The following is a 72,089-nucleotide window of genomic DNA, read 5'->3' as shown; positions in this document are numbered from 1 at the left end:
AGGACATTCCTGAGGCCAGTTATGGTTACAAATGCAAACAAACTCTCCCCCAAATGTTAGACAAATGATCACCTTTCTGACCTCTGTCAGATTGCCAGGTCTTTCTGACAGATTTCAGTGAGAATAACAGAAAGACAAGGAGTGCAGGACCAGAGGCTTCTGCTGCCTCATTTTTTTCTTACACCTTGTGCATAATCTTAGGCAAGACACCTTTTTGTTACAAAATCACTTTCAGATAAATAGCTATGGGAAAGTCTATTCTCTCTTTGTGTTCCATCCATGACCAAATCAAAATCACATATGTTTATGATTTAAATATATTGCATGCATTGGTTACAAACAGAAGACTAGGACTTGTCCTGTTAGCTGCTAATATTAGGCATTATTTAATAATTTTCTAATTAACTGCTGTGTTATGTAGCAATGTTGTGGTATCTTATTAGAATATGACAACATAGTTTATCTGGTGGCTACTTAAGCTGGAAAACAGTGGCTGAACAATTTCCATGTAGGGATTACTGGATTCCTCTTATTGGTCCTTTGTAGAAAACGGAATCAGGGAAAAGCGAGATGTCACACAAACTGCCAAAATAATGCCTTGGCAGTGCTGGAAGCTGTTGTCCAAGCTGCCCAGCACACATCTTGCTGACACTTAGATTCATTTTTTTTTTTTTTTTATGTAAATGCAGTGAAACTCTTTTTCTGGAAAGAAAGTAAGTGCTTTCACTGTACAGTTCAGAGCTGTGTTAACTTTTCTTTTCCTGCTAGAAATGGAAATACCTGGCTTGTGTTTAGAACTTGGGCCCAATGTTCTAAACAGTTCTAGTAAATAGGACCTATCAGAGACTCACTGAGCTAAAAGCCACTGGATTTAAAAGGCAATTAAAATAATTCAAGCATTTTCTCTCATTCTGATGATTAGGCATGAATTTCAGTACCAAGTTTGCAGAATAGTTCATTAGTGCCTGGTAACGTTAATAGACATGATGATTCCATCCCTGTCTTTTCATACTAGCAAGGTCACACACAGTGGAAAAATTTGCCTTTGAAACCTTACTTAGACTTCTGTCTCCCTCTCCTTTTTGTTACTATCTTCTTTGCTCTTTCCCACTGTGGTGGAGTTTTAAATATTTACTGTGGTTGGATAACCAACCAGTTTCTTAATGTGGAAATACTCTTTTTAGTTGCAAATGCTCCTTTTATCATGCACAACATTCTTGTCTTTTTTATTGTTACAGAGTCATTGCAATTAAAGAAGCAAAAGGCTTCTGAGGTCATCTAGGCATATTCATGCCAGTGCAGGATTGTTCTCTGCAGAATGCTTGATCGCTATCTGGTTGTGAAAGGTTCATGTGATGGAGTGTCTTTGGGTGGTTTTTCCTCCCAAATTCTTCCCAATTATATATCTAGATTCTTAGAAAATTCTTTCCGACTGCATCTGGCTTTAAAAGCCCTTTTCTGCTTTTTCTTTCCTCTTATCACTTCCTTTGTCATGGCCATACCTTCCTTGTAGCAGCTAAAAACTCTGCCTCCTGAAATAAACTCATCTGGGCCCACAGAAGGTCTTTGCTGAAATCAGCTGAGTCTGGAAGGGTCATACTCAGAATATGGAGCCCTTCCTGCAAAAGACAGAGCTCACACCTCCTGAAGTCCTTCAGGAGCAGCCTGGTCCTGGCCATACAGACTTCTGCTGGGCACCTCAAGGTCAGTCCAGGTCCCCTCTCTACAGCTGAGCTTTATATTTAATCTTAATAGAGGGGAAAGTGGTGATCATAAGGATCCCAGGTTAACCCTTATTAACCTCAAAAGTGCTTATATTCTAGAGACACTGTGTCTAGAGACACAGTTTTTATTTAAAAACCACCACTGATCTAAAATCCTGCTCCTGCACAGTGCAACTCCATCACTCCTGACAATCCTGAGCAGCCCATGGCCTTTTTCAAGCTCAGGTGTTACAAAAACTCGGAAAAGAGTTCACTCACCTTTGCTCTCTAACAGCAGTGATCTCACATGCATTATAACACCATCAAAGTCCCTAAAGAAGGAGTGGTGGCCACTGCTACCTTTAAGAATTCAGCCACAGAGGAGCCTTCCTGATACATCACAGGCAGAGGTTAAAAGGCTTTCAGGAGGGAGTTGCAGTGGGAACCCCAATCTCCACTTATAAGCAAAAGTGGGACTAAACTATAGACTGGGAAACCATTTTAATTTAATGATGGACCGTGACCCAGGAGCTCATTAAATCAAATGGTGAAGAACATTATCAGGGTAGGATGCCAGCTTCTGCTGGTTTTCCATTTCAGTGTAACACTGCTCACATGAGAAACATTTGATGAAGGCGATTCTCTCTTTGACATGAAAATGACATTTCCAATAGCAAAGATGACCAAGATGGGAAGGACATGATTTGGTCTCTGGAAGGACTGAGAGGTCTGGACTTATATTTTTCCTGCCAGCAGGAGTACACAGTCAGAACACACAGGAGGCTCGTTACTGCCTTTTATTCTCTAGTAAGCAAAAACTCAGAAGGGACACCAGGAATGTCAGCTCTCAGCGGCCAGAAGGGAGCCAGGAGTGTGAGACTGAATGCGAAGGCAAAGGGACTGTTTGGGAGGACTGGGTTAGCAGGAGGCTGGACAACCAAAGCCACAACAGCCCTGGGAAATCCATGACATGGGACATGTAGGGGGCCCACGACCATTGATCTCTGTATAGAGAAGGTCAGGGTTCAGTTTCTTCCTCTCCCTCAGGGGACTCAAGGCTCATGTCCTACCTCCCAGGAGAGCTCTCTGGCCAATGAGCAATACGCTGGTTTGGGTGAGGATGCTCTCTGTCCATCCTGTCCAAGCTGTGCCACTAAGCAGAAAGGAATTCATGAAACCAGAGGAAGAACACAAGTGTGTTGGGGTATGCTGCGGGAGTATGGGAGAAACACGCTGGAGTTAGAGTAGGGCGATGGGAGTGCTTGTATTTATGTGAAATAAAATCCTCCATGCCCTCTACAGAACCATTCTTCTTCTCCCCAGTTGTCTGAAGCTCTATCAGTTCAGCACGGACAGGGTGTGACTATTAATCACTGTCCCATCTCCAGAGATGTTACCACCAGGAGCTTTCATTCTCTAACAAAGTGGAAATCTTCAAAGCTAGATTTAAGGAAAACATTTAAGCATACCAAAAAAAAAGGGGGAGTTAACTGCATGAATGTGATGTTTCTGTAGGCAGCTTATTAGCAGAGATTAGTGTATCTCTGCTTTTCTATAATAATTTCAGAATGGAAAAGGTTAATTTTCACCTTCAATCAATCAATGTTAAGAACCCTCAATCAATGTTATCTCTACAAGAAGATGGTATCTGTTAAATTGGAGATTGCCTTATGATGAGCTGCTCCATAGAGAAATGGCATACGCAGTTTAACAGTTTTAAAAACTGTTCTTTCCCAAAAATGAAGAATTTGTATTACAGGACTTAAATTTCACTCCTTAATTTGGTAAAACTTTCACTGGCTTCACTGGAATTGCCTGGTTGGATATCGATATCAGTGGGCTATAAAATAACTAACTAACACCCATAAAATAGTGCTAGTAAATAATATTTCATGGAATATAAATGTTGGTAGTCCAAGACTTCAATGTTGCTTTAAAATAGTTGCAACATTTCAGCTGTAGTTCGTTGAGTGAATATTTAGTTGTGAATTCAGGCAGACATTATAGGATGCAATCTTACCCAATCTTATATAGGTTCCTTGGGATCTTGGTGACCCACCTAATGCTAAATTTGGTATATCTGTAAGACCCGAAGTTCCTGTTGAGAGCGGTGTAGGGGAGCCCTTGCTGTGACTGGGAAATTGCAGCAAGGTGTTGCATTTGTATTGAAGCTCATCCTGAAATGTGCAAAGAATGATCCCAGCTCTAACGTATCTTCAAACATAAATATAAATTTCATTTTCATGATGTATGTATGTGTATGCCTATGTATACATTTACATGAGTGTACGAAAATGAGTGCAAGCCTGCACTGTCATTTTAGCTAAACTATGCAGACTGTAACATAAATGCCTGCGAACATACAGTGAACACAAAAACATCACAGAAGAATTTGCCTGTTGCAGAATAATGCACCAATGCTGGAAAATCTCAGAATCAAGGAACTGTTGTAACCTCAGTTATTCTGAGGTTATAAATTACATTTATATTACATCTATTGTATGGCTTAGGTATAGTATTTCTTCAAAGGTCTATGTGTCTCCAGGCCTTTATAATTTACATTATAAATGTGAACCATCACACCTTGCAGTACTAGTTTCATAAAGCGGCCTTGTCTTCCCGCAGGTGGAAATTAGTGCACTTAGGATAGCACTTAGAGTATTGATTCATCAGGAGATTTAATTACTTCCAAAATCACCTACTAATTACTTCCAAAATCGCCTGTGCATGCCTTGCTTGAGAGGTTCTACTCTTCCAAACTGCTTGGCTTTGTAACACAGCTTTATATGTAAAATTATCCAGTATCGCTCTGGTCATTGAGGACCAAGCTCTGAGGGGCTTTGCTGAGAACTTCTGCCCCGGGGGTTGCTGGAGCAAATGCAGACCTTGTCATTCCTCTGCTCCTCTTCCCAATGCCCAACACCACAGCAGCCCCCAGCTGCCATGAGCAACCACTGCATGGAAGCTCCTGAGCCACCCCTGGATCATTCCAAAGGCTTTTTAGTCCCTATGGACATGTCAGTTTGGAGGCTCTTGAGCCCCTACAACCCATGTCAGGACAGCGCACGTGACATGCTCAGAACCTGCTGAATATCTGAAGCCTTCACCCCTGTATTTCTTGCTAAGTGCAGGGCAGACTCTTACCCCTCAACAGTTTGTAAGTTAGCCAATTCTCGGCAAACTCTCAAGAGTAAGGCAAAAGGCATCCCTTGATCTGTTATAATTTAAATCATTTCTCTTAAATATGGGTTTCTTGAAAGTGCTTCTCTGCAAAACATCTAAATGTTTGGGTTTTTTTCCTCTTATCTTGTTTTGGAAAATGGGAAAGTTGCAACAAAAAACACACATAAAACAGCCTGAGGTGAATACATGGAAAATATTGGGCCAAACAATTACAGTTTAATGAAGAAAAAAGTCCAAAAAGACTTGGAGAGAAAATTTTAGGTAAACATGATAGCAATTACTAGTTCCACCTTTGAAGTATTTCCTGACATTTTTTTTCTCTCACACATTAAAATAAAGGAATTAAGTGAAAGATTTAAATGAACTAACACCAGGGCTTTTATTCCAAACTCGGTCTCAGATTTAGTTGTGTGAAATATTTGTCACCAAACATTAGGATTTCACAGTATCTTATTGCTCTAGGGCATTATTCAGAAGGCTTTTAGGTTTTATCTTTCTTATTGACAGTAAAGTTTACTATACTGTGGAGTAGCAAACAGATTAGGAAAAGCCCAAGCTCTTCCACCAAAGCTGGATGAGGAAGCAGGGCCTGTGCACTCTGTTCTCAAGACTTCAAACACACCAGATTCTCCCCCCATCATTTTTGCATAATCCAGTGGAATCGGACAAACAAAAGACTCTCAGAAGTCAGATGGCATTTAATTTGAGTAGTAGGTAATCAGTGAAAGAGAGTATCCTGGAGAGAAGGTAATTTGTCTTGAGCTGACAATTTGAGATGGATGTGCTGGGGTTATCTGCAGTGTCAGTTCAGTCAGAGACGAACTGAACTCCATTTCTCTTGCTAGAAGTCTAAATCAACAGAGACCTTGGAGATAATGAGGTATTTAATGGGTTCTCTCCTCTCCCTGGTAGAGATCTCGCATCTTTTCTCATAGAAAGAGAGCTTGAAAGGAAAAGGAAAGGGGAAAAAAGGAAATGACAAAAGGTAAAATAAAGCAGACCTAAAGGGAAATTTGCTTAGTAAATTAAGTATAAGAGTCACATTAATCTAATCTAACTAATGGTATATTTCGCCCCTCAATTGGAGTAGATCGACGGAGTCAGATAAACCATACCATTCTCCTGTCTCTTGGCTCTGTTTTCCAAGCTGTGGTTCTTGGACCACTGGAGTCTTCAGAGAGATGCTGGGCCTTTCCTTTATAAACTATTACGTTTGGGCATCGCCTAAAATAACGCATGGTAGAATTGGCTAAATCTGCATTTCTCTTTTAGGGTAGAAGCCTTGTTATTTTAGCACTGAGTACAGTCCAGATGCATTCTGGTCACTTTAAATGGGATCCAATGCCATCTGATTTGAGTTTAAATATATTTTTATATGTTAATGGGGAGAAATGAAGTCAAAATCTCATTTTAAGAAACTGAATGCCCACAGAAACAGAAAAGCTATGAGAACAAATTGCTAATGATGTTACTTTAGAAAATATGAGAAATTCATTTAGAAAAGTTGACTTTTTTTTTTCATTGACTTGAATTGAGGAATGGCACGTACTGGAGGGGACAAGATTCGAATCATGTCAACCTATTAGTTGTTTTATAGAGTATAGGTCTAAATCAAGAGTGGAGCTATCATAACAGAAAGTCTCAAAAAGCTTCTAGTTAAAGGTTACGGCTCAAGAAAAAAAAAATATTTAAATCCTGTTCAGTAAACCACTAAAATATGCTCTTAACTTTAGAACTTTAAAGCCAATGGCACTGAAACATTTGCTTAGTATTATGCACACACTTAAATATCTGTCCTGAATACGAACACTGAATAACAAAAGAACTAAAAGAACATAGGGTGACAGAAAGAAAGAATATTATTAAAGAATGTTCTTTAAACAGCATGGCTTTAATTTCTTCTGTAAAATATGCAAGTCTTTCCAAGAATCTGGCATTCATTTTTGCCTGCCTCTTTGCCCCAGCAACTAGATGAGTCTGAATATTCCTATCGATAATTTGAGACCGTGTCCTGCAGCAGTCTGTTTTGCTTCAGAAAAGCAGTATTCAGGTTTCAAAGTGGGTGAAATATCTGCTACTAACAACCCAAACATTTGTTTAGCTCCTTGTTCATACACAGATCTTTGCATTTATGCTCTAAAATAAAAAAGAAGTAACTCATGTTTTCCTGGTGAGTCACAAATCATTCCATTTCCCTGTGAGCCTCAGGAAGCTTTTGTACATTACAGCAAACAATTCAAAACAAGACTTCTCATTTTCAGTGGTGTTTTAAATATGGCTGGCCAACACTTTCAAAATTGAAAGTTCTCTTAAGAAATGATTTATTGTTATCAGTGCAATATTTTGCCATTACAACATGTTTAAACACCATTTTTTGCTATAAATCTCTTAAGGAAAATATTTTTTGAGCTCTTGTTGTCAACACATGTTGTGGGGGAAGACGATTTTCTAACCAGAGCTATATTTGACCTCTTGCATTTTTCCCCCATCAGAATTCTCAGGATTTCTCACCATGCTGGGTGGAAAGAGGCATGTTCCCCAGCAGATGTGCCAACAGTTAGGGAAATTTCTGTTCCTTGGAAAATTGGTCCCAGTGCATGAAGCCTGAACGGCCAGCCTAGGGCAGAGTTTCCCTGACTGTGGGCTACAATCCCCCCAGGGCCACGAAAGAGTTCAAAGGGGGCTCTGAAGTGTTAGAAAAAACACAGTGGTGGTCAGCAGCTGCTGACTTTTTCCTGGCTGGAGGAGTGAGGCTGTGGTTTCACGAGATTAAGTCTTCAGCACCAATTCTGGCTTCTGGTATTCCCTTTCCAGCCTTTCCCTACCGCTCGTTTCATCTTCCCTCCTGCAGCGCACGGGCCCCTCGGTTCTCCTGGCGGGTTGGTTTGTGGCTCTGCTGTGAAACGGATCAGGAATTTGATCCAATTTGGAGGAAGACACACAAAAAACTAAGTGTTTCTCTGCCAGGCTATTTTTATGCTGGACTTATTCCCTGCTCCAGTTCATTGCACAGATGCATCCACAGCCGTACTGGTGTAGCAGAGGGAGGGAGTGGTGTGTTGCAACACTGGAGCAAGGGATGGGGAACTGGAGAACACCATTCTGGCAGTGCCGCTGGAGGGCTGTGCCGGCAAAACCACAGCCACAAGAGGAGCTTTAATTACTGGTGGCAAGAGGTTACGCTCTCTAGGGAACGACGAATTGCTTTCCAGTGCCTTAATTGCTGGCAGCAGCTCAGTTCCTCCAGAGAAGGGGAGCGAGCATTCATCCCTAAAGCCAAAATTGCAGCTGAGTCTCACTCCCTCCTGCCCTGTGGGGCATGAATGGCCAATTCAGGTGGCTGCATGAGAACAGGTATTTCAAAAAGAGGTCACCTTTTTCAAATGTTTGGAAACACTGGCCTTGGAATCCCAATAGGATTTGTATGTCCGGGTGCTTATGACAAATGCAGCCCGCTCTGATGGTGAACAGTATCAGAAGCAGAAGATCTCAGGAGGAGATTGTTTGTCCTGTGGAGGACGGTCATGCTCTTGTGTCACCTACCACTGACTTTAATAACTTTATGTTGGTGTACATAAAGTGAAACTTTGATTCAAGGAAGCCCTTCGCATTCAGAACCAGCTGATGCTGGTCTTAAGAGTTTCAGCAAAAAATGCTTGGTCTGCATTGCCAAGAAGTGGTTTAAATAACTTCAAGACATTGTTACGACACACTGGCTGAGCTTCATGGAGGCACTCAATGTAAACAGCATAGAGTTGGAGAACCTGGGGCATGGTCTTCTCTTGCAGCGCTTTACGTGTCAGTGCCACAGAAGAAGTGACACATAAAAGCAAATGTTAGATGGTCCCAGCTCAACTTGCACCATACCTGCTCCGTAGGAAACTCTAGCAGAGAAATTCATTCTCTAGGTGAACCCAGCTTCTTTTGTACTCACGGAAAAAAATACAGAAATATCATTTCAGTGGGGAGAAAAAGCAACTTGGACGTCAGCTGTGACTGTCACTGTTCTATTTTCTGCTGACTGAATTCTAGCACATGTTTTAGATCATGGCAGATAGTCAAGATTCATTTCATTGTAATAGTGAGGGAAATGAGAAAAAGTTCAGCCCCTAAGACAAAGGGCTGCATTTTTAAAATATCAAAGCTACCTAGGAACTTTCCTGAAATCAATTGGATTTATTGCCTAAGTGTGCTAAGTTCATACATTCCTAATATATGTATAAATCCCTTTGGAAAATAGAATTTAGGTTCCTACGTCATTTATATGCCTTTGAAAATTTACCAGAAGCCCGTTTATAGACCAGAGTTGAGAAGTCCATGACTCTGAGCATCATGCTGGTTTTAAATTGAGATGTTATATGAAATCTGAACACCAACTTTATCATCCACATGCAGACAGAGTAAAGATAGACAACCGTCTCCAAGGAGTGATAACTTTGCCCCATTGCCTTGTTCAAAGACTGTGCAAGATCACAATTTCCATTTCATGTAGAACCTTTTGTCTGCTGAAGAACCCTATTTCTGCCACGTTCATAGGTCAGAAACCCTTCACACTCATTCTATGCTGCATGCTACAAAGTTTTCCTCTGTGATCTGCGCAAGTGTAGGTGTTCAAGGCTCAGATTTTAACGTTGTCCATAAGAAACAAACAGGAAATTTGCAAAGTTTGAATCCTGATCTGGATTCCAGTTTCAAAAAAAAACAACTGACAAATTTACTACACTTAAACCCAAGGCTTGAGTTTAAAATCTAGGTTCACAAAAACCACTATTATGGATGATGCTTCCGGCTCTGCCAACATGGACACACACACACATAATTCAGTGGACGGCCTTTACCCGCCACCATTAATCACTCCGACTTTACAAATACTGTTACCAAAACATGTCAACAATTTGAGCCACATCACTTAAGTGATGCTGATGTTGTTTTCCGCCTCTTCTAACAAAATAATAAACACTTATTTACCATAGGAATTGGAAACAAAGTATGAATGGTGTGAACTTTTTAAGACCTTGTCCCATAGAGGGTATGTGCTCTATTTTCATTTTAATCGATACAGTACAGCCAATCCCAAAATTCAAAACTCATGGATCAAGACTGTCTAGAATATGGGGGGTTGGCTTACAAAATTAATATTTTTGGAAATTAATGGATGCTGGGTTTTCTCTCATTTTAGAGCCTTTCAGTGAGTGTGGACCAGCATGGCATGTTTTTTTATGGCAGCACTGAGAGTCAATAGTTCCCTTTCAACTGTGAATGAAAGCTGAGATTCTTAGAAAATCTTGTATTTTTTATATATTTGTTGGGATTCATATTGACACGTTTCCATCCACATATGGAACAGGAATTATCTGTGTAAGCATCTGTACATATAGATGGTCCCTGTCCCAAAGAGGTTACAAGCTAAACTCATGCTGAGAAGTGTTTATATATAAACAAAAAAGCTGTTTCAAGGAATTACTGTGAGATAAAGTTACAGTTTCTTCTTTAGGAGGTTATTTGTGAGCACCATTTCTTAGAAAGGGTGGAAGAAAGATAACCGAGTGGCTTTATGGGGAAAACATAAAGACAAAAGTGCCTGTTTGCAAGTTTGTCATATTGGTGAGGGATGATGGCATCCCCAAACAATTAGTGGAAGAAGCTGAAATCTTGACAGAGCTCATAGGGATGGAGGGTGGATGGGTAAGGCATCATAAGGTTTGAGAGATGGTTGAAGATGCTGCTGAATTTGCAGATCTCTGTGATAGATGGCATAAGAGTGAGAAAAAGGAATGGGATTGCAGGAGAAAGCACACAACACTGCTTAAACCCGGTGAGCTTACATTTATAGCTAGATTATGAGTTTACATTTGTAGCTAGATTAGTCATGAGGTAAACCACAGAAGTGTGCTATAACTTTTGTCTGGGAGATGCATTTTCACAGAATCTCTCTATTCGAATACGAGTCCTTAAAATACGCAATTTTAAGGAGAGAAAAAAGTATACAAACCAGAAGGGACGTGGAGGTGGGAATTCCAGCGCTAGAAGAGAAAATGTCACCAGGTTAAAAAAATCAGATAGCAGTGAGGTGAACCAAAAGGACAAACAGAAGGGTAGGACCAGAGAGATAAAAGATGTAAAATAGGAGAGTCCTTTTGCTGAACAGCAACACAGCTCATATCTGGGACATGTGAATTGTGGTCTCCTGGGAGGGCTCTAAGGATGCAAAAATGTCATCTGCTACAAGCAACCCAGGCAGCAGAGTTGTTCAGAAACAGGATTTGAATTGGTGTTTCTTGTACAGTGACGCAGAGAGCTCTGCTCTTGCCCACCCAGCCCAGCTGCCTCTTTAAATAAAAAATAAAAAAATAATTTAAAAAAAAGAGATCTAGTACAAGAAAAAGAAGCCCAAACTATGTGACAGCCAGTGCCTTGCTGACAGATATTAGGGCAATGTGGGATGCATTGTTTTCCAAAATTCTTCGCCTCACCTCAGAGAATTATATTTATTTTATGGGTCACAAACGAGGAATTTCTTTTGACTGTCAACCTTGGGCACATTCTTCATTGCCTCCTTCACACAGCCTGACCAGAAGGCTAGCTGTTAATGATCTGAGCTATTCCAATTTACACATACCAGTGACTTAAAATTCCTGTATGTACAACTCTTACTGTACTGTATTTCAGGACACTGCAGGCAAACAATCCCATTGTCTCCCATATGTTTCGAACAACAAACATAAAACAGGTGATTAAACTCCATAAACAAACAGGGTTTTCCCAGCAACAAATCAACACCTCTCCACGTCTGGTATTTGTGGAATTTGATAAGCCACCCACTTTGCTCCCTCCCCATTCTTGTTATGTCTGTCCTCAGCCTTCTTCATCTTTTATCCCCACCCTGCTTCACCCAGTCTCCAAAGGCAGGCATTCATTGTTAATTAACTGCTGAAACAGTGCAAGCAGCTTGGTTCATGGGATTGGGATGGGAATGGAGCTTTAGTGCTGAGTTTAAACTGTTTTGAAAGGCCTAAAAGGCATATTTTCTCACTCAGAAGGAGTGAGGGAGGCAGGAAGGAGTAATATGTAAGAGCGAGAGAGTTCGGGAATGTAGCTGGAAAACCTCAAACCAGTAAATTAAGACACATGTCTTAATCAGTTTGAATGATAGGGTTGTTTTTTTTTAAAAAAAAAATCAAAGGTTCTGGTGTTTCTGGTACTTATGTGCACCCAGATGTAAATACTTGCCTTGTATAATGTTTCTGGGCCAGATATTGGTCTCAATCAGAGTGGTGTAAATCTGGAATTATTCAGGATTAGTAAACACTGCCTTCATACAGGAGTTATGCTGCCATAACAAATCAGCTGCCTCTTATTGTGCTGGCTTATCAGGAGTCCTTAAAATTGCAAGAATGGCCAAAATAGTAAGAGAAATTGTTAAAAATTACTCTCCATTCACTTTCAGTCAATGTTTGCTAAATTTCTTGCGCTGATACCTTTAGCAGAAGATGAAGAAATTACTCTACTCCTTCCACGTACAGAAGTTTCCATCTTACTGTGCTGTCTTATCTCACAGGCTGTGTTTTCTCTTATTGACAAAATGAAGCCATTAATACGTGTTCAGATTCCATCTCTACCTGCAATAAGCTGGGTTTTGGATAACCAAAATCCTACCGCTATCTGATTATTCCTGTTTAAAATGCCCAATCCACTGGCATGGCTCAGAGTGAGGACAAGTTGTCCTCACTAATATTAGATGCAGATTCTGGCAAGAAACATTCTTGAGACTTGAGGGCTTGATATTTCTATTCTGATTGTTGAGGTTATAGCTGCATCCACAGTAACAACGTTTGTTCAATATTCCCATTGTATTCTGCCTAATTAGAATACGATCTGTAGCTGTCCCCAAAATCCATATTGTATTCAGCTTATTTAGATCTAACGTAATATTAATAACTCTTCCGTGGAGTATCCTGCAGTGTTGCAAATACATTTAGCCTGTGTTGATCAGAAGTGAAAGCGTTTCATTCCATAAAGAAATTAGGAGCTCTACTGCTGTCAAATTCAGCGGTTAAATGAAGCAGAAACTTAGTTCAAAGGCCAACTCCTGGAAGCATTTTCCTTTGCAACATTTCAAGAAGCAATACTTCCCTTTTGGGATTGTCCAGGAGAACATGCTTGCAAACTAAATGCCATGCCTTTTTAACAATGACAAATATTTCATGTCTAGTTAAATAAAAAAAAAAAAAAAACCAAAACAACAAAAACAAACAGAGTGTGTGAATTGAGCAAACCAAAAGGGAGAAATTTATTCAAAGGGTTTTTGCTGCACTGTCTGTCCTGGGGGTGGGCTGGGACTTGGGAAGTCCAATTCTCTCCTATAAGCAACATCCACATGATGAAACGCAGGGATTCCCTTCCTGTTCCATCATGCAGCTTGCCCTGGGGCCAGGTATGTCAGTCCTACAAACTCACGGATACACCTAGGAAGAAATAAGACACGGAGCGAGAGCGGCTTGCAGAGAGGCCTCGTGTCTCTGCAGATCGCTGTCGTGGGGCACGATCTGTTCCCCGAGCAGCATGGCTTCCCCCAAACTGCATCCCCCTGCTGCCTGCTTTTCCTTTTCCTCTTCAGCTTCCTCCTTCTCCGATGTAGGTACAGACTATAATACCTGCGAGGACCCGGGCACTATGGTAATTGTAAATAATAACGCCAGCACAGCAATGAAAGCAGCAAAGGATCGGGATTTCTGGCTTCCGTTCCCTTGGAGTCTTGGGTGTTCTGCAAGTCTTCTTTAGATGTGCTAATAAGGAGTGAGATGCTGAACTTGAAGAACCCAGATTTAAATATTTTGACCCACAAGCGCAGATACAGCAGATAGTTGAAGGGATTTATCTGGGAGTCTTTTCTCAGGTGAGGAGCCGGCTCTCCGTACCCCGGAGGTGTCGTGCGGTTGATCTGCCCACGGCCGCCCCTCGGCTCCGACAGAGGCTCTTTTCCTGTCTGCGAGGCAGCGGGGCTTATCAGCAACATCTGAAATGGCGTATGCTTTACCCAGATCTTTTCACCAATCACGGGGGTGTTTTTAATCACTCTGAACAGGAAATAGCATGCTGCATTTAAATACTGTATATAATTATCATGGGAAATATAATTAGCAAGCATAATTAAATGGGCTTGACTGCATATCAGACTGTTTCTCGATTTTTCACTCAATCCAGCTGTTTCTCACAAGCTCTTTACTTTGAATACTGGTGGTCTGTGACGGAACCTCTGCACCGAATGAAGGAGGAATTACTTCTTTAAAAGCTATTCATTTAATCTAACTAGCCCAATTTATTTAAATGCAATCATGACATTTTCCAATACAACCTCCTTTACTTTTTTCTTCAGATGCTTCATTTTGGAATGCCCAGATTCATCAAAAATATTCCAATTCGAAGGTTTCATAAAACCCCAAGTATATAAAGTCACTGATGGCAGGGACTGGGGGTTTATTACGCATTTGTTTAATGCGTTGCACTATGGAGGCCTGATCCTTGATTGGATTCTCTTAGGTTCCACCAGTATATACAAATAAATAATAATGATAAAACAAGCATGGTTGGTTACTGAGTACAATGCTGGTTTATGATGACACTTTTTCTTCCTGCTCAGAAAGGAAGAAAGAAAGCATTCCAAATTACTGAAGAAAATACTCTGTCTTCCCTCCAATAACAACCGTAGGCTCCATAACACTACAATAGTGTTAAAAATGTTGGGAAGGATGTGTTGAGAAAAAGAGCACAACTATATTTTTGTTTTCTAAAGGGCCCTTTTTTGTGTGTGCCTGATCTTTGGACTGAGTCACCCAAAACAGCTGAAGCGATTGAAGAGTTTGCTGCCAGTGCAAGAGGCAAATCCATACTTTCCCCTTCCTGCCGGGAGGATGCTGCCCTTACGCTGGGGCTTGGGCTCATCTGACCCCTCGACAAGCTGATTCAGCTCCCTCCGCCAGCAAAAAATATAAAGTTCTTTTTTTTTTTTTTTTCTTTCCTGGGTTGCCCGAGTGAGCTGAATTCGCTCCCAGAGGAATCAGATAAGCACTAATGTCAGCGACGGGGGCACGCAGATTTGTCCGTGCCACTGCTGGGGTGCGGGGGACAACCCTTTCAGCGGGAGCAGGCGCCTGGACCGGCCCACCAGTCTCATCTGACTCCATTTATCTCTGGAGTCATGCGGTGAAGGGAAAGGGTATCTGAAGATCGTGGTACGGCATCTCCGCAGTCAGGAATGTTTGAGATGTTCCCATACACCAGCGTGTTTCCCTGAATGACACTAATTCTTAAAGCGAAAGAAAACCCATGGTCATTTTTTTCATGGACCAGGCCCATAGCCCTTTTTTGACATACACGTCTATGATTTTATTACATGGACATAAGGGGTGGCAGAAAACGCATTTTAAAGTTCTCCATTCAAACAGCCGCACTGTGAGTGCTTGCAGCACACAAAAAGTACCCTGGGACTTACCTGCCAATTCACATCTCTTCCAACGAGTAGAGAATTCCATCTGGTCCATAGAGAAAAAGTAACGGTTAAATATTTTGTTCTATAGCTTTGTTGAACGAGTAATTCAAGGAAGACCCTATATACTCACGAACACATAGTGACCAGGGAAAGAAAATAGTCTAATAGATTATCAGCTCAGGGTATGCGACTACAGAAAAAAATATTGTACTAACTATAATTGTAAGACATGATCATGTTATCATAAACAGTGAATGCATGAGCTATCAAATCACCCAGCTGTCTAAATGTGATTTGTATCAGGCCTGAGCACTGAATCCCATTTCTATTAACTTTGCTAGACCCCGTGATAGGCAGCTTGTGCTGACGCTATGCCAGTTGTGAAAGGACAGGCAATACCTGATCGAGGGCCACGTTAAACGATACAGACAGTACCTGATCCGATGAGAATCCTGCCAGTGAAAAACAAACCTCTCAACTGATTGCTGAATGTCTGAGACCATGAGAATGGTCTCCATTTTGTGTCATAGAGCGGTGACATTTTTGATCTGGCAGTAGCACCTCTAACCCCAGATTTACTATAATGTCAAGCCGCAGCCTGGTGTCGTGGTTTAGACCTGAAACCAGGACACCTGGGTACATTGTACAGGTCTCAAAACCCTGTGGAGCAGGAGCCGACTGTGTCCTTTTTACAGGGAAAGAGTGGTTAAAGCGGGAACCAGCTTCCTCGTGCTCACTGGAGGATCCAGGACCCCATACTTGTAAACCACCTTCATCATACCCACAGGCTATGCTGTATTCTTTGAGCTTTAACAAAAATTAAATACTTTATGCCTTACTGAATATATTATAAAGAAACTGGAGAATGTATGGCTGACATAATTACTTAACACCAAAATGCTTAAAGAAGCTAATTTCCAAGGTGATGCAAGTTTAATTTATAGGCACGGTGAAAGGATTTAGCTTATTTCTTCATGACAAAAGCTACAGACCTTTTCCCATGCCAAGCATAGGGGAAAGATTTGACTTAAACAGAAGCAGAAAATTCAGTACAAAGTTACTTCTAAATTAAAGATGTCAGATAGCTTTTCCAACGCGTGACTTAAATCAGGATTTCCTGCAGTCAAGGGAGAGAAGCTGGCCACAGCGCTTTGCAGATAATTAGCTGCAGAGGACATGACTGATGCTGAGAACCATAAGAGCCACTTCCAACCAGAGCTGCCTGACTGACCTGATAACCACAGAGCAGCAAATGGCAGGCAATATAATTCCGGCCCCTCTAATTTGCTTGGTGTCAAAAATGCCAAACCCCAAATTCCACGGTTTCTTCTCTAAGGATACAGTAGAACTAGTCAAAACAGCTATAAATACATTTCCCCTGTATCTGCACATTCCATAAATAGTACAAATATAATTTTATAGCAATAACTGAGACTTGAATAGTGGGATTATCTGCTCGGATTCTACCATTAGAGTCTGAACTTGGAAAAGATTACGGAGTATAAATCAATTCTTGCTTTTACAACAAACCCATGTGCAACAGGGTGCTTGCTTATTCTTGAACAGGCTGACATACGCCAGCAGCAAACAAAACTTTTTGAGAGCAGAGATTATCCTGCTTCCACTGAAATCAGTGAGAACGTTGACACTGCCTTTGAGGAAAGGGTGACAATACCCTCTTTCATTTACTTTTAAAGGGACTTTCTTTTTTTCTACTTTTGTTGAGAAATTATTTCATATTATTGTTTGTGTTTACCCCTTTGTTAGTAGTTGTACCAGTTTAGGTCTTTTCAGGTACTAAGAAACCAGAGAAATTAACTTTAGACCATATTGTGTCCTGCGTGATTGCACGAGCATGTGCTGATCGGAAGGGAACAGCGAACACTGGGTGCCCAAAGAGCGAGCAGATGCCACAGAGTTGCCAGACCTTCCCGAAGGAATAAAGGGGAGACAGTCACAGCAGAGGGAGCAGCAGATCTCTCATTCCCTTTGGGGAATCCTGGAAATCCCGGTGATTTCTGAGGCTGCAGAGCACCGGCTCTTTTCAGTGACCAAAGCGAATCAGAGCAATGGTCCGGCTGTTCACTGACCAGGCATTGACTCCAGGATGGTAGCTTGTGGAGAAGGACAGTGGCTAGATGTGGAATAGCTTCTCCATTGTGGATTATTTTATGTTAGGATGAGGTATGCGTAGCTTGCTTGGCCAGCTTCCATACTAACGACTTGTTGATTATCCTCTGAAGTCATCAATCACTTTTCTGTTCACTTTGGTAGGAGCTGGATAGTTTTTCCTGGCAGTTTATAACATCCATTTTATCTGTCTTCTGTCGACGCTTAGTTAGTGCTAAATTGAAGTTGAATAGTTGAGGACAAAATTTGCTGTGTAAGAGAAACTCTGTTTTTCCAATGAGTTAGGGATTAGACCAACAGTCCAGATGCTGGGAGACTGAGGTCGAGTTTGTGTACAAGGGCTGGAATTGATGTCATCCAATTCTAGGATGGTTTAAGGTCCCTCAGTCCCTCAAAGGCAAATTAAATTTTAGTGGAGACACTAGACCACAGGTGGAGCTTGCTGAACCAGAGAGTTTGTTATAGACAATTGAAAATTGTTCTGTGTCCCACTGGTTATTTATTTACTCTGTATAACTGCACCGAGAGTTACTTAATCTGAATCACCCACTTTGTCTAGGGCAGAAAAAAGGTTTGCATTTCAGGAAACCGGAATCAGCATTGAAAAGCTGAACCTAATAAAAAGTTGGGTATGGGTTATTTGTATGAGAAATACTGTATCCACGGGGAGGAGGTGTATGTGTATGTGAGTATACACCTCAGCAGCCTGGTACTGGGAAAAGTTCTGGTGTTCTATGTTCAAGTTCAACTCCTTTTTGCGAGCTAAACTTGTAGGGAATGTTATGTCCATTGAAATAACAAGTAAAGCAGAGAAATAATGATTTTCTTCTATAAACAGCCCTGGATAGGTTGCAGAAACCTGCTAAATATTGATTCTGTTCAGGTTAGTTCAAAATTGGAGAATTTCAGCAGAACCCGGGGAAAGCTTTATGAATTGATTTAGAAAACAAAAATGGCTCTCAGTTATTTCAAATTATAGTAATTATCGCTTTAAATAATTAAGTTCATTTTCATTTAATTGTGTGTTTGAGGGAAGTAACAGCGTACATTTGTGAGAAAAAGCCATGGTAAGGGAACAGGTGTTTCCCTGGAATCCCTTAAAGTGCTGTTCCCTGTTTTTCATGTGGTCGTCCCTTATTTTTATTCATAAAAGTGGTCATCTTTGGAGAAAGATCAAAAACGATTTTGTATTCCAAGTCCTTGCAGTCCCAGCCCTGCAGCGGTGGAGCCACTGGTTTTTTGGCTTAACCCACCCATCGGGTTTTTTGCTTCTCCTGTGCCTGCGTGGTTTGTATGGTAACACCAAACCTTCCACGCGGGCAGGATAGAGCTCTCCCTGCCTCCGGAAGGAGTTCCTGAGGAAGCTGCTTTCCCCCCAGAATCCCACACAGCCACTCTGATTTCTCAGGGCCAAAACTGGAAAACCGTTAATAACTAGGGAGGAAGTGCTCGGGAGCCAATGCAGCTTGAGGAAAAAAAAATAATCTGAGAAAATTAAATATCTGTTTTCTTCTTGGTTTAATGTGGCTGTTGTGTAGTGTTATAAATCCATATTAAATATCTTACTATTAAAAATATGTATTTTCTGGTAACTTCTATTCTGCCACTTTTTTTGGATGACCAAGTGGCAATAATAAACACAATTATTTTGTGGTTTTAAATAATTTTGAAATTCAGGGAAAATAGGAAAACAATAACCACAGTAATAAATCATTATTCCTTATATAGGATCTTTTTTTTTTTTTTTTTTTTCCAAATACAGTCCCACAATAAAAAGTAAGAGTTCATTTTCTCCACGCTTGCAATGTAGTGCTCTGGGAAGCGGATGAGCTGTAAATACCAGCACGCTGCAAATCGTAGGACAACGCAAGACAAATGACAGCGGCAAACGCAGGGGGGGCTAAGGCAAGGAAAAAAAAAAAAAAAAAAAAAAAAAAAAGATTAGTCGAGTTTGAATTTGTCTAGAATACCAGAAGCTACATCCCATCTAATAGCAAAACATCCGCAGGGTCTCCGAAGACCGTGGGCAAGGATTTGGTTTATTTCTCACCCAAAGGACAAACACAAATAAACTGAGAGGGTTTGACCCGGCGTTTTCGGTCACAGAACCCGCATTTTCAGCGTCGCCGGAGCCTCCCAGCGAACGAGCTGGAGGGAGGGACCCCTCCCGCAGCTTCCCGGTGAGCAGCGAGCCGCCGGCAGGGCTCCCCTAGGGGGTTATTCCTGGTTACGGGGTTCCATAAGACGAGGTTAGCGACAGTCTCTGCTTCCCGACAACCGCGCTGTCCCCCGCCACGTGCCGCCGCCCGGCGCCGCGTCCCCGCCGTTCCTCCTCCAGCAGCCCAGCAGCAACCCCCGGCATCGCAAAGGCGGAGCGGCACCGCTGAGGTCCGGGAAGCTGCAAGGTGACGAGCTGCAGGGAAGGACGAGGGGCGCAGGACGGGGACAGCGGCGGGGCAACGGCGGGACGGCGGCGGTGGAACCCCCGCACCGCGCCGGACCGGGCGGCACCGCCCCCGTGAGCGCCCGCGCCGCTGATTGGCGAGTTCCGCGGGGGGCCCAGCCAATGGGGAGGCGCGGCAGCCCGGCCATTCATGAAAGCCAGCATGGCAGCGCGCGGGGCGCGCCCGGCGGGGGCGGGACGGGACGGGGGACGGGGGACGGGCTGCGCTCCCTGCGCCCACCGCGGCGGCGGGCGGGCCGGTACCGGGGAGCCCCGCTCCGGTACCAGAGAGCCCCGCTCCGCGCAGGGCTGCGGAACTCAGCGCTACAGAGCAGCGTAATCCTGCGGGGCCGCTTGTTTATGTGCTGGAAATCAACCTCTGCCTTTTCCAGCGCGCGCCGGCCATGAAGTCATTTTTTTTGGTGCTGATTGAAATCATCTGTTTTCGGTTCTCTGACAAATTAATTGAACTTTCCTCTAACTCAGGGGCCTTCTGACTTTTGAAGCAGATTTTGTCTACATGCCGTCTCCCAGACGAACACAATTTAATTTTCTAGGCTTTGAATGAACTTTACATTTCCAGAAAGCCAATGAAAGGAGCATTTGTTCTGGTGATAGCGTTTCAGCTTTTACAAATATGGCAGAAGAATAGAAGCTTATAAAATGTTGATTTTACTGCAACTGGTAACCAACTCCAAAACGTGTTAGATCCTGAGATGTGCAGCACTGATGAAAGTTGCGGGCTATGGGTTGCTTTCTTTCGAGTATATTAAAAGAATTATAATAACTCCTTAAATAACTGTGAGAGCTCTTGCAGAACTGAGCTGGGACAGTGTCAAGCCTGTGCCCATTTGCCGCACTGATAAAATAACTACTGATTAAGGACATGTTCCAGTTCAATTTCATTTCATAGGGCCAAGCAGGAGTTGCAAAGTTCAGCTAGAGTCCAAATCCCCCCGCCCCCAAGTCCTGCATCCCGGGTTACGATCAGGCTCCCTAATGATATGGCTTGTTCCACCACTCTCTTGATCTACCCTTGAGGACTTTTAAAACTTGCCTTTCAAACATAATGAGACAAATTCTGCTTTCAGGTACCTGAGTATTGCTGCCTGCGATCGCCCTCTGTGTATATCCAGTATTTGAAAAGTCACTCAGTGCAGTAAAGACGAGGCTGTGGAGACTGATGGAGCACTGAAGGTGCGGACTCTTTGCCGTGCTCTGCGAAGTCTGTATGTATACTCTGCATTTTTCAATTATACCTGTTAATTTTCCCTATTTAGAAAAGCACCAAAGCACATAATTAACTCTGTGGTCTTCTGCTCTTGTTTACTGGGGTAGATTTAAATACATTCTCGAAGTTAAGCACATGCTTATGTAGTTTGCTGAACTGGGAATGAAGACAATCTGCTGTTTTTCTTGGCCCGTCTGAGTGTTTCTTCCATTTTCTCTCCTCCTTCCACCCAATCTAAAATCCAAATGATTTGTAAACATTCATTAATTTATCTTTGAAACTCTTCTGGGAAATATGTGTGTTATTTTTGATCCTTCATTTACATAAAATGCAATTGATACAGAAAGAATTTTATGAAGCTATCAGGAATCGAGCCCAAATTCTGTCCAGTGCTTCAGCTGTGGTGACCACAGCTCAGAGAGCCAGGACCTCAACCAGCTCTGACTGACTGCAGAACTTTTATCATGGGCTGACCCTCACACCATTTCTGGTTTTTTATCCTTTAATTTACAGTTACTACTTTGAAAAGTCAAGCAGAGAGCACTGAGTTAATTGGAAGCCTGTGTTCCACTGAAGTGTTAGGAAAGAATTAAAACAAAGATACAAAAATCATAATAATAGGTAGCTGAAATTCCAACACAAAACCTCAGACCCAAACATTCCCAGATGCCAGGGAAATATGTAAGTGAATCCAGACTCACGCATTATGATCTGCCTCTTTCCATGAATTGGCCAAACCAGCCCCCCCGATTCTGGGTGCGTCTGAACCTTCCAGTCAACGTGTTCAATTTCACTAAAGTTTTCAATCTGATGGCAAATCTGAGCTCTGCAGCTTGCACCTATTTTTAATTATATTAGTATATTAATTCAATTATATTCACATTTCTAGGACTGTCATTTCGAAGAAATCGTCCTTTGATTTCTAAGTGGAGCAAAGTCAGCAAAAGACTGTCAGGAAAGCTTTCATTAAGTACCGGCAGTGGGTGAATTTAGAGCTTGTTCCATGTCACTTTTGCACAATCTGAGATCCGAGTACAACCGCGGTTTTCAGGCCTGTACATAACCCTCGAGATTGCTGGTGCTCTCTAGAGAACAGACAAAAAATGGCAGGAAAATGTCTTAGTCAAATGACGCTTTTTAGGTTGCCGAGTGGTTTGCAATCTGCTCGCGTAATAATGTTGATAATGATATTCAGTGTCTTTGCTTAAGCTTTTCTGTATTTATTATGCAAGCCTAAGAGGTCTGTCAAAAACGTAGCTAGAGATTGGACATGGAATCTGCAGCTGTTCAAACTTTTTACTATCCGGCCACAATAGTTACTAAGGCACATTGAAAACTTTCTGTTGTGAGTGTGCTATTAACACTTCAGGGTTGTGAAGCAACGTGAAAAACAGTCGCTGTTTCAGGCTTTTTCAGCAATATCATGGAAAGGGATGGCTATATTCATCTGGACCACCCATCCCTATCCAGTATTTTCATTTTACGCAGTGTTGTGAAATAAAAGTGCACAGGATGCATGCAATCCAGCTATGAATTTTCAGATTTTCACTCTGTCATGGCAGATGTCAGGTAAACAGGATTTTTTGTCTTTTCCAGTCAAAACTCCCATTGACTTTAAAATTCTCCTTGCAGACACTTAACAGTTTTACTTGACTAAGAAAGAAGCACAAAGTGTAAAGGGAAGGCCACCAAGTTGCTTGCTAATGATGGGGGGTCATTCTTGTGCCCTAGATGAAGGTTGCTGCTACATGATCTTGAAGGTTTAAATGTGCATCTTTATAATGTTTTATGCCAATATCAAGTTATAATGTGTGTGAAAGCACATTGAAATACAGAAGACTTGTTTGTGTTGGTCTGTAATAATCCTTTAGTCCTCCATCAGATATCATTTGCTGTTTAAGGATGTCTTTCAGTTTACTTCTAAAAGATGCCTAACTTTTGTTTTATGTTCATACAAATTATTTATATTTTATGCAACTCGCAACAACAGAGTATACCATGCAATTCTCTTTTACCACAGAATTATAGCTTAATGTCCCAGCTTTTAATACAGTGAAAAGTATAGGTATGCATGAAATGCTCAGGTAGCTACTAGGTAGGACCCTAATATCACCAAATAATGTCAACTCAGAGCATTACAGAACGGGAAACAAAAGGGATTTGACCTCTCCTGTTTATACAAGAGAGTGATGGAGGATGCTTTTTGCTTTTTATTTATTTTTTTTTTCTTCTCTTTTTTTCTAAGAAGACAGAGAATGTCAAATTTTTGTCAGAAGTTTTACTCCTGCCTGGGCTTCTAACAGTTCCTTTTACTCATCTTTCTGTGATGCTAGGATGTACCTGAATTTGCCTCTCATTTTCCCCCTTTCCCTGTAGCAGGAGGTAATTAGATTTGATGTCTCTCCCTGGCTGAGACCGATAGCAAAACTGTGGAATACTGTGTCAGGATCAATGTGCGGGTAGGGAGAGGCGAGAGAGGAGCAGGCTGGCGACCTGACTGCATGTGCAGTACTCTGTGGCCTGGGGAGGCAGAAAGGAAAACCGGTGATGGGGGCTTCAAACTGTCTTCTTCTTTGGCACAAAGAGGGGAGAGAAATCTGTGCTGGGCAACTCTGGTGAGAGCACAAGAGCAGACATCTGGGAGTGGAGCCACGCCATCTGAAGAGTGCAACAGCAAAGTCCTTGATGATAACCAAGGTATTTTACAACAAGAATGACTTTGAACTGTGAACTGTGCTTCAGAATATCTGTGCAGTTGTGAGGGAGTGAGGAATTGAACAGATTTTGTAACTATAAAAGAAATTTCTTTTCTGTCGTGCTTTCACAGGTTGTTGATGCAGAACTTGGTCCTATTTTATTACTGAGCATATGGGACCGAGTATTAGAGGTTTTTTTCTTCTATCAGTACATACCTTTAGCTCTCCAAAACAGCAGCAGAAGAAAAACAGCCTTCTTGGGTCAAATCTGTCTTATCTTTATCATTAGGGAATAGTTCCCTCAATTTCAATGCAACTATTCACAAGCGAGGCAAGTATCCTATGGCCCTTGCAAAAAAAGGAATTGAAAGTACCCATGATTATTCCTTTATGACATTGGCATATCTGCAGCATAACTTCGTGTTTCTAAACTAGGCTGAGCAAAGTGCTCTTAGGATGACAGGCAGATATTAAGGGAACCAAACTCAGGGAATCTTGTCCTGGCTTTTAAGTTTAATTTCTCTTCATCTGTGTTCATTCCCCTTTTAATTTGGTCTGTTTGCAAATGGAGCTTGTTCAGGAAGGCAAAGTGTTGATTAGCAGCCAACACTTATTTAATAATGGAACGAAATTAGTTTTGCAGTGAAGGAGAATTCACTTCAGGAAGAAACAGGAGTAACTTGTAAAGATTACATCAACCAAACAGGAAATGGAAACAGTCCCATATGGTTTAGGTAGTTTTGATTGCAATGCCAAGGGTGTAAATTGCCGAACAGCTTTTGCTGGCTTGAGTTCTTGTTGGCTTTCCCCTTGCTCCAAACTGCTCCTAGGTGTCCACTCCTGCCTGAGCCATTCCCCTTCCATCTGGATTGAGCCCCTGAGCCTGCCGTGCTGTGCCTCCAGGGCAAACATGGCTGGGGAGAATTGCTAGCAGCTGCTTACGCTGCTTAGTCATTGCTGCCACCAAGAACCACTGTCTGAGATAGCTGAAACAGTATTTGCAATGTGTATTTACAAACAATTGCTAGACAGATTTTGTCTGCACAAAGCATTTGTCAAACAATTTTGAGCAGGAAATAAATTCAGATAAATAGTTGCTATTTTGACCAAGGAAAGTATATGCACAGCTTTGTATATTGTCTAATACGGCTAATTGTGCTGCCGTAATATTAAATACGTGCAACTATGAGATTTAGCAAGATGGGGTTTTTTTTTGCTCGGACCTATTCTGATGATGGATTATGTCAGTTAAACATTTTAGGAAACAGAAGTCGCTTCTCTATAGGAACTTACCAGCAGCACTCACTGCTAAACCACAGGCAGTGGATGTTTGAATGCGTACTGATGCCAGCTTCGAGTGAATGGCTTCTAAAAGCAGCATCACGTAAACGTGTCTGAATAAAATAAGAGCAGATCGGAAGCAGTTCCTGAGACTTAAGTGAATGACCTTTCTTTGCTGTTGTCGTTTCCAAATGTTTGGCAGGCTCTCCTCTGACCGCTATATTTCATTTCCATGCACCCCTGTACACTTCCCAGTTCCGGCCAGGAGCAGAAGCAGAAGTAATAAAATACCACAAGAAAAGCTATTCTTGTGATATTTCCGCTGCTACTGGATGCAGCACCAACAGAAAATCTCATGAGAGAGACTGATCATTCAGAGTTTCCAGGCCCACTTTGAAAACCCAAGTGACTTGGTTGAATTAAACAGCAAATAAGCATCAGCCAGCTTGGGTGAATAAAACTCTTTCTCCCAGCATTTCTGGTCCGGTCTTCCCTACTCCCAAGGTACACAAGCCCTCATGGGAGATGGTGGTCACAGAGAAGACGATCCTTCATGGTCGGCTCAAAATAGTCTGAACCTGCATTTCCAGCCAGTTATCTAGCATGAAATGAAGACCTGCTCACATAGAGCCTTCCCTCTTCCTAAAATGCACCAGTCTTACTTGAGAGCCCACCGGGCTTCAGGATTGCAGCCTCGCTACCTCCACGCGTAAAGGTCTGATGTGTCTGATGATCTGCAGCGAGGAGCCTGTCCCCTTCGCGCTTCAGCCTGCTCCGGGAGGACTCCCAGTCTCCCAAGGGAGATGGAGATGGTGGAGATATCTCCACCGAGACGCTGATGAGGGAAAAGCGGTCAGGAAAAAAAAAGGGGAAAAACTGGCAGTCTCACAGCCAGCTGATGCAGGAGCAGCCACAGAAACCATTGCAACATGCACCATAAAAACCCACTAGTCTTAGGAGCATTCATATGATTCTCATCTTTCCTTTCCTGCTATTTCCCCCCTCCTTGCTGCTTTTGTGCATTGTGTACTCTAAGCAGGATGGGGAAGGACCTGCTGCCACTCATCCAGTTTGCCTAAAATGTTAGGTTTCGGGTGATAATTCAGCCAGTTTGGCCACGTGCTTGGAATTTTTAATACCGTTTCTAAGTCTAAGAATTACCGTCTAGGGATCAGTCCTCAGCGCCCAGAAAGGGGACCTTTCCTCTGACTTCCCAGGGTAGCGAATCAGGTCCGCAGCGATCTGCAGATCTTAAAACCGCCCTGCAATGTTTTGCAGCAGCTCTGCCGCTCGGCTCGCTGGTGGACACACACGCTGTCAAAGATGATGACTCAGATGTAAACCCTTCCTGAAATGTCGCTCTCAAGAACAAATGCCTTCCCTCTCAGTAACTGATACAATATTTCTGGCTCTCCAGCTGCAATACCAGATTGCATTTGCAGTGTCACTTTGGCAGTTAAAAAACCTTGTCATAGTCATCTGCTTCAACACCATGCGTCTCGTCCAACTGACTGTGGGGCTCTCTCTTTTCCTCACATGCAGCCAGGATGCAGGTTTCTAGTGATGTTTGATACTCAGGACGTTTGGAGATGGAATGTAACCACTTAAAACTGTTTGGTTTGTCACTTTTGGATTTGCTACATAAGGCTCTGTTAATACAAACGGGCCTGTTTATAATATTCATCAGACAGTGGAAGAAATTCCTCTGATGTCTGTATAATGCAGCGAGCAGACTCCTTGATTATTAACATACTGATTGTGTACTCTGATTTCAGATGTTAGCTCAGCACTGGGGAAAGAGAGCTGGGGGAATAAAAAATGCAAGACGCATGACATGCTTGGGATTTGGTCTGTGAAACTGGAAAAAATATTTACAGGGTTAGATCGTGTTTTTATGTCATTCTTTCCTTTTATGTAATATTTGGAGAAGCCGCTGAATTTTCAGTTCTTACCCAAATCAAGCCACACCTCTGAGCACTGGAGCAATCATTGCAGGAGAGGGAATGGGAGCAACATGTCCCCATCCTTTCTAATCCTTTCATTGATGTACTCATTAGTGTTGGCACAGGGATCATCTGATGCGTCTCATCCCTCCCCCAGCACTTCCTTAGGCTCAGCCTTCACATACGTGCTTAACTTCCAGCCCAGCAGCCGGGAGGCTCCGATGTTACGCCGTGTGCTTCCCCGGACCCCGCTCCTGTTTGTGGTTGCTGGATCCAGCAACCTCTCCCACCGCGTGTAGCCAACCAGATCTTCACTGCCAGCAGAGTAAGGAATCCTGCATTGCTTGGTTGTGCGTGAAAATAGTCCCTGGAATATAAGTCAGAGCAATCAACGTGCTTAATATTCTCTGGCCAACAATCACTTTGGTGGGTATCGGTTGCTGCATCCTGTCGCCAGTTACTTACCCGTTTACAATACTTTTATTTATTAACAAGGCCTTTTTGATGCCTTAGTCATAGAAAATACAGCAGATACTTTTTGCATTACTCAGTGTTTTCATCCCTTGGGTATTATATCTTCTTTTAATTTACTGTTTGTTATTTTTGTGAAGGAACTTTCACTTTTGGTTAGTTTCAGAGCCCACCCTGGATATCCCCTGGATGGGCTTAAGTACATTAGATATGACATTAACTAGCATTAATGTGGAAATTCAGAATCCAAATAGAACTTGTCCTCTTGCCCAACAATGAGTCATTGTCCTTTTTCTCTTTTTAGCCAACAGCAGATTCAGAAGCTGTGAGACAGTTTCCTGCAGATAAGAGATAAATCGAAGGGAAACCTGGCAAAAAGATGATGGTCAAGCTGCAAGATATCATTTCCTCCAAAGCCCCTACATACTAATTAACCATTCCAAGCATATTTTCAACAGCATTTAGGGATTTCCTCATCAAAATAAACTTCCTCCCATGTTATCTTCATTTTTGACATCCGGTGGTATAGTCTGATATAAGAATCAGGGTTAAAAATTCCTAATATTGGGTCGTGTGTGTGTGTGTATATACACAAGGGCGCGCGCACACACACTCACACGATTGAAGCTTTGCCAGTATTACTTTGGAATTTTAATGCCTGATCCAAAGTCCTCTGTAGTCAGCAAGAGATTTTCTGTTAACTTCAATAGTAGCAGGATCGAGCCTCTATCCTTCCGCATCCAGATTTTTTCATTTATGCCTTATGACTTGTTTATAACAAACTACAGATGGGCTTGAGTCATAAAGTTCGGAGTATTTGGTTTAGAGGTTTTGCTTTGGGCCCATCCCTTTAATGTACTGCTTATTCCAGACCTGTCTTTTAAAAGGAAAATATTGTCAGAATGAAAGTGTATGTGCAATAAACAAACTTCTCATTTCCTTCCCCTTAAGTTTTTTCCTCTTTTGAAGCTGATTTCTTAACTGGATAATTAGTTTTAGGACTGCCATCGAATGCGAGCTTGTCATACCTGATTTGCGATCTTTTCTGTTTCAAGTGCTATCAATCATTTTCTAACTAGATGCTCCTGTGGGATCAGCTGTCACTAAGAGCAAATTTGAACACAATGGGTTGCTTCCTATTTCCAAAAGAATCTGAAGATCGTCAAAGCTTGACAGGCAGCTCCAGTTTTAAGATGAAACAGATAAGTTAGGTTTCCCTGTTAGGCGCTTTTGAACACAAGCAGATAAAGGAAGTATTGTTTCTAAAGAGGGGATGCCATTTATAGTGCAAATTCACTCTTATTAAGAACAAACTGCAGTTGCTTTAAACACATGGTCAAATACATTTGAGCTTACGAGTCTTTGCAAATATTCCTGCAGAGCCTGTGCTTAAAACTTCGGCTTTCTTTTTTTTTGTTTGTTTTAAATGAGAGACTCAGTAAACTATTGAAAAATGAGTAGATGGTATAATGTAACTATTGTGTAGATCAAATACATAAGGTGTTGATTTTATAAGCAAATTCACCGACAGTCAGCTGGAAGTTAAATTTATGTAGCCCTATTTTTGAAGATGCTTTATATATTGTATGCCTTGGTAATTACTTGTGTATGTTGCACGTGAAGACCAAGTGTGTGTTATTTTAGGCATATCAAAAGTCGGATGTGTTACAACCTTTAGGTTTAAGGTAGCAGTGACTTTACTTTGTGCTGTGTCACTTGTTTTGGGGTGGAAATGTGCCTTTGAATCATTCCTTTGTGCAAAGAAATGTGAGAGTATCATTGAATGTGCACTTGAAACAAAGTAAGATGTTATTTTGAGAGATGATACTGGATTAATGGTTCCAAGGTCTGAAGTGTTCCAGTTGCCCACCGAGGAGACTCACTGTGTGTACTGGAAACACTCATCAACTACTTCAGGAAAGAGAGTAATCCTTCCAGTCCTTTTCTGTTTGCAGAGTCAGTCTTGGCTGTTTGGTTGACATTTGGGTGTGTTAACAAACATATCGTCTAGTGTCATTTTTTTGGCTGAGTCTGTGGTGTGTCCTCACCCACTACGAAGAGGGTAAAGAACTTCTCCTTTGCAACGGAAGGCAAAAACCTAATTAACAGTCAATTCATGTGACTTCAAGGATTAGTCACATGCTAACACGTCTGCTTTTGTCCTACGTGTCTTGCTGAACGAAAGATGATACAGTACATAGGAGGTCCTGAGTTTTCAGGTGCATGTGTAAAAACTGTCTGAGAGAGATAGTAGACTTCTTCATCCCTCTAAATGTGACAAAAGGGAAGTGTGACCACTTGGGTTTGCCATTTGCAGTCAGTGTGATGTATTAAACTTTAATATTTTGAAATTTTTCAATTAACACCAACATCAAGGAAGAAAAAATGTCTTTAAGAATCATTATAGTTGGGAAAACACCAAGGAATAGTAAATATCCTTAGACAGAGAAGTATTGTACAACCTGAGCATAGCTGCTACCACATTGATGGATTGTCCCCAGAGCAGATCAAAAGGAGGAATTTTGGCCACAAGGGCAGTTCACGCGATCTACCAATGGAGAGAAGCAATGTTATTTCCACTTGCAAAATCATAGGGCTCCATTGCCATACTTTCACAATCGCCAAATTAGAATCAGGTGTTAATTAGCACTTGTGTTTGGCAAGCTCACTTTATTGAGAACATTTGCCTTGGTCAGACTTTTGATTATTTTGGCTTTGAAACCTGGTTTACATTGATTTAATCATTAGAATACCCTCTTCTAAGGCTTTCAAATGATGCAATTAAGTGCAAATACCACATCTCCGGCACAGCAACAGGGATCTGAACGGTTATGACAAATCCAGTAGACAGCAGTAAGTGCAATTTTTTACTGTTTAACAGGGTCTAATTCTGTAGGAGAGCATGTGTCAAATATTAAAATAATATATCTTTTGCTTGCCCATTACCATTCTTGTACATTATAACCGTTGCCTATCTTTGTATCATACTGGGCATCTGAGTTTCTAGATGAAGAATACAGTGTTTATTGTATGGGGACATGGCAGTCCATATCCAATTTATAACTCCAGCCGTTTACAAAAAAATCTGTTTTATGATTGTATCCAGAGAACAAATAGAAGCTGTGGCACAAATGTAATACAAACATGTCGGCATCTATAAGAATTACTTACCCATTCTTAAGGCACCTATTCATAAATAAGATATTTAGGTTATTTCCTTTTAGAAGCTCTTCTAAACCATGTAGATTCTTCCATCCACTTAACCATGTATATTCTTCTACTTTGCAGTAGCTTTGTGGCAGCTCTAGTATTTCAGAGATCATGCGTGTTATTGTGTCATTTGGAACAATTTTCTAATGATTTAAAACTACATAATTTAATTAACTTTTTCCATTTCTAATGATCAGTATGAGGGTAGAAAAGTAAATCAACAATGATGCCTTATCTGCAATTAAAAAAGTTTCCTCCCACTGGCTGTGGTGGTGGGTAATAATTTAGTGTAGTCAAGTTTTTGCTGAGTTAGATCAAACAGCAAATACTGTAGTAAAATTAATATCATTTTTACCTCTAAAACTAGGCATTCCTATATTATTCATTTTTACACTTCACTGATGCTTTTGACTCAGACAGGAAGAGCTTTCATAACCTTCCTCACCTTGAGTAGTACCTTACTCTAGAAGCATCACCAGAGCTTCTAGTAGACCTTTGGAGAGTACCGTCCCACCGGAGCTGAGGTGTCAGGATCCAGCACTCTGTTTGTAATCTCATTCCCATACGACTGAAGAAAAACACCCTGACAAGAGGAAGTAATCTCTCTAAGGAAGGCTATATCTTTTTTTCCCCCCCTACTCCTTGAATAGCTTTACAATGGTGATTTTAATCAGAGGAGTCATCTGCCAGGTTTTATGAATCGGTGCTCATGTTGTGGATCCATTAGGGGTTTGTAGTTCTCTCCGTGACAATGAAGTTGGAGGGAGTAATGAGGAGGCAGCTGCTTACATCGAGTGGCAGTGTCTGTCCACTCCTAAGCCCGTAGCCAAAATCAACAGCGTGTCTTTACAGTTGATCTAGGGAATGATGTTACAAAAATGGGATGTTTGCAGTAATGACTTAGTCAAATACATCTGGAGCCTTTTTCCCTGAAGAAATGAAACTGATGTAATAACACAACGCAGTCTCCTTATTATGTAAATCATGAGGCAGAAAGCTGAGGATGTTATTTAAAGAAAACTGAGGAAAGCTGAAGATTTGCTCAAGTAATTTCCCGTTTTTACCCCATATGAGATCTTGCAGATGGCAGGAAGGAGTAGAAAAAGCAGCAAGGGTCCCAGCTTCCAAACGTGAGACAATTCTCTTCTCACAATAAGATTTTAAGCCACTGAAAACCTGGAGTTTTCTACAACAGAAGCATGTGGACACGTCGTGAGTAAGAAAGTCAAGCCAGGCTTTATCTACACATCCGCTATGTTGAAAATAAAGGAATAATGTAGGTTGCCACTTGTGATTGGATTTTGGAGGCATGAACTTGATAAAGTGCTTGAAGACATGCTCTGGTTTTGAGCCCAGGAGATCTCTCCATCTTGCAAATAGAAATTTCTTTTTTACACTAACTGAAACTTGGATGCAGTGGAAAAGTGGGAAAGAATGAACTAGAATGTTTTCTGTAATTTTTGGCTGATCGTGCAGGATTCATCTTTACTTCATCTAAAGTTTGTGGTCAAAGTTTTGGCTTATTTTATACAAGTTATTTGAGATCATGATGTATTTTTGGAAAACTTTTCTCCCACAATTTGATTTTTCAATGCTATTCAAAACGTACCATCTACATACAAATGTAAAGTTTTATGAGTTGCTGCCTGTGGATGAAGAAAAATGAACCTTCAGCACTCGGCAAAGCCAAGCCAATGCCCCATAACAAAAAGTGTCACAAACAAACCTCAATAGCTATAGTCTTCTGGCACAACAGGGTTTTCCTAAATAAATAAAGCAGATCTATGCAAGAGAGGACATTTCTGAGGGCGTGACTCAGACATGAAGTTCTCTGGGGAGTACGAACTATCACAGAGCTCACCATCCGCTGCTTGACTCTCAAGGCCCATCCTTTTACATTTCATGTTCTGCCAAGAAAGAGACCTAGCAGGTCTTAGTGCATCACTGCTTGGTGCACTACTGAAAGAGCTCAGATACTTCAGAGATGAGTCCGTATAAGGATTTACAGAAATGAGAACAGAGAAGAGTTAATTTAAGACTTCAAGGTTTACTGTGAGCTCAGATGGTGCAGACAACCCATGATACTGCTCTAGAACACTTATCGCCCCACTGAATTTGCAGAGGATGTTCTGTGGCTCATTGTTTGTGGCTTAGGTATTGGTCAAGACATTGACAACTTTCACCAACTTCAAACCAGTGTGACTTTTCTCATGGTTCTGTGGTTTACAGCACAGTGTTTTCAAATAAAATTGCTGAAAGCTGAAGAGGCATGACAAGGAGATCATGGTGACACCCTCTAGCAGGGAAGAGCAGAGAGCTGGTGGTGATAATGCCTTAAACCCCAGTTAGATCCAGCAGGATTCATCTGCCAGAGCCTTCAGTTTCTATAATTTTGCACCTTTTTCAGTATTTTCCAGCTTTTATTTCTGGTTAAGTAGCATCTGCCTCCCTAATAGCTGTAGGCTGCTGTGTGCATAATATTCCACTGGCTTAAACACAGCTCAATGTAAAACACAAACCAGCATTTTCACAGGTTTACAGAGATCCATATAAATACCCGGTATAGAGGCTCAAGTATCACTGCAGTTGAAAGCTATGAGACATATGTGTGTTTTGCACCTTCTAATCCTACAACCTTCATTTAATAGCAAGACATTAATTCTAGGACTACATGACAATTTTCTTCCTGGCTACGTGAAGATTCACTTGCATAAACAGAATGTTTCTGTGCTGAAAGGCACCATCACCTGCAGATATATAATACTTTTTTTTTATAAACCTTATTGCTAGACCTTGCCGGTAGGGTATTTTAATCTTTCCACCTCTGAGGAGCCTGATCAGCAGGGTCAGTGGGGTCTACTTAGGTAGATCTTTATTCTTGAATGTTTGTGTGGATTGCAATTACAGTGTAAGTCAAGGAGGTCACTGGGGCTTTCTGGTATAGAGCAGGGGCTTTTCAGACATTACTTGATTGGCCATAACATAGACCAGGTCAGCAACCTTCATGAAATAATGTTCTGCTGAAGACAGCGATATCCCACTTTCCAGGGACGCAAAATCTTTTCTCTGCATTGATGAGATCTGGGTTCAAGCAAGAACTTATTATTTCTGAAATATGGAATGAATTTGCTCTTGGAACACATGTCCTTTTTATGCCCCCTGGTTCATGAGCTGGTTGCAAAGCTACAAATTTGCTATAAAATTCCTTTTAAGGTGCAGTGCTGCTAGAAATTTGTAGAATAATAGAGGTCCTTTCATCCTTTGTATTTAAACATGCAATTTGCTTTAACAGGATCTGATCAACCATTAAAACCCACTCTGTGTTTTTATGTGTTTAACAAAAAACATACTTGCACAAGTAAAATAGTCTGCATGCGAGGCTACAATATACCTATTTATGTTGAACATATAACAAGGTCTTGCAGAACTCCTTTTGTCCTGAGGGGTTTAACAGCTCTGTCCCAACACCACTAGTGGAAGGTCAAGCCCTTTGGAAGGAAAGCTGCAACACAATGTAGTGATAGCAGAACGCGTTAGTTCGTTAGGGTACTGGGTTGGCAGTCCCAAAGCGGGGTTCAGCTCCTGCAAGAGGCATGCTCCATCACAGTACTTAACTCAAAATGTATCTGTGATCCATTCCAGACATCACCAACCCAATAATGCCCGCATTCTGCAACAGGAACTGGTTTGTCAGACAATGGCTGGTCAAGTGGGCAGTGGGGCCAGTGGAGAGCCACAAAGATGCTCAGAGGGCTGGAGCCCCTCTGCTGTGAGCACAGGCTGAGAGAGCTGTGGGTGTTCCGCCTGGAGAAGAGAAGGCTCCAGGGAGATCTTAGAGCCCCTACCAGTCCCTAAAGGGCAATACAGGAGAGATGGGGAGGGACTCTTTATCGGGGAGGGGAGCCATAGGACGAGGAGAAATGGTTTTAAGCTGAAAGAGGGGAGATTTAGATTAGATACTAGAAAGAAATTCTTTGCTGTGAGGGTGGTGAGACACTGGAACAGGTTTCCCAGAGAAGTTGTGGTTGCCCCCATCCCTGGAGGGGTTCAAGGCCAGGCTGGATGGGACTTTGAGCAACCTGGTCTGGTGGGAGGTGTCCCTGCCCAGGGCAGGGGGTTGGCTGGAATGAGATGAACTTTAAGGTCCCTTCCAACCCAAAACCTTCTATGATTCTAAGTGGTCAGTTCAAGGGGTATCATTCTCAGCTGAAATGCTTAGGTACTACTGGAGTATGAACCATAACTATGAGGGAAGTTTTAAAGTCCAGAAAGTTTTAAATTCCAGGAGAGGATACTACCTCGTCAGAAACAGTTGCGTGGAGTCTGTGATGTTGAATGTCTTTAGTGATGCAAATGGCAACACTCAGAAGAAATAAGTTCTTGGTGTTCATTTCATCGGAAAGACATGCAACAAATTTGAAGATTGACTCTTTCCTTCTTAAAATTGATTGATTAGCCATAGAATTACTGGGTTTGCCTTTTTTTCAGTGAAGAGGAAGATGCAGTTTTTCATATAGTCCTGTTTGTTTACTTAGATATGCAACGTTTTGTGTTCTTGAAGGCATCAAGCAGGCATCAAGCAACAAGGGAGAATATTTTGGCTTGTAGTTGAAAGGCCTTTTCACAGGTAGCACTTTGCTCAAAAAGCTCATTCATTTAGCTTTCCACAAGATCATTTTTTCCAGTGTTTTTTCTGGCTTTGTGTTCACCCTTTTTTGTCCTTAATTCTCAATTGTTTTCTTTTGCCTTTTTTTTTTTTTCCCCAAATGACAAAAACTCAATAACAACTGAATCTACCCAACTAACCAGTCCATATGTATGGATTGGAGGCCCCACGGTTTCAGCTGTCAGATCCTGTGAAGTTATTTACAGAGTACCAGGAGGACATCGTATACATAAGCATTAGTGGAAAACCAAGAAATGAATTGCAAGAGATACTTCAAAGGTATTTGCAGACTTTGAACTAAGAACTGATAACTTATGTGATATCTTGTGCTCTGTATTCCTCTAAGAACCTTGTTTCCTTGCTGTCATTAACGTTCTAGAATGAAAGCAATAAAATTGATTTTTAATTTGGAAATATCCAAAAAACAATTTTTATTTTGAAGATTCTTCTATGTGATGCATTTGTAGTATTAGAGATGAAGGTGTAAATTAAAAACTTATCCAGACTAAGAGCTACATTTTGATAACATTTCCTTCCTTTTAAGTAACGGGTGTTGTTAACTAAAGGTTTCATGCATTCTTTCAAGGAAAAGCAGAATTTAATTATTTTTTGTCTTTGAAATATTTTGTGACCATGAAGACCCCAACTTTTCCTATCAGTTCAATGGATGTAGCCAGGACTGAAACTCATTCAGTAACTGCAATTTTTAACATAATAGTAAAAAAATACTCCTCTTATTATTTACACGTATATATAGTTAGTGCTAAGGATTACATCTGTGTAGCTAGTTTTAAGAGAATATTTTATCATGCTTGTCATGAAAAATAGCATATACCATATTTGTCATCTCGTTCTTTTTCAAAGCCCAAATCTTTTGGCTGACCAAGTGATCCCAAGCCCTCTAAAATATTCTGTGATCTTTCTAATTGGATACACTGATGTCTGCTGGAAAACAGATGTGATCAACTGCTGTCATCTGTGAGGCTGAAACAAAATGCAGTATGTTTTTCAGGAAAACTTTATCAGTAACTCTACCCCCTTCCAAGGCATAGATGTAATCCATAAATAAAAGAGTTGCCATTTGATGAGAAGGAGGAAATTCTATCTTAGTCAATGACAGGGAAAGTGAAATGTGGTCACCCAGAGTTCCTGCAATTCAAAGCCAACTCATGCCCACTTTAATTATTATGATGTATGTTCCTGTTCAACTTTAATAGGACTGCTTGTACGGGTAAAGGATCTCAATTGCAAGGGTCACATTTGCTTTGCTTTTTTCATCTCTGGTTTAGAGTTAGGAACCCTGCAGAAAGGACAAGGATCCTTTGAGAGAGCCATCTGTTCATCTGACTCTGCCTCCCCCAGGAAAGATTAGCACAAACCCAGGGTGGTCGGTTTGGGTAGACCCCCGGACAGTGACTGAATGGAAGGGGGGATAGACTGGCCTCATAGTGTCTGAAGAAGCTGTGGGACTCAAAGCCAAAGGACAAGGTGGTTTTGGATTAGCGTAAGACTGGATGGCAGAAACCACCACATTTCCCCCCCCAGGAAACCAGTGACGCCAGATAGATCAGTCAAGGAGGTGACTGCAACAATTGCTACGCTTTCATGTATTTTATTACTTGTAATTTTCGCCTTAATTTCACCACAGGTTTTTCAATCTCAGTGGAATATTAGAAAGTAAAAATGTCACATAGCAAGGTAAGGTGGTCTGAGGAACACAGATCTACAAAAGCCTGGGAAGTAGATTCACGGTTGAGTAACTTGTTTGTGGGGACTGCAGGATTGGTGAGGGTGGAGACTGCAGATGCTAATTATTTTGATTAGTGGAGGATTTGGTACTTTCAAGAAGTTTAAAGAATTTTGGTTTTGTTCCAAGCTCTTTAGACTCTAGATGGGTTGAGATAGTCTGAGACTTTGGCAATCCCTGATGGAGTTGCGCTTGGGCCTTATCTCTGCTTTATATGTAAATGGTGAAGTTATCCTTACGAAAACTATCTTCTGTGTTGACTTCTCTTTGGAAAACATTGTGTTTCAATCAGCTGTTCTTTATCTTCAGGCAGGGTGAGGCCATGCTGGTGACTCCTGCAGGGACTCCTCCTGGGGACGCTGACATTGGGAACCACTGCACTGCCTCTGCTCCCAGGCAGGATTTCAGCGCATTAAGAGGACCGGCCCAGCTTGAAAATTCAGGTGTCCATAAAACCATTAAGGTAGGAAACATCTTCAGGCATTATTTACCTCTGAGGATTATGGCATGTCTTGCTTTTATGTGAAAATCAGACTCCTGAGGCCAGCATGTAGCTTTGGGAGCTGTGACTATAGGGAGGGACGTATAATAGTGTGCTTTTGTCTTGGTACTTTTTAGAACAAAGGTCTTGCAGATATCTAGCATACATAGATACAACGTTTTAGTACAAATTTATAATTATTTTTTTTTCCCAGTAATAATGTCAATAATCAAGCTGAAATGAAATACCAGTAAGAATTTGACTTTAGGATTCATTCTTAGCCATCTCAAAGCTCATTCAAAATAAATTAAAAATTATGATAATAAATTAATGAAATAATATTGTGTCTTTTCAGAGGACACAGGCTCCCATTTCTATGAAAACTGCTCTGCAGCCAGCTGCTTCTGCAGCTGACATTTGCTTATTGAGCCAAATCCATATCTCAGGGCAGACCAGAGGGAATGTGTCTATTCTGGTTCCTGAGAAACAAAGCAGACGAGGGCTATTTCTAGTGGCCTTTCAGGTCCAGTGTGGGTGGCTGAGAACTTTGAATAAAGTCCTCCCTTTCAAAATTGAACCCAGTGATACGAGTTTCGAACAGGGCTCACAGACTTAAACCCAGCAAAGGAGGAGACTGAGAGAGTTTGTGATGAAACAAGCAACTTCTCCACCTCTTAGAATGAGAAAATTATCTTCTAGAAATTGGAAAAGCAATAAATAAGAAACAAACTCAGAGGAATTAATTTAAATATTAGAAGGCACTAAAATCTAGGGAAAATGTCCTGGCTCGTTTTCTTCAAAACATTTTGATAGACTTCTGATAAACTAGGAAACACAAAAAAAGCTCTTAGCTAGGGCCAACAAACAAAAAAATACTGGCAGATGTGTGGAACACTCACTCTTTCTTTTTCTTTACAAAGTTATACAATAAAATCCAGCCAGTGTATGTGACTATGTTCTGGGGGAGGAGGGAAGGAGAGGAAGAAGGTTAAAGACTTTCAAACCTGAATGCTTAATTCTAGGTCTCTAAATCTGTGTTTCTTACACAAATTATTTTGAAAGGTGCTTATAAATCTCAGAACTTCCCCCCAGATCATTTAAGGTTGAATTTGTCTTCTTAAAATGATGTAAACCAATGTTCTTTATTCAGTGAAGCATCTATAAACCATTTCTTTTTTGAATGGCTTTATTTCTGAATCCTTGCTTACGCGAAATAAGACCTGAAATGGTTTCTCCTGAACATTAGAGGATGAAGGAGTAGAGGGTGCATTGTGTTTCTAAAAGGCAGTCTAATGATAAACAGTGATATACATTTTTAATGCTAAAAGTGATACTGTGTTCCAGTTATAAAGCATTTTAAAAATATATGCACTTTGCAAAAGAAGAGGGGAAACTGGTAGGTATTTCATTTTTTTATCAAAGACCAGCCATTCATAAATTGCTGAACAATGGAAACTGCATGCAGGGGTAGCGCCTGGACTTAGAGTGAACCATAGCATTTCATAAACTTGTAGAGCTGGGCATAAAGTGCTACTATTGGGAGTCTGCATCACCAAGTATTTGGTCACTTAAACCCCAGGGTAGAGGAGAAATTTTCATGGAGCTTATAGTGATTTATAATGGGAAGCATAGGCTTTTTCATAGACATTGTTCTCAGTGACAGTGTAAAGAAAGAGAGCACTAAATCTCTTCTCATCATAACTAATGATTAAGTCAGCAGCTTTTTTTGCGAATACAGAATGCCCTTCTACAAAAACAAAGTATTCTATTGTGATGTATTACATTTAAAAAACCCATAAGTATCCCATAAGGCTATTGCAATATTTTTAACTAGATCTTCCCTCTTTGTCACCATATTGAAATAAATGGAATGTGTCAGACTGAGTAATGCTCTTTCAATAAGTTTTTAGGAGCTCACTTAGAAGTTTGGCAAAATATAAAGAAACGAGGAAAACTTTCTCAGGATCTTCTATGGCCTGAATGAAAGATCGTTCCATTAAGGAGAAAAGCTTATGCTGATGCTGACACTAATAAATGGGACAGGGAAGGATATTTCTGCTTAGTTTGGGCTACCTTGCTCCAAGTTTGCTGCCTCAAGTTGCCCTGTGAAATAAATCAGCCAGCTGAAGATGATTCATTGCATTACAAAGTTCCCATCAATATAATGGGGAAATCAGTTTTGTGTGAGTGTTCAGATGGGAACCCACCCTCAACTATTAGGAGTCAAAGGGCCAGCAGTCACTGAAAAATTAACTCCCCTGCATCCGCCATTCAGACCGGGGTTTGAACTAGGCACTAGGAATGCCTCTTCCTTCAGAGGGTATTTCTGTTATTCAGCCTGGATACTCAACTGGCTTTAGCATCATACATTATTTGGAAGAAAATACCATGATTTTGTTAGGTTGTTCCTTCTTCAGTGCTTTCATTTCAGCTGCGATCTCAGCCCTGTGGAAGTCAGTGATAACTCTCCCACAGCCATCACCAGGGCCAGGCGTTTACTCTCTATTTTGACCCTTGAGGCAAAGTTTTAGAAGGTGGGTCTTCAGGCTTAGATCTAGCTTGGATCTTGAGGGGAATATAAATACATTCTCTTTTATAAATATCTTCCCTAAAATATTTTATATATCAAAACACTTAAAAAAATACCTCCTCAGTGCCCCTTAGATGGAAAAAATTGCAGTAGAATGGCAATGGGAAAAAAATGTGTTTAATCATTATCCCTCAGTAATGGTCAGACTTTAGGACTCCATTGACCTCCATGTTGCAAGTGCTGATTTTTAGTACCTTCAATCTTTCATTCTTCAGAAAAAAAAGTAGATCAATGAGAACCCATTTTCAAAAGAGGGGGTTTTTGTGACATGGATCCTACAATGCGTTCTTATATTAGATAGTTTTAACATTTCTGAAATGTTTGGAAGTCTTGCCTGTGTACGTCCTTTTTTAGATCTCTGAAAACAGCCTTTCCTGAGTATCACATCTGGAATCCTGGCCACAGTTCACAGAAGTTACGGTTGGGTAAAGTGGGCCCTCCTCAGACTTAAGAATCCTTCAGTTTTCCTTCCCCCTCCCTTTTGCCTCACAAAGGTCCTAGTCAAAGTGGGATAGAAGGAAATCCCATTAGAGCCTAATAATGCTGCTTCTTTCCAGAGGGAGTCACTAGAAAGTAATTTATTTCTTCAGCGTGCAACTGGAGGTACTCATTTGTCAAAGGCTTGTGCATGCTGGTGCTACGGCCTTCGTTATCCCAGGAACTCCTCCTGCCAGGCTAGCCCTGTTTGTTCCTTACTTACTCAAACATCACGTACAAGTCCAGAGGACACGTAAGGCTATGCTTATAGCTGGCATTTGTATCTATGGATACAGTATGAAAAGCCACAATTCTGCTGCCTTCCCATGTTAGCACCAATAAGAGTCTACAGGCGAGAGTACTGCTATCAGCTGCATTCCTTGATCTTCTGAGCCATGGGCAGCTCTAATTTTCAGACATGCTTTCCTTCCCCCCCACCCCGCCCCGCTTTTCTGGATTGTTATGTCTTTCCCATCAAGGGAATTCGCCCTCAAGTTCAGATCACACACACACTTAGGAGATGCGGTGGAGAATCGGCCCTTTGTGAGCGTGTGAAGGATGCTTTCCTTGACCTGTCAGAGAACATATTTTACTTGATGAGAAAGAATGCTGGGCCAAATTCCTCCCTACTGTAAGCAGGCTGCTAGAAGCGGACTTAGGCTAGGGATGAGCATGGCCTACTTTGGCCGGCGGAAGGTCTCCTAAGCAGATGACACTTACTGTTTACAGTGTATTGGCTGCCTTTACTGCTCTTTTAAGTGATGGTGGGTGTTTATGCCAAACAATGCACATAGGAAGTCATTTGTTTGTGAGGGCCTAATCCTGAAGCCCTTATTTGGTGTTTACTGAGGTTAAATTCAGCCTTTACGCAGATAAACTGCAGTTGACTTCACAAGGAGTTTGCCACAGGGAGGACAAGAAGAGGACTGTGGGAGTGTGCCGCTTGTTTTTGGCCAAAGCACAAAGATACTTCACATTAAAAACACACACTGAAGAAAATAGAGGCACACACAATTACTGCCTATATGCATGCGGCACTATATGTGTGCACACGAACACAATTGCACACTAATCTAATCAATACATTCATTTCTTATTAGAACATAATTACACATCCCAGGAGGCTGGAACAGAAAAGTCCCATTAACCCCTCATGCCCTTTTCAGCTTTCCTCTGCCTTTCCATCTAACAGACCTCTGTGTCACTCCACTCATTAGCAGTTACTGTCTATGACATTGTTACATAAATAAGGATGTCGACCTGTCAGAATGGGTCACCCAATTCAAGGGTGATGATAAATATCTGTCCCTCTGAATTAGGCCAAAGACACCAGAGTACAGGACAGCTACTGTTGATTATTGGATAGTTAATGTATAGAGGACAAAAGGTGCTGAGGCCTGGTCACTTTTTGGATCATTAATATGGATTTAGGCCTATTGTTAAAAAAATAAACCACACACGCACAAAACTAGGTTAGCAAGAGCATGCATAACTTTCAATTTGGGATAGAATGTATAGATGGCGGGTAGATTCACGGTGTTGAAGGTGCGGCTTTCACATGAAATTGATGGTGCTTTTAGATATGCAAACGTAATATTTTGGGGTCAGGCTGAAAATGGTTTGTGTCCCCCCATGCTTACAAAGTATAAGGCACAGTGGATGCCTTTAAATAAGCAGAAATGACTCCAGGAAGGGGAATGTGCAGTAAAGCAGTATTGAGTTCAGAAGGAGTTAGAGAGCTGCTGCCGAGGTTTACCCCATGGTTTGCACTGAAAACCATCAGTTATTGCCAAGACTCTTTTCTGAAATACTGCTTTATTTTCAAAACACCTTTTTCTATTTAAATAATGAAAGGACTGGAGAGTGTCTGTAACCCCAGTTCATTCATTGAGTGATTACTATCTTCTTGCATTAGTGACAGATTATTGCTTGCAGGTAGCACTTACATGTGATGCAAGCCACTGCTTTGATTTTAATAGCAGATAATGTAAAAATATCAAGGCAGTTTTCTAGACAGAGGCTCTTGCCATTCCAAATAAGAATGAATTAAGACCCTTTTCCAAAAGACTCAATGCTGTAACTCACTGAAAATGTTAAGTGCTGGGCAGAAACATCCCTTAGGATTTGTTTATCTAAAAGTCTAATTGCAGCACCCACAACTTTCCCTGAATTCAGTGTCCCACAGGATCAGACTGGCTTATCACTGTCTAAATTTATTACAGCAGTTTGCTCTGCATGGAAGGTCCAGTCTGGTAGGGAGCTAGATGCCCTGTAAAGAGTTCAGTGTTAATTACACCATGTCTTTGCAGAGCCAGGCCCCTCGGTCGGTTTTACTCCACTCGTCCCTACCTCTATGCATTGGTTTCTCCTTTACAGTCCCACCACTGAGCTGCGAGAGACGTGGCTGCAGCGTTCTTCTAGAGCAAGGCTCTACCGGATGGTGATACCAACCTATGTGCCAATTCAGTAGTGCAAGGGAGCTGGAATTTGCTCTGTGTTTCCCTCTTCCTAATTTTGTCCACTTTCAGGGAAGCAACTGTTGCAAGGAGTATCCCTGTTTTCCTGGCACACCAGTATACGGAAAAGTTCTGCTAGTTATTGTAGGCAGAAATCTCAGTCTCCCTGGTGGTGCCAGACGGCGATCTTTTGAGCGCAGGAGGATCAACAAGTCAACTCTAGTTTGCTGAGACACCACACCAGTCCTGAAGTGCTGATTTTGAGTAGAGACTGTGAGTTCTGGCTTATTGGAGTACATTCACATATTTATCCAGGTGCAGCCACGCCGATCTGGAAAAAGAAAATACAGGGTGATCAGAAATAGGGATACCTACAGCTCCTGAATTTCCCTTGCTGGGGTAAGACTCAAGGGACTTAAGGGACAAACTCTGGAGCTGGTCCATGGTGGCAGATTTCTGTCCTCAGTGGATGAGACCCACAAGGGAGTGTCTAATATATCCTGTACACGAGTTGTGTATCAGCAAAAGATATCAAAAGATTTAGAAAAACACTGTTCCCAAATCTATTTTTTCCCATTCAAACTGCAGTCACACATACCAAATGATACCTTTTTATTTAACTGCACTAGATTCTACTATTTTGTGATTATTATTGGTAAGATTCATGGTTTCGTGCTCCTCCATGAAACCAATTTTTAGAATTAATTTTTCAGAACAGATTTGTCCTGTGCATGGGTCTGCAGATGTGTTTCTGCTGGATTATACAACATTTTCTCTCCCGACTGAAGCCTTTGGGGTCTGAAAGTTGTAAAAAAAAAAAAAAAATTTGAAGGTGTTTTGGTCTGGGATTTCCTCAAATGTATTTTCTCTAATATGCGTTGAAGATGATGTTATAGGAAAGACAAGGCTTGGAAGCGCAGAGCGCAGTGAGGTTACCTGCCAGTGCCTCTGTTTCTGAAAGGGATAGACCTGTCAGTGTTCTGATTGATATCATCAGACATCCTCAGATAGCATCACCTATTCCATTATAATGACAGATTTGATAGTCTGTGGGAAATCCATAAAAACCCCATAATTCATAAAAATACACTAAATTACATTATTTCTTTGCATTCGGTTATTTCCTAAATATTTCACAGGACCAGCACGGCTGTATTAGCTTGATGCCTATCAGAAACCAGGGGGAACCACATCAAAATATGTTAAAAAATGAAAATATATTTCTTTCCTTTTTAAGGCTGATTGTAAAAACCCTTACTCATGCACACATGCTACATTTATAAAAATAATTCCTAACACCCTCTAAAAAAGTCTAATCATAATATCTCAAATATGTGGCCAATATATATGGGATTATTTTGCAGCAGTGGGTTAAGCGTATTGCTGGCAAAGAACTCCAGGACACGATGATATAAATTCACAGAAACAGTTTCTTGCTAATGCAGTAAATGACGACAGCTGCTGTAACTGCTAACTAAAAGGGAGTTCTTTCCAAGAATAATGAATATTTCCCATTGCATTTCAGAAGTGCATGCTTTGCACATGTGAGTTTGGGTCATAACTCTGTCAGCCCGATGTATCCCTCCGTTTACTGCGCGGTAACATTTAGATGAATTAATTAAAGGTCCAAAGTTAATTGTGCACATACTCAGTATGAGAATTCCAGCAAGGCAGCCCCTGGTAGCCAAGTCCTCGGCGCAGCCATGGGCCCAGGTACTGCCTGGCCAGCGCGGAGCCCCCTGCAATGTCTGGCTCACCCCAGCTTGGGGAAGGCAACGGCAACTCCTGCCGTAAACTGCCAGGGCGAGAAAGCCATTCGGCTTCTTATTGCAGCCCGGTAACAATCTGCCCATTTGTGCTGGTGGTTTTTGTGCTGTGACTACCTTTCCAACAGGAACTGGACTGAGATCACTGGCTTATTCCAGTCTAGCCACTGAAAGGCCGCCTGTTTATTAAAACCATACTCTCTGTGAAATGCATCTTTGTCTATGAAATGGCATGGCCATTACACAAGTTTGTGATTTATGGTCGCCAGATAGTGTATGTGCAGTAGGCAAAGCCGTAAGCCTTGAGGGATCAGGATTTGTGAGCCCAAGCCTGTCCATCTCCAGGTGCTTTCATGCTCACTTGCCTCATTCGACCATAATAATTGATGGGATTTAGCTTCTTGAAGAGTGAACGGTGCTGTTTCTACCATTGGATGAGGCAAACCCAAACCAGCAGCTGTAGCATATAACTTCTCAAAGCATCTCAAGCACCTGGACACCTGTCAGGGTGACGTGGAAAGGTACCTGGGCTATCTCTAGGGCTCAGATATTGGTAGTAGTCTAGCTGTGGTAGGATGGAGCACCATGAACATTATCTACCCAACTGAGAAGTGCTGGAGGCTGTGGTTCCACAAACATTTTTCTCTGTGGCAGTTTCGGCTCCAGCAGGTCACGCTGCCACCGCCCAGGGCTGTTTGCGGCAGTCCCTACACTGCCCTCTTTGTTCTGCACCACGGAGGGGTGGCAGGAGCATGGGAGCAGGCAGCAGCGAGCCAGGGTGGGCATCGCCTGCTGACGCTGACTCTGTGTCCTGGAGAAATGTGTGTGTAACCACAACCCGAGGGGCAGGATGAATAAGCTTATGTGGAAGTCTGTGACTAAAGCGTTCTGGAAAACAGGCTCTAGGCTCTTTCAAAAACGTTACCCGTTGTTAGTAGGGACTGGATGTCTTAATGAAAAGGCAAAAGGCCATTTAGTCTATTCCTTTAACTGCATAGTGTCATGTATAAAAGAAATCACCAACACAGCTGTCGTTAGCTGGAAGATGTGAACTTTCTCAGCAAGTAATTGATGGCCATAAAGATTACACTGCCCTCTCTAAAGTGGTTCCTGGTGTTAATCTAATCAGTGCCAAGTGCAGTAGCTGTTGATCTGTGCCAAGAACCTCTCTCTTCTATTACCTGGATTAAGCCTATTCCCTGGATGCAAAAGTAACATCTTGTAAGTATTGAAGCTGAAGCAAAATACAAAAAAAAAAAAAGTGAGTGTCTGTTACAGGGAGTTAGAAAACTCTCTGTGTCTGTTGTATCAGTTTATCTGAAAATTCTGGCAGTGAAGTGTTCCTCGTTTGATTGTGTGTTGTCAAAGGGTGTGTGTGATGTCTGAGAGCAGCAGATGAAGCTAAATTCCTGTGAGTAAATTAATTATCTGCCATGAATTACTCAACAGCTCCATACCAATCACGTTATAAATATTAGTATATATTGGCATGCATGTTACCAGTGTGGTAACAGCTGATGTTGTTAAGGTGCGGTGCAATAAATTGCCTAAATGACTCCATGTACCATTATATGGTAAGTGTGCAAGAGCCCCCTCTGCCCCTGCGGGTGCCCACACAGCTCCACGTGTTACACCTTGAAAACACTCATTTACTAGTTTGCCCTTAAGTAGAACAACACAAAAACTTCCACTCTTGCACTAAATCCTGGAAATTAGGTACTGGAGAAAGCAATGACCTCCTGCCTCCTACAATCGGTTTGGCAAAGGCAGGTGACAAGAGACTGATACTTTTTAGCCTTTTTACATTATTAAACTGCCATTCTTCACGGTCCCTATGACAAGAAAGTTATTTGTCCGCCTGCCTGAATTAACTCCAGGACCACACCAACAAGCATGTCCTGAGCGGGTATGGCCGTGCGCTGCGGTGGTTGTCCTGGCTGGCCTTGAACTGGGCCAGCAGGGTCATTCAGGAGTTACTTCACAAGCTCTCTTTTACCAAAAAAAAAAAAAAAAAAAAAAGCAAGCCAAACTGTTGACAGAGAGATGCCAAAGCCTTTGTAATGCCTGCAGCCAAGCGTGCCCCATGCTGTGATCTCATCAGATGTCATGTGCTAACTGGGTACTTCATGGAGGGCTTTTATAGTGTGTCTGGGAGGCACTGTTGGTGAATAAGTGGAATGCTTTCTTCTGAATCTGGCTTAAACTCAACATCAGTGCACACTGTAGGTGCCTTCTCCAGTAACAGTCTTGCTATCAAGCTCTCCTGTTGCTGTGGCCGTTTTTCCATCATTTTTGCAGACGTGCATGTGATAATGTAATTAATGACTACATTCCTTATGGCAGCAGAAGCAGACAAGTGCTGCAGGGTGGATCTCACATCTAACCATAGAGGACAGGTGTGCAGTCAGGAAACATGGACATGGTGTTCCCCAGAGTCAGGTAGTCCACATTTTTGGCTGGGGGTATGGGAAGTGTGACCTGAAAGGGGCAAAGACCATGAGAGAAGAAAATAGGAGCAACAGGCATGTCCTGAAGCTGCGGTGGAGACAGGGTGAAGACAGAATGACTGATTCTTACTGTAGAAAATGCATATGATAGAAGCAAAGTGGATCAGCGATTAGAAAATAAGCAAAACCAGAATCTGAGAAGTTACCCTTTTCCTGGCTATAGAGCCAAGTTCAGATTCTTTCAGGAACTGATTCCACTTACATCGATGAGAGGAGAAAATACCCGCTTGCGCTGAAATATGTGATTTCCATTGCTGAATTACAATTTTATGCGCTCAAACATATGGCCCATGTCCCCCTGACCCCACCAGGAACACAGTTGCGCAGCTTCTGTCATAGCTGGCTTGCCGTGTTGGGTTGGCGGGATTTCCAGAATTGGGATAGAAAGTTTCTGCTCCGTGACCCCAGCTTTTTGCAGCCCTTCTGGTACGTACAGAATGGGATCCTCTCCCAGCGCTCATGGCACACCAGTGAAATCCTCGCTAACCTAATGAAGGGCAGATCGGCTCGTTACTCTCGTTAGTTTTCACGGGTACAGCACAACACCTTTTGCCAGCAGGTCGGATGCAGAGACTTGCAGAGTGTGCGTGTTCATTGCCCACATGGGCTTGTTTCCTGTTGTATGAACTTGGCTAAACAGCAGCATTTTAGATTTAGCTTAACTGTCAGTAACACCTTTAACTCAGCTCCTTTAGAAGAGTGGTGTGCAGCTCCATCCGTTAGCATCCTTCTGAATTGCTGCAGAAATTTTTGAAACAAAATACTTTTTTTAAATAAGAGTCATACCCAGTTATTTAAAAAAAGCATAATTAATTCAAATTTTATTAATATTTTGCTCTAATTTAATTTTGGTATACTTCCTGTGTAGTCTCAGATATGTACGCATACACACACAGACACACATGCACAGATTTATATATATCTGTATGTAAATACATTCATGTTCCGTATATATACACATGTATGTTTGCCTGGAACATGTATGAAATGTCAGTGTTTTTAGAATGTTCTCAAAGATGTTTTGGGGTTCACCAGTGATATGTCTTTGTTGATGATTTATTGGTATTACAGAAGTGCCTACAAAACTTAACCAAAACAGGGATCAGACTGTGTTAAGCAGCCTTCAAATGGGTCCTGCTTCGATGCAAATGTTTTAGGGAGGAGGTGAAGAGAAAGGAAGATGTAAGAACTGCAAAGCAGACTAGTGGTTTAGCTGGAAATAAATTTTGATGCCCTGACTAATACCTTTCGATTCTCACTGGCTTCATGTATTGTAGCGTGATGAATCATGTATCAGAATTTGTCTGAATGAATGGTCTCACAGATTGCTCTGATGCTCAGTCCAGGGCTCCAAGCACTTGATGGAAGCCTTCAGAAACTCCTCCTGCTCTACTGGATTTCAGAGTCCTGATGCTGAATTTACTCTGCTCGTGCTGTGATCAGATCTGGCCAGGACCGTGCTCTGCCCTCAGCACTCAGTCCAAGGTCCCTCTGAAGTTCCAAAGATGTGAGTTGTGTTTTATTCCCAGTATTCCTCATTTTCACATGCTTGTTCCCATCCAGGTTCCGGAAGAAGCTTCAAGAGGAAGTGCCAGAATCTTATTAGGGAAAGATTGTTGTGTTTTTACTCCCCGAGGAGGCCTGGCGAGATTATAAAGAGAGCAGCGTGCTCCTGCAGAAGGCTGAGAGGAGAAGGAAGCAGACAAGATGGAAAAGTTACTAGGAAGAAGGAAAAGTGTAAAAGAGGTACAGTGCATGGGAACGTGCAGAGAAAGGAAATGACTGATGGGGGAGAATGTGAGTCTTCTCTGATTCACAGTGTTACGATACCACTGTCTGCATTTGTCACATCTTTTAACAGTGACCTGCAAATGATTGGTTTTATTGCATTTATGCTTTTCATCGCTTCCTGATCATTTACAATGAAAGCTTGAAAGAGTTCACAGCTTGATTTTTTTTAATATTCTCATTGTTGTTGTTCTGTATCTCAAGTTTTTTGTATACACAAATTTCTTGCCAGAACAACTAAATTAATTTAGATTGATTTTGATACGTTAACATACAATACTTCTCCTACTTCTCCAAACCCTCATCAGCATCTGGGGGACACACTCCAGTTGGTGCTGTCCTTTTCAATAGCTCTAGTTTCTGTCCATAAGAAATGCTCAAACTGGCAAAGCTTTTGCTGGCAGAAAGGCTTTCAAAATCTCAGGAAGGTAGAGATGAGGGAAGGGGGAGAGAGTGGAATTTTACAGGCAATACTTGCATGTGCTAAATGAAAAAATGGAGGGAGGATTTATTTCCCTGCCTCAATTCCCTTTGCAGTTCACCTTTAAAGGAAAATTTTTTTTAATGCACATGTATTAAATGTGCTCATGTTCAGTTATGATTGTTGTTTAATGAATAGGATATTCATTACATTTAAGGTATTGAGCTTACAGAAACAGCTGGAAAAATACTGTAAGCATTCATTACACACAAGTGAAGAAGCAAGCATGTATGTGTATGTATTTATGTGTATGTGCACATGTATATTAAACACCACACAGCACATTATCCAAGAGAGGGCCCTCACAAGGACAGAGATGACATACACGCGTGATGGATTTAAAATAACAGAGTAAGGGGTGAAAATAAATCCAAAGATCAAACAGAAGCAGAATAGAAGAGAAAACAGGGAACAAACCGAGAGGAAGTTGTGCTAAAAACTGGCTGTATTCCATATTAGTTATTCAGATTTCCAGATTAAGACAGACCAATTTTATTATTTCTTTTTTTGCTCTTTCATTGAAAACAGATACACCCCGGTTCAAGGAGATGTTTAAACATGTGCTTAACTTTAAGCATATAAGTAATTCTAGTGAAATTGTTTTACCAAGTATTCAGAAAAGCCACAATTATTTAATAAAGACATTCACTGTAGTTAAAAAGGGCAACAAGTTCTAGGTTAACAGAGAGGGGGAAATAACTGTTACGTTTATATATATTTAATTATATATGTGAAGAAGAGGAAGCTTGTAGCAAGACATATGAGTGAGGAGCTTAAAATTGCAAAAGAATAATAAGGGAAACATAAGGAAAGCAGGCAGATGTGTATCCACCATGCTATTTTTTTTAAATAAATTAAGATAACCTGAATGATACTAACTTTTTTCACTATCTTAAGGTAGTAGAACGATAAGGCAAAAGGAATAGATCTGGCTTTATTTTGGAAAAAATCCATATCATGTAACGAATATAGGGATCACTTAATGTTTTCCTTTCCAACAGTAATTTTAGTAAGTTCCAACAGGATCTTATTAAACATGAACTACTGAAATCAGAGTTAAGATCAAAATATCCATATATCCGTACCAAGGAATTTTAAAGGAGCTGAGTTATTTTCTGGAGTGCCAGTGCATGCGATAGATAGCAGCTGGGCGTATAAGTTTCCAGAAACACTGAGCAGCAAATGCCATCTATGAAAAGGAAGCTGTCAAATAGGCATGTAAAAGGCGAATAACATGGTGAAGATTAAGGTGGGATCTCGATTGATGCAAATTTTGAAATCAGAGTACAGATGTTCTGAAATATATGCTCTAGTGTGTGTAAGAGGCCATTTAGGAAACCCTATAGAATACATTATATTGGAGTAGATCTATGGGATAAATGTACACGCATTTATCTCTGTCTATTCACTATGTGAAGTGGCTTCGTACTCAAGATGCTGAACTTCATATGTCCTAACATGTATTTTTAAACATGTCCATTAAACTGTCCATGTGTATTTCCTTATGCCTTGCGTTGTGAAGCCAAGATCCCAGCTCAGGGCTTTGGCTGCACTTCCAGCAGCACACCCCAGTGACAGGCTGTAGCTTGGGCTGAAGACTCCTTGGTAAATTTTGTCATGGATGAGCCACATCCAGTCTCCTGTCTGTATCTATAAAATTCAACATATTGTCTTTGATCTAAACCAAGTCCAGTATGAGAAGCAATGTGGCCGTCTGTATCGTGGTGGTATCGATGCTGGCTGCTCATTTCTTTTGTTCCCTGTTCTGACACAACGCTAATGTATATATTATTTTATTAAAAACTAGTTGCCTATGAAGCACTTGCTGATGGCCCATGGAGAACTGATTAACAAGCGGTACCTTTTACATGTATACACCATATTACGTTATTACCTCAATACCTTCTAATTTTCAAGTAATTGTCCTTATTCTGGCAATGGTATGGTGAGAGGAGGTTTTGTTACCTCCTCTGTTAAAAGTTTTGAACTTTTAGATCCTGATAGCAGGGTTTTTACTGGAGATAATAAGCTAAACCTCCTTGAGCCCCCGAGATCACTATTTGTAATGAATAATCAAAATGCTGTTGTATCCAGAGGACGCCATGCTTGAGTTTATGCGTAATATCAAAACTGAGGGTGATACTGGACTAGTCTTTAAATACCAGGGCAGGCAGCTACCAAGAGAAAACCATTTAGTTGTTCTTTTGTTTTTTTTCAACTGCACCATCACTTATTCATGCTAATAATCATGATATGTAGATCACTGATATCCCTTCCCTTGCAAACTTCAGTGAAGTTGAAGGTATTAACACTTGGTCAGATCTTCAGGAGCTAAAATATTTTTCTCCTTTGTGTTAAAAGGGAGACGAGTGAGCCAAAAGCTGAAGGTATCGTTATTCTTTCATCCTTCCCAAAATCTAAACAGGGAATAATTAATGTTTCTCAAGTCCTTGCTCACTTCCTTAAATGAAACGGTATTGTTTTATAAGCTGCTGAAATATAAGAGTATTATATGGAGACATCAGAAAAATGGGCATCAGACTGTGTAGGTAGAAAGCTATGTAATATAGATGTTATTGGTTTAATTGCACGAATTAAGGTTTCTAAATAGAATTCTGTTATCTTCTGGAGGAAGGAGAAAGAAAACAGAAATACTATTACAAGGAGCTAAATTTAAAGGTGCAACAGCAGAGAAAATAGGTATTTTCATTTGTTTAGTGGCATCTTCATTGATTATATGAGTTTGGGATCAGAAGAGAATGTTTATAAAATTAGAGCTTTCCCTTTGTATCTGCACTGTCAGACTCGGCTCGAGGTTGCCAGATAAATTAAATGGCTCTCAAAAAAGCTTTCTGTGGGTGTAGACAGCTCACAGCAAGCCAATCCTTAATTTTTTTCAGAACCTACTGTCTGTCAAAAACTCAGGAGTTAAAAAACACCACAACTGAGCCAAAGATTCAGTGCAAGAATTACAGTCGGCTGTTGGAGCCTCTAATTGCCTGGTGTCCTTGGCAAGAACAAACACAGAGCCATATCAATTGATATCTTGAACCATAACCTGCAATAATCCACACTCTTTAATCCTTCATATAGCTGTCGCTATGTCATCACAATTTATTTTAAAATGGTATTCTTTAGTACTAATCTCATTCCTAATCATTCATATTAATGTTAGCATTAGAGTGAATTAGGGCATTATTTGCCTAATATGTGCCATATGTGACACTTAAGTACTTGTAAGTAATTACATATCAGAGAAGACAGCACTGAATGTGAATGGCACATACAGTATGAAAAATGGAAGGGACCAATATTAAACTTTTAATAGAAATAACTTCAGCAAAACTTTCCCACAGGCAACAGAACTCTGATATTTTTAGCTGGTTGAGGCCAATGTATGTTAAGAATAGCATTCACTGCAGTGGGAAAATACACAATTTCTATTACGGGGCAGTCAGAATAACAACATACTGATGATACACTGGTATAAAATATGTAATTATCTAGCATGCAAAAGAATAAATCACATAAACTGTTTACAGTAGGAATGTGAAGGGACAATGACACATTGTTGTCTACTTTGTGTAGCAAGGATAAAGTTTGGCTTATAAAATTGCAAAATCTAATTCATGGTGTTTATGTGATGCTTCCTGCAAGAAGACTCTGATAAGATTTTTTATTTCTAATAAATTAGGTAAGATACTAGCTTGGTTAAAATCACAGATAGAACTGGATAAAATTAGAAAGATGGTAGATTGGATAACATCTTGTGTTTCTTCACATTGTACCATTAGTCTAAAATTGTACAGAATAGTCCTCCTTTCCCATGCAGCTGCCTGCAATTTTGCTGCTAGAACCATCACGGTATTGTAATTCATTGGGTGCAAAATCTGTAACCACACCAGAAGTGAAGTCAGACTCTTTAAGAGCTATGGAGTGAATATTCTTCTTACAGAACTACTAGTCCATCATATTAATAGTTATTATTAATGCAGAGAACAAAGGCATTGTGTGTCCTCCTCTATCATCATACGTGAAAATAGTTTTAATTGATAAGCCCCGTCTGTTCTGTGTGCTATTATTGTATCACTATAAGTTGTGAAAATAGGGTGAAATCAATATTTTTTATCTGTCCTCCTTGGTAGCAAAGAAAGACCTAAGCTTCAGGATTAGTGGGCAGATATGAGGAGGATTTCTTTCTTTGTGATACAAATCTGTATTAATTGATTTTTCTTGATGTGGATTAATTGCAGCTCTTTATTAGGAATAATATCACAAATAAACTATAGACAAGTATAGATTGCTAAGCCTAGATTTCAACTGAATGAGGCTAATCAATATCTAAGTCTGTTATTTAAAGCAATTCATTAAGGCCTCAGGAAAAGCTAAATAATATATGTGAGAAATGTCTCATCTGGAGCCTTCAAGGAGCTTCTCCCTAAACAGAATAAATACATTTGTAATATATAATTATTGCAGATTAAGCTTGCTCAAATGCTTTTCATTTGCCACCCTATTACACTAAGGGTGTGGAGGAACAACTCTGCAGCTCGGGCTGTCGTAGCATCATCCCAATGGCCATCCGTGTTTATCATCAGGCTTTCAATTCCAGAGAGGAGGGCAGCTGTCACATGCATTGTCGTATGCAAGGCATAACATACCTTAAATTTCTGTTCACCTTTTTGGGAATGAAAGGTGTTCATATTCTCATTTTAAGGCAGCATAATGTGTTGTATCCTCACTCTGGTTTCTGATGGTCTACACTAGACAAGAGAAGTGCTTCAGTTTTGGCCAAGGTATTTCAGCAGAAATGGCAGTCACCAAGCACAGCCCACAAACTACTGCTGCGCCAACAGGTAGGGAGGAGCATTTCTCATGGGGATGCCACTCTCTGGTCCCAGCGCAAAGGACTGGCCAGCCAAGGTCCCCCTGTGGCCAGCTGGCCGTGCCTCTGCTGGAGGCTTGCTCACTGCCTTCGGGTGCCGGTTCTTCGCCGTCACCCCTGTACCTGTGTGCTGTCCTTTGGAGGTGCCCAGCACGCAGCTGGGACGCTCAGAGTCACTTGTGCCTAGAAAGTAGACCCACATAGGATTAATTTTCAGTAATATTGTAGATACATGTTGTGTCTTGTAGGTCATTAAGAACTCTCCTTAGCTAATTTATATATTGCATGATTTCAGATAGACAGTAATTAGACAGTAGATCACATACGATTTGAGGTTGAGGTTAGCCAGCAGTTACAAAAAAAAAAAAAAAACCAGGAAAGTTTAATGCTTCTGTTAATTTACATTCTTTATGTACAGCCACATAAGATGTGTAGCAATGTCTGTGTTACCATTGTTTTAGACATTTTGGGTATCTGTAACATCTTTGACACTGTTCGGTCTCTGCTTGGACTGGTGCATCATTCTTGCTCTCAGCTCAGTCAAATGTACAGTTCAGGTTCTGATCTTAGGCATGCATTTAAAGTTAAATAAATGAGCAAACATTATTAAAATTGCTACTAATAACCTTCAGGAGATTATTCTAGTGACCTTCAGTGAGTACGTATGATGCAGGGTGAATTTCAGGGTTCTGTGACTTAAGTGCTGTCAGAATATAAACTGTATCTTAAAAGAAGTGAAGTGGATGTATCACTTGATTAATATGACTGCTGTAATACTTGAGGCAGATGCTAGGTTTAGAAGTACTAAATGCAAAACCTAGGCTAGAACACCTAAATCAGTGCAACAGCAATGAACAAGAAAGATAAATTACAAAATTATGTTGTAATAAATATATTTTGAAAATACTCTTACATGTTGGCATGTGATCTTCCTGGACATGTGTGTGGATAAGGTAGAAATGGACTTCAAGCATATACTAGTAGTTCTGACTAGTTCAAATTTTAGTACTTACCAAATTCATTAAGTTCTTTAAGTCTTTAGTTCTTTAATTCATTAATTCTTTAAGTCTTTAGTTCTTTAATAATTAAGTTCTTTAATTCATTAAGTCTTCTTTGAGGCTGCAAAGGAGATACATTTGCCTTAGTACTTCCACAAGTGCTACACTTAACAAAAAGTTTCCTTTCTGTTCCTTAAAAACTTTGGGTTTAGAGCTAGAAATCCCAAATTCTTAGTACAAGTCCCAGATTCCAGCAGGGCTACAGCAGGGATAAATGCAAACCATTTCTGCTGGGAAACCATGAACACAACTTTCTCTACTGTGGAATAAACCAGGCTAAGACATTCTGTGAGGTCTCCAATGTGCACGTGCTGTTAAACGATCTGTCCTCTTGATATCACCTTGACTTCCAGTGCTGGAGCCTGTATTTTCCTCCAGTGCAGATAACAGAATTTGACCCTCACTGTGAAGATACCAGAGGCTCTAAGTCATGTGCGGTGAAGGTATTTAACTTGGTGAAATTGCTTGACTTTGACTTTTGGTTCCCATATACACTGGTTTTTTCCTTGTCCTTGTATTAAGTACTGTTTTGACAGCTGAATTATCTAATTCAAAGTAGCTAGTACCTGAACTGGCTAACTGCCTCTTGCAGGAAAGACTTAGCATGATTTGGGACTGATTTTCTGCCTACTATGGTTCCTTTACACTACTGTATGGGAAATATTCATACTAAGTATATTTAATTGCTACAGAAATAATGCCCTACATAATTACATCATGAAATATGTCAGAGGACAGAAATTTCTTGCTTTTTCTCATTTGTTTATATTTCTTAGACCCTTTCTCAATTGCATATTGCTTCCATGGCAGCACCATAAATCAAAGCCTAAATCTGAAGATGTGTGGAAATGGTAGGGCATAAATGCATCCAGAATAGACTGCTCTTGCATTTGACAGCTAACAAAGAGAATAAACATCGTAATAAGTCGGTGTGCCCTCTATCTGGCTTAGATTATCTGGAGGCCATCTGAATAAACTCTCAGCTGAAACAGGAAGCCCTGGGACTAGATCTTTCACCTTCCTTTGATTGTCATTTTCCAATTGTTTTCATTTTTCAGTGACGCCAGCCCACTTGTTCATTGATGTTCCATTTTGGCCTTGACTGTGCCAGATCCACCCAGAGAAGTAAGAAGCCAAGAAAAAATTGGGCCTAAATTAAGAGTGGGCTTTCCCTGAGGCGTCCTTATACGTAAGGTCCTGAGGTAAGATGCAGACAATGCTGCAGTTTTGTGTAAGTGGTGTTAAGACAGGGTGCTTCTAGTTCATCTGGCTTCTTGAATAGGTGGAAATAGAGTGTGCGTACACCCACATACTCAAAATCAAGGATACTAACAATAGAAATATTACTCTGGAAATGCAGTAAAATGTGTCTTTTTTTTCCCCCCATACTAGAAAACTATCACAGATGACTAGACAGGGAGAGATTTTTCTCATTTTCTAGTCTCTGATATTAGTCTGGTAGTGCAAAGGAGACAGAGTACCACAAAAGGTGGCATGGTGTAGCAACACAGAAAGTCAAGTCCTCTCCTCTCCTCTCCTCTCCTCTCCTCTCCTCTCCTCTCCTCTCCTCTCCTCTCCTCTCCTCTCCTCTCCTCTTCTCTCCTCTCCTCTCATGATTTATAAGTGCTTATGGTTGATGGGATATCTTGCCCAGGTATAAATATGAGAGAGAAATCTGGGTCTTTTATGCATGTTGCTCGTATTTATGAAGTTGTTGTCATCTGACCATAACTCATTATTCTTTCAGAATAAGAGAGGAAGTTGGGATGAGTGTAAAGGCTGGTCTTTCTTAATCTTAGATGTGGCCTGCCCATTTTAGGCTTGGGATGGATGGCAAGGAAAGCAAACCAATGTCCATGCGCCTATTTTTCTGGTGGAAAAGATTTCAGTAGCACAGGAGTTGTCAGTTTGGCACTCAACATTAAAGTTTAGAGGGGAAAGGCTGTTCTGGAATGGTCAAAGAGAGAAAGTCACCCATGTATTTGCATTTTAGTGCTATTAGTGGTGCCGCATTCAGAGCAGCTCTCTGGCCTGAGGACGGATTTGCAGGGTAACTGCATTTTTGTAGGTTTCCTTTGAAACAGAAACAAAACAGAAAAAGAAGCACCAAACCACAATTTTAAAAATAGGATGCTTAAGATGCCTCCTGGAAGTCACAGGCTGTCCTTATATCGTTCAATTTTTTGAATTCTTCAGGAGTGAGAACAGAGACGGTTGTCAACAGAGTGCTGTTCACAGAAACTAGGCAGGAAAATGAAAGAAGGCTCACTATTGTTCGTCGATGTGGTGTAGGCTGCAAGAATGCGTTGGGAATGCAGCGCCTGCATGGCAGGCAGAGAGAGGGGTCTTTGTGTGAAAACACTGAAGCAGAATGTCAATCATATAAATAACTATTATCTCTTTTTAAAAAAAAAAAAAAAAAATCTTGATCATTGCTGTCGCCCTTCCTCAATTGGAGTCCATAAGGGTAGTTATCAATTTCCTGGAACATACTGGTGTCTAATGGAAGCTGCCCAGACCCCACGTGCAGGGGAGCTGACCTACCGTGATGGGGGGAACAGTGTTGGAGGTGCCATTCCTCTCCTGTGTCCGCTGCTCTGTACCACTTCCTGACGTAGTCCCGATCACAATTTATGAAGAGGTAACACACAGCCACCCGGCTCTGGTGTCACTTAGAAGCAGCATTGTTTTTCCTCAAATACAGATGTCTTTATCATTCCCCAGAAGAATGTGCATGATTTGAAATATTCATAATTGAAAAGGGAAAACATTGGCTAATAGAAAGGGAAGCTACACGCTTATGCAAATGTCAAAAACATGCTTTATCTCACAATGGTTGCATTGTGTCTGGGTGCAATGATGTAAGAGCACTGTTATGAAATTCCTCAAAATCCTGAGCAAAACAGAGGCAACATGCCTGAGAAGGGTGCATTTGTGATCAAAATAATTTTACTCTTTAAGCAAATTAACGCTTGAAACAGAAGGTTGCAGAGCTGGGAATAACGTACCTGTTATGACCTGAATTAAATCAACCTCCTCTGAAGTCTCGCTTCTCCTGGGTTGGTGCTACTTTGTGATGCTTAAGGCAGATCCGCCTTTGAGGTAAGACATCACTGTTTTGCTCGCCAGTAATGGGAGGAGATCACATGCTGAAAAAATCCACCCCGCTGGGAGAGGCTGAGCCAGTATTTTGTTTGCCTCCACCATGTGCTGTGGAGCAATCCTAAGGGATCTGTTTCAGCGGAGTCATGTAGGGCCAGGAGAAGCTGCTTTGAACACCCGTACAGATGTGGCGCCCAGAAGTGAGAGCTGCCGGGTGAATAAGCACGAGGTAAGTGGTCCTGAGAAGCACAGGGGACCCAGTCCTGCACCACCAAAATCAGGGAGAATTTTGCCAAAAAGTTGCCTTTAATCACAGTGTTGTTGGGCGCTGGCCACATTATTATTCCTGTGTACCAAGGCCCAGCTGGGATGGCCTTATCTCACAAACACTTCTTCCTGACATGGTGACTAATCCAGGGAGCAAGGAGTAGGGCAGGAAAGCTAATAATAAATACCTCAAGCTTCCTTAGGCTCCTACCATACACCATTCCATTTTATCCTGAGTATTGACAACCAAGAGAATTTGATCAGAGGACATGGGATTTCCTCTTCCTCAGGTATAACTTTTGGAAACTCTTTAAGTCAGTATTTCTGGTGTTCCCACCAAGAGAAGCTGTCCCAGGTGCCACCACACCACCCCTAGCCATTTGCCAGCAGACGCAGGAACCGAATCGGGAAGCTGACCCATACCGAAACCACCTGATCTTCCACCAAATTAGTTTTATCCCTATGCAGGTGTTTTTTGGGGCCAGATGATCATCTACCTGCACAAACGGCTATATTAATGAGAAGGCAGCATGGACAGAAGGAGCCAATGAGCAGCAAGAAGCTAGGAGGAGCAGGACAGCTTACGCTTCAACTGCATTTCAGGCCAGAACTGAACTGGGAGCCTCGGTACCTGCTCCAGCACATGGCGGCTTAGATTTCTTCTGATTCACATCTGTCTTCTCTGTTGTACCCTTTAGCCACTGTACCTTCTACAATGTTCTCCATGCTGTATCTTGTGCTTGAGAAGACCTTCTTGAAGAGACCCTTTCGAGCATGGATTTCAGGGTAAATCATGTTACTTCTCCCACGGTTTATTCAGTATAGTGAATAAACTACAGGCCATATAGGCATATGAAGGCAGGCTGAGAGAGTTGGAATTGTTCAGCCTGGAGAAGAGAAGGCTCTGGGAACATGTTCTAGCCCCTTCCAGTATCTGAAGGGCCTAGAGGGAAGCTGGAGAGGGACTTTTTACAAGGTCATGTAGAGATAGGACGAGGGTAATGGCTTCAAACTGGAAGAGGGTAGATTTAAATATCAGGAAGAAATTCTTTACTGTAAGGGTGGTGAGACACTGGCCCAGGTCGCCCAGAGAAGCTGTGGCTTCCCCATCCCTGGAGGTGTTCAAGGCCAGGTTGGACGGGGCTTTGAGCAACCTGCTCTAGTGGAGGTGTCCTTGCCCAGGGCAGGGTGGTTGAAACTGGATGATCTTTAAGGTCCCTTCCAACTCTAACCATTCTATTCCATATGAACATCTCAATTTGTTTAAATCAGTGTAGCTCTCTCCAGTTCAATAGGGCTGCGCTGATTTGTACCAGCTGAAAATTTATTTCACTACCTCAGATTTCTTCTTCATTTTTATAGCAACTGTAGCTGTATAGCACTTAATAACAGCACATTATTATGTTAGTTTTCCATGATTCATGTCAGGAATTCAAAGTACCCATAACCATTTGTACTTACTGCTTAAATGGTTTGCAGAAAACCATCTTGATTATAGAAGCAAATCTTATTTGTGTGCAAAAAATACTGTTCATTTGGCCAAAGATGGCAATTGCCAAAATGACCAGAACACAGAAAATACGGGATGGATGTACCATTGTGAATGGCCAATAACTGAAGAAACCCATGTATTGTTTCACAAAATTTTTAAATGTTTTTCAGACCAACCCATGAAAAATATTCAGTTTCGTTCTAGAGGGTAAAAACCTTCTGGGAAAGTTCTTACATTTGTTCTATTTTGGTTACAAAAAATCATAATTTATTTTTTTCCCCATTAAAACACAATTCAGAATATATTTTAAGATGAAATCCTCCAAAATGTTACTGAAAAAATGTTGTTACGGTTCCTTGGGGAAGCGGGGAGGGTTGTTTCTTTTGCGTTTGTCTTGTTTTGTGAAGGCGTAAAAAGGAAAATTTCTTCTAATAACAAGAGTTTAGTCAAAAGCTGTTTAAAAAACTGATTTGACTGAGATAGTGGCCAATTCTTGATTTAGATTTTTTTAGCTTTTATTAGCACTGTACAAACCAAATACTCCAGTTGGGCTCCAAACTACAACTACCAAAAATCTCTGATGACTAATACTTCCTGGCTGCACTTCATGCTGGCTTGGAAAGAACAAGACTACTTTTTGTCTAAGCCTGTACTAATGTTGTAGAAAAGGATGTGAAAAAGGTTGTCTAGGTCCATCCGCAAACATCCATCTTTTGCATATGCTTGTGGTGTTTTTACTACTGGCTTTGGGGAGAGTTAATCTAATGTTTAATTAAATCGTTTAGCTTTATTCAAAGCATACTTTTTTTTTTTTTTTTTTTTCCCTAGCTGACAGTATTTTTCGTGCAGGGAGTTGCTGCAGTTCCAAAGGAAGAATGAATGGTGTTTCCTATTTTGACCACAGAGTGATCTGGTCATGCGTGTTGCCAGTGGACATGGCTACTGACCGGCTTCCAGGGAGAAAAAACATCCGTTGTCCACTCTGTCCCAGGCACAAGGTCACGGGGCAGCAGGGTGTCCTGCCGGTGGGCAGCGCATGTGATGGTGAGTTGGGATCCCTGGATTCTTTCCTTCCCCTGACACTGAGTCAGGTCTTGATTCTGGATGAATTAGGCAGCCATTAATTAAAATGAAGGTGATAACACCCACATCTCCAAAACATTATGAAGGTCATTTCTGTGTATTTAGGAGGCTCTTTCACCCTCAAATGAAACTGTTGAATCAAAAATCAAAAATAAGAGCTCAAAATAGAGGCAGGCGTGAGCACACGTGATTTTCTGTAGGAATCTGGGCCCACCAACCCACAGATTCAGAAGCATCATATAAACACCTCAAGAAACTCCACAGGAAAATCCTCTTTTTGCTCAGAAGATACTCTGTCTTCCCATTCCTCCCTCCCTTCCATCAAATAAGGACCTTTCATCTAGTTGCTTAATCCTTGCTCGCACCCACCCTCGTACCTTGTTCCTCCCTCGCTCTTCATTAAGCCTTACAAAATGTATTTCCAGTCGACACTGACTAGAAATTTAATACTCCCAAGTGCGCTGCCAGCAAAACTCCCAGTCCTTTCCTCTGCTGGCCTCGGCTGCTGTTACGGTCCAGCTCCCCCAGTTACTTTTCAATACTGGGGAAAGGCTAGAACTGGCGGGAGGCTCCAGCAAGACTGGGAACACCCAGGGTTCAGGAGATGGCTGGAGGGAGGGGGCTGGGTCAGAGTTTGCCCTGTCTCTGAATTGCTCTGTGTCCTGTGACTAAACTCTTCTGCCTCCTCCCTCCTGCCACAGCACCTTCCCATGGATGCTCTCAAATACAGAATTATTACCCGCTGTCCTATGGGGAACTGCACTTTGTAAGAAACTCACTGGCCAGAAGAGCTCAACTTCCAGTTGGGCATCTTATAATGACCAGGTTTTCAGATGTCTTCAGCATTTTACATTTATTTGCCAGACACTCTCTAGAAAAGTTTCGTTATAGTACCCAGAAAGACAAAACTTCATTAAAGGGATAAATAACTGTAGAAAGAACTTGTTCAAAAAATCAACATCCTGTCCAAAGGTCCAATTCCTGTGTGCACTTCAAGATCCTGTGAAACTTCTTCTTAACATTCCTATCAATTTTATCTTACTGTAGTCTGTACCTTGTTTGCTATTTGTACGTTAAAAAATAGTATCTGCATTTGAAGAGACCATCTTTGATCCTTGCACTGTTCTCATCCAGCAGCTTTGTGGTTATCTTCATTCTTATACTTCAGATAATTGACGGTTTCTGCAGGCTGCCTTCTTGATTCTACCTCAATTTTCATTCTCTTCTCAGGTTGGATTTTTGTTTGGACAGGTTATTCTCAAAGCAGAAGCTTAACGGAGTTGTGCTAGCCCAACACACGTTAAATTTCTGCTTCCTCAGGCCCCACCGCTTGGGCAGGGCTGCACCAAGGTTCACCAGGAGGAACGCTCCTGCGGACAGTCGTGGCTGCTGGGAACGGAGAGAGCGATTCAGCCTCACAGGACCTGGCAGTGTTACCTCCAACCCACAGATCCCCCCAGGTCAGGGAAACCTTCGGACGCACGTCCTGGGGCTATCTTAATTCTTCGGCACCCCAGAACACCATAGGGATGCTCTGGCGGGGGGTTATGCTACATCTTAGATACAGCTGTGTAGTGTGTACACATTTCTTGACACAAAGAGGTTGCTATAAAATGACTGCTCGGTTCTAAAATGCTGCTGGCGAACTGTTGTGAACATGGGAAAGAAACAAGAGTGTTGAGAGCTCTGAGGATCATTGAAATATTTAAATATTATGTACGGTGACGCCTGTAATTCAACATTTGCTGTGGTAAACACAGCAGAAATGACTGTAGCATAATGTTATTCCATATTCTAAGCCAGATTCTTGAGGTTTGTTTTATTTATATCACATGTGGCTGGGAGAAATAATTCTAGGAAGGCTCATACCATATATTTTCTTTTCAAGTTGCCAAAATATCTTAGAGAAATCAATGGTTGGGGATTCTTCTGTGTGGGTAAAGATTTATTTTTAACCTCTCGGTGTGCCGAAATCAGGAACAATTATTAATCTGTCCTGAAACTGCCGATACAACCTGCTGGCAACAGATGGTGTGAATGAAAAGCCAGAAGTGGCCATTTTTAATATTCAATAGATTAAAAAAAAAAAAAAACTGAGTTCTTTAATCTTATCTAACCTCTTGTGACCGAGGGTCTAAGGTATTGACTTAAAGACAATTTCAATAGCCTTGATTTGAACCTGAATCAACCGGGGAACGGGATCTTCTGAGATACTCTGTACCTCTAAAGGGTGCTGCGTGTTCCTAGGCGCTGTTGACCCTGGTGGGAGATGAGCACTAAGGGTTGCTCTTCAGCAGCTGAGAAGATGAGGCCCCATCAGCACCCAGTGCTGCAGGTACTGGTGTTGCTGCACTCCGGGGCTTTTTGTATAGGTCTGAACTTGTGCCGTAGTTAAGAACCAACCCCTGTCAATGCCTAGGGATGGAAAAGTATTACATTACTAGATATTATCTCAGTCTTGCTGTATTTATACATCTCAATTACAAAATCAGGAAGTATTGCCAGCCATCGTTTGGATACAGCTGGCATAAACACACAAGCACACACGCACACACACAGAGAACAAACCAAAAAAGTCCCAAGCTGCAAGCCTGCTTTCTTTTTCAATTAGTTAAGGATCATGGAAAGCTGACTCTTGCAGCCTTGTGTGGTGTCTGCTGTCTAGTCCAGGTAACACATGGGTGGCTGGGTGGAAGTTTAACTGGTTAGCCTGCCCAAAAAAACCCTAATCCCAGTTACCGAGTGGGGTGATGCTGTGCTTCTGGTGAGACTGGGTTTTGTCCCCTGTGCCACTGCTGGGAGGGGGTGGACTGTCAAGCAGCAGAAGACAGAATTTCACACCTTCCCATGAGAGGTGGATCCCAACCACAGATTCAAACTCACCTGACCTATGGGAAAGGCTGTATCTGAATTTCAGGTCTGGGACTGCTCGTTATTTTCCGTAACATCCCTGCAGCACAGATTTATTTGTGAGAAACAAGGCTGGGGAGGGGGGAATCAGAACCACAGCAGCAGCTCGCAGTGCTGTTAACACGGTGTAGGTGAGAAACAGCCTGATTTTTTTGCAGGAAAAATTTCCCGGGTCAGGTATCCTGTCACTTGCCAAGCAACTGCAGCAGATGTGGCCAGAGGACAAACTTTGCGTGCGTGACTCTGGGACTGACAAAACCTCTTTCTGCAAACCAAGGGCTGCAATTTGAGAAGCCATTACTGTCTCTATTTTTAATGCCTTTATTGATGCTTGTCTGCACAGACCCCGTATCCTGGCACGCCAGCGGCTCCTCACCCACAAACCCCCGTTCTGGTCCAGGCCTCCCTCCTGCAGTTGTTCTGCTCTCCTCGAGTGTGGCCCCTCTGCCCCTTTCCGCCTACGTGTCCGCACACAGAAACCACTGACCACGGTCAGGCAGTCCCCTGACAATACAGCATGTGGGAAAGCTCTTCCAGGGCGAACGGCAGCCTTTCAAGAGCTCAGGCCAGAGAGTAAAGGCCGATGCGCCATGGGAGAGCACTGAGAGGACATTAAAGTTTTCTGGTGAAGGGAAAATGAGCTCTCCCCTGTGGGTTTCTCTCTGGAGGCTGCAAGAGTGAGATTTCTGAATTGGAGGAGTGGAAGAAAAAGAAAAAGCATGAAAAAATAGTCAGCTAGAAAGATGTAACTTTAATTTGGCACATTATCGTAATGATGCTAGGTACTGCTATGAAACGGAAGGTGCTGGGAAATGCTGGGAAAGATCCACTTAAATATCAGTTCATCTTGGACAGCAAAATTTAGTGGGCCCAACACAGTGAAAGAAACACCTAATGAATAAGGGCATAATTAAACACTGACTTAAGTCGTGGACATGGACCTGTTGGAGCAAGTCCAGAGGAGGCCACAAAGATGCTCAGAGGGCTGGAGCCCCTCTGCTGTGAGCACAGGCTGAGAGAGCTGGGGATGTTCAGGATGGAGAAGAGAAGGCTCCAGGGAGACCTTAGAGCCCCTTCCAGTCCCTAAAGGGTGATACAGGAGAGATGGGGAGGGACTCTTGATCAGGGAGGGGAGCCATAGGATGAGGGGGAATGGTTTTAAACTGAAAGAGGGGAGATTTATATCAGATATTAGGAAGAAATTCTTTGCTGTGAGGGTGGTGAGACACTGGCCCAGGTCGCCCAGAGAAGCTGTGGCTGCCCCATCCCTGGAGGTGTTCAAGGCCAGGTTGGATGGGGCTTTGAGAAACCTGGTCTGGTGGGAGGTGTCCCTGCCCAGGGCAGGGGGTTGGAACTGGATGATCTTTAAGGTCCCTTCCAACCCAAACCATTCTGTGATTCTATAGTTACAGAAACATCTGTCCTCAGTAACCCTCTGCTGATCATCTGTAAAAATTAAGTGTTTAATAGTCCCCAATATTTCCCATTTTTAACAAACGTGAATCTGAACAGCCTGAACTTCAGGGGAGTTTTCCTTACAAACTGCTTTCCTTACACAGACCTGAAACGTACGTGCAGCCCCTGCCTTTGTATCAGCGCTTTACGAATTCTCACGGTGTTTTGCGGCATTTGCCTCCGCATGGTCAGACTCCTTATCTGCACCTGGAGTTTTGGAGTGTTTCATATTTCATGGTCTGAATTTTAAGATTTATCTCGGATTTCTAACCTGTAGTGAGAAGACCAGGCTACTGCGTGAAAGTGGTGCTGAATGGAAAACACATTGCACTCACTGTCAAAGTCTCTTTCATGAAGATGTTTCATTTTGGAGTTGCGTAACGAAGTCAGAAGAAAACACCCCTCATGAGCACATGCAATGACAGAATTTCTTACTATCAGGACATACTTCTTCTTATGACTGTATGTCAGGTCTCTTTGTCTCTCTGGCTTATAGTAGAATTTCTGCACTATCACCAATGAATGAAGACTGAATACCAGAATATGTGTCTCTGAATGTGCCCATAAAACATAGGTTTCCTCAACATGAAGATATTCTGTATCCATGCAGAAAAGAGCTTCAGCGCTTCTGTGAATGATATGGTCTCCAAAGGACAACCAGCTCTTGTCATCACCACAAGGCAATTCAGAAAAATAAATGAGGGGTCAAAGACTTGATATGAGAGTGCTCAGATCTTTAGGAGTGGATCTAGGAATATGTTTGTCGTGGTCTTTTTTTCACTCTGCATGTGTCTGTATTACAGTTCTCATTCATATTTCTCTTATGTGTGGTGGAAAACTGTTAAATATTAAGCTTCGCAATATCCCTGCAAACATCCCAGGTCTCTGCTCTGTCTGCTAGAGCCTCACTTAATTATTTTTTTTCTTGGTTTGGTTTCAGAGAAGAGAGCTTTCCATTTAATATTAGCATTCTCAAGAAGTCCGGAACTGAATAAGCCCTTAGAGCTCAAGTGGAACATCTCCAGTACTATCTGCAGAGGAAACAGGAATCTCACACGGTTCCAGGTGCTGCCCCACCTTTCCCATGCCCAGTTCTGCTGCAAACGGGAGACAGTAAATACCTTGGTGCCAGTAAATACCTCTCACTGGGACGCAGCTTGGGACCCGACAGCGGCAATGAGCTCGCGCCATCCTTGGCGCAAGGAATTCTGATATGAGCTTAGCAGGGATGAAAGGCACTCGAAGCAATGGGTGATGACTTATGAGCACCACGGGAGGAAGTCAGCCCGCCACGAGGAAATTTTTCTGCTGTCTAGATGTACTAAGGAAAGACTGCAAAAACAGAGAAGAAGCCAGAGAACTGGAAATTATATCTTGGGTTTTTTTTAAATGATGTTTCAGTCCACTATTTTTTGGTTTTATTAAAAAAAAAATACCCACAAACAAACAACATTTCCCTTTTTCTTTTAGTCTGTATGTTGAATCATGCAAGGTATGTGTTATACCCGGCCCCAGTTTGGAGTAAAAGGAGTGGAAGCTCAGCATTTTACAGGACTGAATCCTAAGTAATGCCAGACCACCTGACATGACGTAAACCGAAGAAAAGTCTGCAATAACTTAACTTCTTTTTTTGAATGAGTGCCTGGTGCTGGAAGGTATCTACAGCCATTGACAAGAAAGGCATCTGAGGACACTTAGCATTATCCAGGCAATATTCAACGTCTTCCAAGATTCAGTGCCTCGGCAGGCAGGAGCAGAGATGTAGATTTTTTAGCATTCAAAAAAAGAAAGGTGAAGGGTTCATCCCAGTTCGAGGTGGTATTTTAAAGCTGGCGTGGTTAAGGCATGCCCAGTGCTGCTGCTTCCAGCAGCTTCCAAACCATTTACTTTTGACTTTTCCTGTCTGAAGGACCAGATCAGAGCTGGGGTTGGCATTTAGCATGAGTGTAGAGCGAGCTTCAACCCTACCTCTCACTTGTTTCATCATCAGACCGTTCTCTGTAGTCCTCTTGATACAGGTGGTGATGGTTAACATCAGCTGATGATTTGTTCTTCCATTTCCAAGTCTGAGATTTAACCTTTTTGCAACAAAATCATACAGAATGACTGTACTCAAAGACCATTAAATAAAACAAGGAGCATTTATAAAATAAAAGTATCCATGATATGATCAGATAGGTAGATAGATAGATGATAGATAGATAAATAAATTTCAGCAGCCAATTTATCAGACTTCTAAAACTGGTGATGAGATGACAAACAGGTGAGAAATACAAAACTTTCAAGTCAGAGACACGTTTCTGTTTACGGTTCGTGTGCTTTTATTTGAAAAAGGATTTCTATGAAAATGGAGAAAGTTGGGTCACTCTTGATTCAACTCCCCCAAAAGTTATATACGCATGTACATATATAGGAGTGGTGTATAGAGAGAGAGATAAAAATATATATAAAAAAAGAATGTTAGGGGAGAAAATTATATGTATGACTGATGAGCCTAATGACCATTAGTACTAAACCCTACAGTATCTTGGAGAATGCAAATAGAGCTAATCCTAAATAACAATAAATCTGATTTTTGTTGGAACTTTAAAACAACTTTGTTATTTTCTCTACTGTGTTGCTTTGAAAATTACAGTATGTTTTCACTGGTCTGCCTTCAACAGGGTTTAGTTGCCATTTGAGTGACGCAATTTATATTCCATTAATTTGAACTTTTCTGGTAAAATAACACCCAAAAAATTAGAGTGTGTGATATTCTGGAATTATTTTATTCTATCTGTATTGAAGCAAAAGAGTAATTTCAATTCCAAGCACTGAGCTGGTAGAAATTATTTTAGCTGCAGGAGTTAAAACTAAAGATAGTGTTAAACCTGCATTTTAAGATAGAAGTCCTCTGCACGCACAAACCTCCATTTGCATGTATAATATAAGTTGATTCTTGCTCAGGTAATGTTTTGCCAGTGTAAGCATGCAAAAATACCGGGTCGGTTGTTAAAACGGTGCATACATATAACTGGAAATTCTGTTTGATCTATTGTGTACAAATGTGTGAATCTGAACAGACAGCAGCAAACAACTTCAAATCATGAGCTGGAGGCAGAGAAGCAAACTACAATAATAAAATATTTCTTTCTTAATAATTTTTAAATTCCCAAAGGTCTGAGGCAGTTTGGGTTCTATTGTTACCACCTTTCTGTAACAAAGCATTTTAACGGGAATTCAAAAATGTGGAATGATCTTCCTGTTGCTCCATTCATTTTTATATATTGTTAGTACACTAAAATTGTATAGACTTATGGAATATTTGTTGTAGAATCTAGACTAAGCATGCCCTAACAGTAGGATGCAAACTGGTTTATTTCTATTTTGCAGCTTCTGGGAAGATGTTCATGTGCAATGCCTGGCCCGTTGCAGATCCAAGCACAGCCACGGTAGTGCTACGGACACCACCGATGCGACGGTCAGTGGACGTACTCTCTTGCCAAGAAAACAGACCATTGTTTCTCGCTGCTCTGTAATATTGAGGAGATACACTTGGCAACTGAGAGAATTCAGTTGGTTCTGCTGTAGTAAAAGACCGGTGTAGACTCGGAGCTTCCATTAGATAGCAAAGCATTGCACTGTAGTTGAAACACTTATTTTTAATGACTAGAGAAATAGTTCAGTGGCTGGGTAATAAGCCCTATCACGCAGGCACTCACCTGGAAAAATCCACTATATTCTTACGAGGAGACCCTCCAGCATGAAACTGCTGTCTGCCCTAAGTTTGTCTGTCCTCAGTTTTCCCTGTATGTAAAGTGAGAATAATGATATTTACTATCCTTTGCGGGATGCTTGTTTATTTATTACAGCAATATGTATTACTCTAAATATTAAGGAGCCTATTTCCAACTGACAAAAAAATTAATTTTTTAGTTTTTATCAGTGAAATATGGTCAGTCATCCAGCAATTTGCTTCTTTGGCATACCCTCCACTTGGTGTAATGAGGAATAAACCAAGACTATATCTCAAGAAATATATGGTTAGAAACAATGCTTTTATGTTTTCCATATTTTGTTATTTTTGCCTCAAATCACAGTTCAGTTCAGTGTGATCTGACATGGCTGAAATACTGAAACCTCCACTCCTCCAAAGCAGTGTTTATTATAGAAACCCACAAACTTAACCTAACCTAGAGCAGCTTTTCCAGCAGTGATATAATTACAGTAGTTATTGTTGCAATAAACCAGATGTTTCTGAACGGGAATGAAAGCACTTCCCCCTGCATCACATTTGTTACGTTGCCTCTTTTCAAGTTTCACATCAGCTGTTCCGAAAGCTCTTTCTCGGTTGAGTGTCACTTACAGATTCTTGCTGCATGAGTCTTTTAGCGTAAAAGAATGAAACACAGGCAGGCTTCGCATTTCCAGTGCTTTCCTTAAAACCTCAAACATGACAGTTATCAATGTCACTAATTCTTGCCCTGGTTTAAAGACATTTTTCGTCCTTTAAGACACTTTTACTTGGCTAAAGAAACACTTTGAAAAACCTACTCTCGGATTGAATGAGTACATTGTTCTGTACGAAATGTTCCGCTCCTACAGAATCGATGGAGTTTGCCGCAGACTTCAGTGAAGCCGTCGTTTTACCCCACCGTTTCGAGTAATTTCTTTGATAGGCAACATCGGCAGCTTTGGAGAACAGCAGCTTTTCAACCGCTGGATCAGCTGCGGTTGCAACTGTGAACCGTGAACAACCATTCAACCTGCACCACGAATATCTATCATTATTTAAATATTACATGTCTCATATTTTTAGCAGTGCGTTAGTCAACACATTTCTAATATTTCCCAGCCCAATGAAGTCCTGACTGTAAGAATACGTTGCCAATAAAGAAGCAGGCTGTGTTTAAACTACTAGGACCTTAGACATAAAAGTTGTATGTATTTCATGTGTGCAAGAAAACGTGTCTAGAAGCAACGGATACGAAAAGTCAAGGAGAAGTCAACAGATTGCTTTATTACACTTACTGTGCCATATAATAGTACAATAAAGAAATATAAACTAGTCTTCGGGTTTTGTTTACTTATAGGTAAGTTCTCATGAAAATACGGGAAGAGTAAGAATGAATTATCTTATCAACTACCTGAACACGTCACGGCAATCCTGGAAGAAACCTTTGTGATGTTTCAGTTATACCTGCTCATTTTTCTGTTCACTAATGGTAAACTATTAATCAACCCACCTTTGTGGTAACTCTAATGGAACAAAGGAGACGAACCAGGGACGAATTCGCCCCCTGGTCTGCTAAATTTACACTTTGTAAAACGTACATGTTTCTTAGAGAAGGAATTTACATGACTCTGAAACACGGCCCAATTTTTCACTGTGATGTGGTAGGGGATGCAGACATTGTTGGCCTGATTTTACAGAAATCTTTGAAAATGGGCCATAAAATAGCTGAGGAAACCCAAGAGGCACCCACACGTTTGGAAGCAGATTATAAGACAGCCCTGTTGTTCAGCCACAGTCAGCTCCCCGCTTTCGAAAGGCACGGTATCGATTTCACATTTTTTGCTTTCCTAATGAGAACGTGTCAGAGCTGAAATAAATAAATAACTAGGAGCCATGTCCAGGGAGCCTTGAGGTCTTCCCCATTGTAGAGGCCAGGAGGCCCCTGTGCTTCCTTCCCGGCCGTGACATGCCCGGTGAATATTTCCACCGCCCACACTATTCATTCTTCGTTCTCCTCACCCACTCATCATTACAGCTGTGCGAAGCAGCCAGTACAAACCCCGAAGCCATCCGAAACCTACCTTTGTAACTTCGTTATGTGCTTCTCACGCAGCTGGGATTGGTCGGACTTGGGGTAAATTAGCTTTTGAGACAACCGACCCCCAGTTCCATGCAAATTTGGAGCCAGGTTAAGGTGAATGATTTATGGGTTGCATATTTTGAAAATCGCTGAGAGAGTTTCATATCACTGCATCACGCTTCACTGCGTAGATCTCTGTCATATTCATGGAAATCACAAAAGATGTGTATAGTACACTGCAAAAGGGAGTAATAATAGCTGTCAGATCCCAAACGCGCTCCGTTTGCGCTGCAAACAGTTCCT

The 72,089-nt window shown here is 41.5% G+C and overlaps 1 long non-coding RNA gene across 1 annotated transcript; it reads left to right on the top strand.

Moving 5' to 3' along the window:
* The first annotated feature begins 49,153 nt into the window (after window positions 1–49,153).
* On the top strand, window positions 49,154–71,019 carry LOC141466057 (uncharacterized). Its single transcript, XR_012463288.1, has 5 exons — window positions 49,154–49,216; window positions 56,741–56,884; window positions 59,750–59,837; window positions 61,372–61,587; window positions 69,364–71,019. It is a non-coding gene; the product is annotated as an uncharacterized lncRNA (long non-coding RNA).
* Window positions 71,020–72,089: the final 1,070 nt, after the last annotated feature.

Source organism: Numenius arquata, chromosome 6 (assembly GCF_964106895.1).
Source record: "Numenius arquata chromosome 6, bNumArq3.hap1.1, whole genome shotgun sequence".
NCBI classification, from domain to species: Eukaryota; Metazoa; Chordata; class Aves; order Charadriiformes; family Scolopacidae; genus Numenius; species Numenius arquata.
Note: the sequence above shows the minus strand (reverse complement) of the source record. Positions and strands in the feature narration are given on the sequence as shown.